At 34.9% G+C, this 58,513-nt stretch overlaps 1 protein-coding gene across 1 annotated transcript; it reads left to right on the forward strand.

Annotated features, from left to right (window-relative positions):
- Positions 1 to 26,812: 26,812 nt before the first annotated feature.
- Positions 26,813 to 50,437, forward strand: LOC131650805 (uncharacterized). Its single transcript, XM_058920516.1, has 2 exons — positions 26,813 to 27,776; positions 49,158 to 50,437. Exons 1-2 carry the CDS (start codon positions 26,813 to 26,815, stop codon positions 50,435 to 50,437), a joined length of 2,244 nt encoding a protein of 747 aa, XP_058776499.1.
- Positions 50,438 to 58,513: the final 8,076 nt, after the last annotated feature.

The following is a 58,513-nucleotide window of genomic DNA, read 5'->3' on the forward strand; positions in this document are numbered from 1 at the left end:
ATTTCAAAAGAAGATATTTTAAGAAGTGTTAATCCCAAAAATTAATTTATGCTTGTTTAGAGTCTTTCTTTGATGCCAAGACTCACAAAAATTAAAAATTAGAGATATCAGAACACAGAATACTCCTTTTAGCATTTGGACTTGTTCATCAGAACTTAAGTCTTCAGATCTTCAGAGCTTATTTTCTTTGGACATCAGAACCTCATAACTTTAGAGTCTTATGTTTTTGATCTGCTACTGTTCGTATAGAGCCTTTGTAGCACAAAAGCGAGAGTTAGGTTCTTCTGAGGTAGGCCACGATGTTCATCAGATTCAGAACCTGTTTCTCAGATGAGACACTCCTCTTGAGTATTAGAATTGGTAAAGATAAGATATCCTGATTATGAACCGTCCTAGGTAACTCCCTTGGTTCCAATAGATTAGATACTATCTTTAGAGTCTTGATACCAGAGATCTTCCATTTTCAGAACCTGATTGATAGATCCATTTCAGAGCCCGATTCTCATTCTGGAAAATGCAGTGCCTAAACGAAATCTTTCAGATTCTGATATGTTAAAACTAAGTGAGACCTTTTATAGCTTCTGGAGAATCAAGATTTGTCTTGATATAACTCATGATTCTGAATCTTCTATCTAATACTTGTAGACAGTCTTCAACTTCTGATAAGCTCATTTCTTCTGGCACGCGTATTTGAATGTAGATTTTGTCTTGGTTGCTTCCAGGAAGGACTTGTATTCTGAAAAATCCTGTTTTGATGTCTTCAGATCTGAATCTGAGAATTCTCAACTCCAACAAATTTCTTTCATTTTGACCAGTCTAAGAATGCCTAGTGAACTTGTTCAGAGTTCCTCGGTTAAATAACAACAAACAAACATCAGAGATAACTGCTTTTTATTTTATCAATTGATTAGAGATTGAATTATTGCTCAGAGTTAATGTTGCTAAAGATAAAAAAATTAACATGCTTCTGACATAAATGATATTCCTTCAGATTCTTGATTTATATTCTTTACTCTGTATTTGTTTATGATGATTCAAAAGAGATGGTGTATAATACTTGAAGATAAGCTATTTCTTGAAAAGAAAAATTAAACTTAATTTTTTCATTCATTCATTAAGGAACACAGACACATACAAACACGACCATACAATAATATAAAAGCTTAAAGTTAACTTTCAGAACAGAAACACCCACAACTGATATATCGAGCATAATCCAGCTAAACTATATAGACCTGATTTTACATCTTACTTCATCAAGACTATGTTTAGGTCCATAGAACATAATTGATCTAACAATCCCATCCTCGACGAAGAGTTTAGGGAGGACTCTCCCAAAAGGTATAAAGGACTGTTGATGGTTCCTGGAGATAATAATCGACTCTTTCAGATAGTTGTAAATGGTCTGAGGTAGATTAACTTTGACTTGATTCACAAGATAGTAAATGAGAACTCTGTCATCAAAATCTATAGTATCTACATTGAACTTTCTTTGTCTCAAGTTGTTTCGAATAAACTGAAACCATAAGATAGCAGTGGAAAGAAGTGTTTTAGGATCAGTTGGTACAAAATTTCTAGAAGTGTCATGGGTAGAACTGAACTTTTCTTCACGAGTGTATCTGACATTGAATTTTCCAATAGTGGTGCCAGACAAAGGACAGCAAATGCTGCAGTTAGAAAATTATGCTGGAGTTAATAAGTTTTGTGCCATTACATTGATTTTATCATAATTTTCTAATTTGTTGCGTTTCTAAATGAGTAATTATATGGGAAAGTCTACAACTATCAAGTAGTGATATATGAGAGAATTCAAACGATATAATCCTATTTTACTATTGATTTAATTAATTTTCTAATATTTTTATTATATTTAATTATTTATTAAATTATTTAAATTTAGGAGGTTTTCAAAATAATTTACTCTATAAATAAATAACTTTAATTAACTTTTTGTGACGGGAGATAAGATTTTCTCATAAATAAATTGTGAAAAATTGGCATATACTTGAGGGTTATGCGATGGGATCCAAAACCGTTGTTTTTCTTTGGCACGCTTTTGATATATGCTCATTAATTAGTCAATGCATATTTTGGTCCACCCTCTCATTTCTGATCCTTTTGTACTTTTAAGAGAGAATGAATCTATATTGCTTTGAAAGAATGAGGCAAACAGTGAGGAAGAAATTTGATTCTACTACAATTTCAATTAAAGTCACACAAAAGAGAAAGAAAACATAGTTTAGTGTCCTTATAGTAATGGAATTTTTAAATTATAAGATTTGAATCAAATTTTGATTACTTGTTTCTTCTGTACTTCCCCTCCAGGACAATTTTGAAACCACTTTTTGGGACGTGGTCACTCGACAACATCAGGTAGTGGAGCATATTGGGATTCTATTTGCAAAAGCTTAACTCGAATATAAAAAAGAATCTTAATGGAAAAAATATTGGCATATGCCATAGTTTAGAATAAGGGGAAATAGTAGCATTCAAAAGAAGGATATCCAGAGCATTGAACCATCGAGTTTTAGCCTATATAACATGTTGGGAATGTCATACACTTAAATGAAAACAAGATACACTAGAAAGCAAGAGTGAAGAGTGATCAGGGAGTAATGTTTATGTTTTAATAAGCAAATCAGTCAAAGGGCATTTCTCTATTGGCAGGTGAAGATGGTGATATTTCATTTGATTTAAATCTATAGAAATTTACTTGCCAAAGGAGAGTTGCCCTGTGAGTGTTTTAGCTTAGATAGGTTAATTAAACTTGTTTATTTATTATGTGAGTCTTTCCATCAATCTCTCAAACTTTTTTAATATTGATTTATCATTCATGATTTTAAAGCATTCACTTTTAGTGCATGCAGTGATATAGCAGTGTGTACTTTTAGTAATTTTTTATTTGTAAAAAAACACATAATTTTGAATATCAATAACTTTTCAGTTGCATGATCAACATCTTATTTAATTTAATTTTTTTTTTGTTTACTTTATTGAGATGCATGATCATCATCTTCTTATAAAAGTGCAATATAAATTATTTGTTTTTCTTTTTCTCATTCTATTACATTTCTTCAATATTTTAAAAAGTTTAATTTCAATATTAGTATCAACTAATTTTCGTCAACTATGTATTTATTTGTAACTAATATTTAAATATATGATTTTTTATTTTAATATTATAATTCTCTTCAACAATTACAAATTGTAAAATTTTCTTTAATTAGATATTTCATACGAAAAAAGAATTATAAACCCTTTTTTAGAAATTGTGCAGTAATTTTAGTGAATTTTTAAAATTATTTTTTAAATTATTTTTTTTTGAAATAAATTTTTTACAAATGGATTTCTTAAATTGTACCCTTAGGGCACAAGTTAGCATTACCCTTAGGGCACAATGAAAAATTACAATAAATATATTCAAAAATGTATTTATATATGTTTTATTTAGTTTGAGTTTATTTGTGTAATTTTGCAAAAATCTATAATATATTTCTTTAGTCGAAATATACATATTATTTTGAGCCCCATCTAGTGATATTTCTAGATTTACCACTTCCACCATTGCTTCTGTTATATCATAAAAATATTTAACAGGTCTATCAGCAATAGTTAATTAGCACAAGATGCAAACTTTGATGCGTTTGTCTTGTTTGCCACGATGCAATCTTTAACAGATCTATCAACAATCTTTAACCCGAATTAATAGCATGATGACTCAAGCACATGATAATTATGAGGAATACATGTCATTTTACCAAGAAATGCGAAATTCCTTGGATCGTGGGGGCAAGCCAATCTATAGGGGTCATCTAGGTCATAGAGGTCATTGAGATTAGGTGTTGATTCAATTCTGTCGCTTTTGTCTCTGTTGTGTTGTGCATGTTATGTCATGCATTTTCTGTTTTAATTGTCTTAGTGCATTTCATGGTTTGTTATGGTTGTGTGCCTTTTGCTTATGTATTAAAAAATGCTATCATGTTTTGTGCCTTTATTTTAGCAACTTGAATTAATGTATGACAATTCTGCTATCATATATTGTCTTACTGTTTATGTTTTACTTTTGCATCACTCAATATCTGTAACACCCCAATTCTACCCACGAAATTTAAATAAAATCAGAGTATAAAAATTCACAAATGAAACAATTGAGGTATCACATATTCATTCTCAAAGACAAATCACCTCGTCGCATAAAGCGGATACATAGCATTCATAGAAGTATGGAAGAACCGACAACGTCGAATGATAGTCTTTAACATAAAACAACTTCCATAGAAGTGCAACGGGAACTCAACAATTAGTTCAAAGATTTCATAACATCTTAATTCAACAATTAACAAAATTAAAGTGGCAATCTCAATTAAACAACCCAAGTATTTGCCAAAACATAATAAATCAATAGCAAGTAAATTAACGCGTTCGTCCCCCCGAGTGCTACGTATCAGAGCGACAACGACTCAAGACCAACTCGGCTAACCTCCTCTCAATGCGAATCACCTGCACGTTACCAATATAAAGGCAACGGCGAAACAAAGAAAGGGTGAGATATCAATTCATATAATCGAACGCATGATAAATTATATATTGGAAATTAGACATATGCGGTTAATCACATTCACAAGAATTGATATCATCATACTATTCACAAAGTCATTAATTCATTATTCACATACTTCCGTCATATAACAAGTCACAAAGATACAATCACAATATATTCACAAAATGTCACAAGGTATAACTCACTTAAGACACATGGGACATGACTCATGTATATGCATGTGGTACCAATCGGAGCTTCAACCCCCGTCACCCATTGCCATTTGGCCCGTCATGTTTGCCATAGTTTTCAGGCCGTCATGTTTGCCATAGTTTTCAGGCCGTCATGTTTGCCATAGTTTTCAGGCCGTCATGTTTGCCATAGTTTTCAGGCCGTCACAGAGTATATGCAAATGTATGTGACTCGATGAACCGAACATCACACGACATCATCATCATTTACTTCACAAAATATTCATCACAAGGCACACGCCCATATCACAATCATCATTATTAACTCAAGTAATAACACTTACACATTTTACGACAACATCACGTAAACAACGGAACAATTCCGGAAATTCATCAAATCAACAAACGATACCATTAGCAAAAGAATTACAAAGATATTCACAACAATCACATTCACGGTCAAATCCGCAAGGTACCGTAATTTATCTCTAAACCGAATAGTTAATCAAAGTTCTATTTATTCTAATAAATAGGCTTATTAAAAATTAATTCAACTATTAATTTAATCGACCGATTAATATCCCAATTTCAGAAAAAGAACATCACCATGTTAATGTACTCATTAAACTTAGCTACCACGTAATTTTTTACCAAATTCCGGACAACTAAATATACTGCTTAATTCGGCTATTTCGGTCAAATGAGACTGTTTTATATTTATTAGTCATATCCTCCTGTTTCACTTACATCCCATTTCATAGTCATAGTTATAATACTATTATATAACTATATCTTATAACTATATCTAAGTACAATAGTTATGGTTATTATACTAATATATAACTATATCTAAGTACAGGAATATAAGAAGCATAATTAAAATCAACTATCACAATGGAACAACATAGTAAGAAAGACAATATCACGTGACATAATGGGTGCCGGACGGGAACCCTCTCTCACCAGTGCCGCCGACGGTCGCGGCTTTCATTGCTAGCAGCCATTTCTCACACATATATTTCATATATTCTATTCTATTTTCATTTAATAACACAAGCTCAACACTCTACCTTTGTTAACATAACAACAACAAACAGCAACTGCAATAGTAAACAATTTGAGCACAACAAATCAAATAACCTAAACCCCTAATCTCCAACATGTAATTAATCATAAACCCCATTATAGGAAGAGAACCCCACCCTTACCTTGTTTGGATTGAAGAAAACTCTACAACCCTAGCACTTGGATTCAGATTTCTCTAAGCTTGCTCTCCTCTTCAAGACCTAGCCTCCTCCAAATGCCTTCTATTTTTCTGGTTTTCTCTCCACTCCTCTTCCTCTTACTAACACTAAAAACCTAATTTTATCAAAATATTGGGCTTAGTAATTAACACCCCCTTCTCCATTCTTTACTAAATCAAAAATAGGTCCAATAAACTCATTAACTCAAAATAAAAATTAAAATACTATTTCTAATAATATTCCACTTTTTATTCTATTAAAACAAAATCTGATTATTTAATATACCGACTTATTACTCAATAGCTCATTTTTACGGTCTGATCTCAAATACTCAGAAAATTCCCAAAACGCTACATATTAGCTTATTAATATTTCTAATACTAAAAATATTAAAATTTCTGATTAAATGTCGATCCGCTATCCCGAACTAATACCGACTAAATCGCTCAAAACGCAAAAATTCAATAAACATCACAAACGTCTAAATTAAGCGAATAGATAAATTTCCGGGCGTTACAATATCTATCTATGGGTGTATGTGAGTGCATGTTCTTACTTGTGCAAAACGTCTTTGTGTGATATATTTGAGTTTTTGTGTGATCAATTATACTTCTCATGGATTACCTTATCTCTTTTTGATGGTGACAAAGGGGGAGAAGTATATGCGAGATGAAGCTAGGATGCACATATACACGGGGAGCCTTCATGAAGACACAAAATGCATCATCACAAATTTTTCCGTCATAAAATAGGGGAGTATGTGAGTGCACTTACCCATTAGACGTTTTGCATGATGTCAAAACTTAGGAAAACTTTAGCATTTATGTTTATTGAAAGGTATCTTTGAGTTGTTATGTGTACCTTTGCATTAGGGATCTTAGAAGACCCTTAGAAAATGTTTGCAAAAGGTATCATGCATAAAAAATCAGTTACAAGGCATGAAAAGTCAGTTGCATGCTTCAAAAATCCAATTTTGCTTAAAACTTAACTGCATGTGTCGACACATACGTGCTTCAGGTCGACACATGTACTTCAATAATGAAGCCGATGGCTTCTGTTTGTATATATCGACACATACTACCTTTTAGGTTGGCACATGCTTTCAAAATTACTAATATGTATCGACACATACGTATTTCAAGTTGACACATGTGCTGCAGTTTTAAAGTCTGTAGCTTCTATTTGAATGTGTCGACACATGACCTGAATTAATATATGACACATGCATGTGTCGGCCTATAATATAAGTCATGATAACTTGAATTAATGCATGACACATGCATTTACATTGGTCGACACATGACTTATATGTGTCGACACACGACTTACATGTGTTGACACATGCTACTACTTTTCTGAAAATTTGCATTCCTTTTCACATTTCTAGGTTTCCCTTTTGCCTCTAACTTACACTACTATAAATACATCATACATGTATCATTTTCAAGTTGACGAAATTATAAACATAGACTAATATTTCTCGATATCTTCTACCTTGCATCTATGCGTACACACATACAACATACAGATAATTATTCATTGTTTGAGTGTCACCTAGACTTGGTTGATAACGTTCAATTTAGGTTGGTTGTAACCTAAGGTTGGGTTGATAATCATATAGGGTTTCATCGGAAAAACTGCATAGGTTTATAATCAAAGATCAAAGTGTTGATTTAAGGGTTTTCTACAAGAGTTACTCAATTGGCTTCGACTGAGTGAAAGGCTTTAAAGAACGGGAGGTTCTTACAAGGAAGTAGCGTGAGACGGTGAATCAATTGAAAATCTTGGGTGACAATAACTTGAAATTTGGATTCGACCGAGTGAAAACTTTGAAGAAAGATCCTTGCGTCACATATCTTGTAAACAACTTTTTGTATAGTAAGATTCATATCTCAATTCCAAATTAGAATTGGGGGCAGACGTAGCTCTAGCAAGGACGATCGGTGAACTGCCTAAACAACTCCTCGTGTCATCTCTCTATATCTTCATCTCTTACATTTAAATTTTCATTATCAAATTATTAAAACACTTTGATTGAGTGATTGATTCATAATGATTTTCCGTTGATTTTCCGTTGATTGTTATCCTCTACTAAAGGTTGTGTTCATATTTGAGGTTCCAATAATCAGTTCTGTTTAAACGACTTTTGATCTAAACACGATACTTCCGCTCGATATAGTTTTTAACGTTTCAATTTTAAAAAAAAAACATAAGTCTAAATTTGGAGATTTATTCACCCCTCTAGATAATTCACTGTCGTCTAACATATCCTATGTATTGTAGAAAGATTATGCATTACCCTGCTCAAAAATGATAATGTCCTCCATTTTTTTTAGCAAATTGCTTAATGGATGTTTAAATCCACCCAAGTTTGAAGGAAGTCTGAATCCTCTCTTAGCACAAGACTAGCTCACTGGCATAGAGCAAATCTTCCATGTTACTCCATGCACTAAAGAAGTGAAAGTAACATTTTCCACCCATATACTAATAGGGTTTAGCTCAGATGACCATTCAACGATTGTTAAAGAATCAGGATTATTTTAAATTTATGTATCTGGATAAGCATTTTCCTGATCGTTTGAGGGATAAAAAGATTCGGAGTTTCAACAATTGCATATAGGAAATATATTCGCGGAAGAATTCACGGAGAAATTTGAAGACATAAAAGCTTATTCTAATCAGGAATTGTATGCTCCGGATGAGAGCTGGAAGATCAACCAATATATGTTTAGACTCAAAAGGGATATTGAGAATAGCATTTCCCAACAACGATTTAACGTTTATGCAAAGCTATTGCAACAATGTTATATAGTTGAGAATGGATTAAAGAAGATTTGCACCGAAAGGGAGGAATCAAGGCAGGGTCAGAGGAATCATTGTAGAGTTTTAAGAAGCCATTTGTTGGGAAATGCCTACCTAGAGAGTTTAGATGTTACAACCACAAAGTAATGGTTCATATTGAAAAATGTTGTCCAACGCAGGGAGAGTCAAGAAAATGAGTAGGTTCAGTCTATACCTTGGATGCCAAAAAAGCCAAGGTTAATAGTGACCTTATAGTTGGCCCGTCTTACGTGCATGACTATCCTTTGTTTGTTCTATTTGATTGTGGAGAATCACACTTCTTCATTTCAACCAGGTGTCTACAAATAATAAGATTAGAAGCAATTCTTTTACCGTCTACGATGGTAGTCACCACTGCGACGAATAGTAATGTTGAAACTCAGTGGGTTTGTAAGAATTGTCCTATATCCATAAATGGTTGTGTTTCCTTGATCGATTTGATATACTCACCTTTCAAGAGGATTGATGTGGTATTGGGAATGTATTGGCTCTCTTCCAATTATGTATACATTGGCTATAAGGAGAATCTATATTCATATATAATAAGTGGTATTTATATCGCTTATGGTGTGTCTATATAAGTATTTCCTATGCTTTCTTTTCCTTGTTTTATTCCGCTTTTACTACTTTTTAGTATAGTTTTATGTTTACAGATAATTAGGAGTATCAAGACTTGAAACGGAACAAAAAAAGATCAAAAAACGCAAAAGGATGAGCCGTAGTACATAATACATGTGGCCATATGATGAAGCCCTGTCCCATATGAAGAAGTCGAGACAACATAAGCAATCCATGTTCTATGACACAGGCTGTGTTGCCATACACGCCTCCCCGTATTGTGCGGCACTGTCTGTGTTAAGCCCAATTCAATTGTGAATTTTTGGCATTTTGTAAGGATTTTCCGAATTTTGGTGTTTCAAACTTATCCATTGAAGTCCTTAAAATCTTCCTATCGTTACTAGCACAAATTTAAGGCTCTTGATTGTATTTTTTAACTATAAGTAGGCTTGAAAATTATAGGAATAGACATACTTTACCTTACTAGATAGATTTTCTCGTATTTCTAGTTCTAGTTCTAAATTTTTGATGAAATTTTCAAAGCACCTATCTTTATCATTTTTCAAGTAATCTTGCTTTCATTCAAGTTTATTTAATTTTTTATTTCTTTTATTTTATTAAATTATGCACAATATCCTTTTTCTTGTCTAGTTTGCAACGTCTCTAATTAATTATGTTTGAGTAGTCCATTAAGAATAAGGGGTCATGAGACGAACCCAGATTGAGTCATCTGTATATAAATATTGAAAAAAATAAGAGCAATTGTTATTTTAGAGTCTAAGCGCTTAAATATTTTTGTTCCATTTGCGAAAGTCGAGGCAACCTGGAATATCGATCATATACTAAAAGAGTATGAATCAGTATCCAAAAGTTGATCGCCAGACAACCGAGTTTGAGGCGTCGTTGAGAAGGTCTCTAGCTCTCGGTTGAGAAAGCCTCATAGACACGCTAAACATCACTATCGGAAGAATGATTCGGGCTAGCAAAAGTAGAATAATTATCCATCCGAGAGAGTACACACTGCAAAAGTAGGCATAGTACAATTTTGTCTATTTTACATAACTTGCTATGTTTTTATCATATTTGATTCGAAGAGTCAATCAAATACGTCGCGATAGGTAGTAAATCATGTACCCCTTGTCATGTCTTTTATAATTAATTTTATCCATCAACATTAAAACCTCAATATTTTCGATCTCCTTAGATTTATAACGCTAGAGTAAAAATTGGTAATCAAACAACATCTCCCCATGGTTCGATATCTTTTGTACTACTATGCATTTCCGTTCACTTGCGGCTTGCATTAATATCCACCGAAGAAGCTACCCTATTGACGTGATATCCATACTATTGAAAGGTACCATTAATTTGATTGATTGCATGTTTGAGCAAGTTAAAATTTTTCTCTTTTTTCCCACAATTGATTCAAAATTGAAAAAGGATACTGTGTAAATTTCATGATGTATTCTCGAGGAATGTCACTTCTTTACCTCCAAAATGAGAAATAGAATTCTCTATTGATTTATTTATGAGAATTTCTTTATTTTCCATTTCATTGTATCGTATGTCTTTGGTTGATCTAATAGAATCGAGGAGTCAATTATAGGAATAAATCATTTCAGTCGCTCAAGTGTATCTCATTGGCATGCTCCTATTTTGTCAATGAAAAAGAAATATGGTCCTATGCGTCTGTGCATTGATTACCGACAGTTAAATAAGGTCACTATATATAAATAATAAGTTTCCTCTGCCTTGTATTGATGACTTCCTAGATCAATTGAAAGGAGCTAGTGAGTTCTTGAACATTAATCTACAGTCAAGGCACCATCAGATTTGAGTGAAGAGTTCAGACACACCAAAGAACACATTCAAAACCTAAAATGGACACTACGAGTTTTTGTTAATGTCTTTTGGAGTAACAAATGCTCTAACTATATTTATGGATTACATGAATCAAGTGTTCCAACCGTGTTTGGATTATTTTGTTGTGATCTCCATAGATGATACCCTGATTTACTCTCGTACTCCGCAAGAGCAGGAGGAGCATATGAGTGTAGTGTTATTCGTTTTGCATGAAAAACACTTCTTCGCAAAATTCAATAAATGTGAATTCCTGTTGTCAGAAGTCAAGTTCATTAGTCATGTTATTTCTTAGGAGGTGTGGTGGTAAATTCTTCAAAGGTAGAGGAAGTGATAAATAGTGAAAGACCTAAGAGTGCGTTTGAAATTAGGAGCTTCTTAGAGTTAGTTGGATATTATCAAAGATTTATTATGGGATTCTCTTAGTTGGTATTGCCTTTGATAAGGCTCATTTGTAAGGAAGTCCTCTTTAGTGGGAATTCAGAATGTGAGCGGATTTTTGGTAAGTTCAAGGAAAAGTTGACGACCACTCCCATACTAGAGGCATAAACTAAATAATCTACCAGAGTTGATCAAATAAAACAGTTGATCATGGTGCAGTTAAGTTAAGACACAAGGCGATGCTACAAAATCAAAATTTTATCTTTAAATAGAAAAACATATGAAGTCATTAGGGTTTCAATTTTTAGAGAGCTTAAAGCATATTTATATATAACGGAGAAAGGAAAATGAAGATTACCTTTAGAGGATCATTTCTAATCATTGTTCAGTCTTTACCCCCCCTCGGAGAGAGGAAAATGAAGATTACCTTTTGAGGATCATTTCTAATCATTGTTCAGTCTTTATTCCCCCTCCCCCAACACTATTAAAGCCATGAACCTCTTAAGGATGAATGGTTAATTCCTTTCAATTAAGTTCCTTTTAGATGCTTCTATTATAAATATGTAATTTATTTTTTTCGAGTTTGTGTCTATAATGAATATATATATATATATATATATATATATATATATATATATATATATTATAAGTAAACTATTTTAATTGAATTTAATACTTTCTCTCATATATGAATTTTGGAGAATTGATTTAAATAGGAACTGGTACTTAGCGGTGAATTTTTTATATAATTGGTAAACTTATGAAATTTTAATGATAGTTTTTAATGCAAAAGGGAGTTGATTTCGACAAAGAAGGTATCCTTGCGATTGAAGACTCCCAGATGATGGGAGGTTGCGAGATTTTAAGTTCATTTTTGAGTAATAAATGTCTTTTTTTTTTTTGGTTTATCAAAATCGGTTTAATCCGGTTCGAGGGTCAGTTCGGGCATCAGATTCCAGTCCCGTTCGATCACAGTTGCGAGGGATCGACCCGTGATTCTCTCTACCAAATCTAGTGCCAACGATTGGTATAAAGATAGATGATTCGAAAGGAGAAATTAATTGTTTTAATAATTATGTCTTTTAATCTTTAGTTAGTTATAGTATTTAAAACAATCAATTGTGCTCAACGCAACCTTCACTTTTGTTAACAACTCATCGCACTGTGTACAATATATATATATATATATATATATATATATATATATATATATATATATATATATATATATATATATATATATATATATATATATATATATATATATATATATATTATATATATATATTATATATATATATATATATATATATATTATATATATATATATATATATATATATATAATAATAATAATAATAATAATAATAATAATAATAATAATAATAATAATAATGGTAACACAATTTTTATGGATACAATAATATTACTTGGCACATTGTCATTTTTGTAAGCACCAATATTACGACAACAATCTCCTATCCGTTAAACCTCTATCTTACACATTTCGGTTGACACATAACTTTTTTTTTTTTTTTAAATAGAGATTACGGTAAAGTGGCTACAAAGCAACTCTTCTTTATCAAGTTATATACAATCTTTTTACTTGCCAAGAGAGAGCGGCCCTATTGTTGTTTTGGTTATTGATGGACTTCTAAAATTGAATAACTGCTCGTGTATACCTTGTATTTGAATTTGTTAAATACTTAGGAAACATTATTAGCAAAAAAGAAATAAGATAAACAAATTGTGGAACATTGGCATATACTTGGGTTATGCCATGGATATCCAAAACAGTTGTTTTTCTTTGGTCCATTTCAGATTCTTTTGTACTTTAAAGAAGTGGAAAATATAAGCTGTAGGTGAATAAAATCAGAGTATTTTTTTATCATATCTAAAGAGAGAATCTTTATTGCTTTGAAAGAATGATTTCATTCTAATACAATATTTTGGATAATAAATACAGTTGAATTAAAATTGCACACTTAATGTGGCAAACAATATGGAGAAAATTTAATTTTACTAATTTCGATCAAAGTCACAAAAAAGATAGAGAAAACATATATCAGTGTGCTTATAGTATTGGAGTTAATTTTTTATTAAAAGATTTGTATCAAATTTTGATTTCTTATTTATGTACTTTTAAATTCATGATATTTATAAAACTATTTACAACGACCTTGGATGTGGTCACTCAACAACATTATGTAGTGGGGCATATTGTTGATTCTAGCTCAAAAAGCTGAACAGGAAAATAAAGAAAGAATCTTAATGTAAATGGCAAGACTATTTATCATTTGTTGAACCTTCACCTTTTGGCATATGCCATTGTTGAGAAGTAAAAAGAAGAAGTATATCCAAAGCATACAACCCAAATAAATTAACCTATATAACTTGTTGGAAATGTCATTCACTCATATGAAAACAAAACAAGTTAGAGAGCAAGAGTGAGAGAGAGAGAGAGAGTAATATATATATTTCAATAAGCAAATCATTTGTAGGGCAAATCTCTATTGGCAGGTGATGATGGTGATATTTCATTTGACTTAAGGCTAGTGAAATTTACTTGCCAAAGGAGAGCTGCCCTGTGAGTGCTTAGCTTAGATACCTGTCTCATTTTTTCTCTATATGAATTGCATTTATTAACTCTTTAAATAGGTTGATTATAATAGTTTATTTATCATATGACTATTTTCATCAAGATCTATATATTTTACTACTTTTAAATTTAATTAATTATATTTAACCTTTCTCATTTTATGATTTTATATTTTATTTCTTCTTTATAAGAGTTTTGGGAAAAGTAAATTTTTTTTTAATGATTATCATGATCATTACATTCTTCCAACAATTTCTCAACTTCTTAATTTTCAATTTGATGAACCTTAAACATTTGTAGTCAATGTTAATTTATCATGGACGAGTCATAATTATCATTCTATGGAGCACAAACTCTAAGATGGACCTTGGGATATGGCATGAACTTTTTTAGAAATATTGATGTGTGAGAGATTTGTCTTTAAAATGTATAAGGTGTGTAAAACAAATTCTTTTCTAAAAACTTGTCTGACTTTTCTACTACGTGTCGTCCGAGTTTCATATAATTGTTGAACACCGTAACACATCTATTTCTATGTGTAGATTTGTCCGTGCTTCATAGTTCTTTTACCTTTAACCTCCTTCAATGATGATTTCTATCTTCTTCAATGATGATTTCTATCTTTTTATTTTTGATGAACCTCTCCATCTTCTTCTCACATAGACACAAACATCTAAACCAACATATGCAGCCCGCTTGTCATCTCACCACTGAAGTTGCATTGCCCTTACCTCCTAAGGGTTTATGTTTTGATTGCTTATCTTTTAAATTTTAGTTTTGTTCATATCGTCATTGAATCTTTTCACATGATTTTGTAACTTTGGGTTGAGTTTTAAATTCATTATTACGCATGCATAAATCAAATTGTTTGATTATAGTTTAAGGAATATACTTCAATTCTATTTATTAAATTTTTGAATCAAGAACTTCATTTGAGAAAGGTTTAAGTCATGACAATGTTAGAATCTAAAAAATACTTCAATTTTGAAAAAATTGAGAATTTGGAAGTGTGATTCTAACCACATGTTTTCATGACTCGAATCACACAGCGAGTTTCTCACATGTTCTTGGCTCTTGATTCAAATCACTTAATCCTTTGGCTAAAATCATACTGATTGGTTATGACTCGGTTCAAACACTTTTTTCATTCATTTTTATGCTAGATCTCCATCTTATATTAACGCATTTTCTCTCAACACCTTTCACAAGATTAAAAAACATACACTTTCACTATTTTTTGGAAATCCACAACACACATGTTCTCTCAGTTTCAAAAGAGATTTGGATCAGTTTTACGTGTTTTGTGAACGAATTCTTCCAACTTCTACCTCATTCTTTATCCATTTTCGTTTAGATATCTAACTCTCATATTTAGAGGCGTGATATTTGTGAGGAGATTTTGTGATTATGATTAACATTTATTTGAAGATTTCTTGAGATTTCATAGGATAGCAAAATTATATATGAGTGGGTGTGGATGGTTTTGACAAGTCCAACGGAAAAGAAGGAGGTTGTTCTTTCAATAATTATTTTGGTACTGCTGTGTGTGTAACACCCTAAATTCTACCCGAAATTATAATGCGGAAAATATTAGAGTATTTAAAATTTCAAACAACAGATTGGAGTATCACATATCAACTTAAAACTTCAACTTGTATGTCATTTAACAATGATACATAGCATTCGAATAACAGTCAACTATGAGCTTTATTCAACTCAAACAACTTGGAAGTATAACAAGTACTTCATATTATTCAACTTGGATTCAACGGTTATAATAACAAAAACTAAAACATTAACAACATAGAACAACAATGTAAGCAACCCCCCGAGTGCTACATATCAGAGCGACACACCAACAGGACTCGATAAAGCAACAAACTTCCACAACTATACTTGAGTACTTGCCCATTTCCCATGGTAGGGGAAACATCAGCAGAAAGAGTGAGATATCAAACTATATAAATAGGATCATGATAAATTATATATTAGGTAAAGAATATAAATGAATCTTCGCCTCACACAACATCAACATAAACAGCATAAAGAACATCATCAATGAATAGTCATGATATCAACATATAAACATATTCAACAGGTTATCATATAAGCATCATAAACAAGTCAACACATAGACATCTTTATTATATATCAGAAATTAGGCATATTCGGTTAATCGCATTCCCAAGTTTTAATATCATCATTCTATTCATTAAATCACAAATTCACATCTTCACATAATTCCATCATTTAATAAGTCACAAAAATACAATCACTATATAGTCACAAAACGTCACAACTAAGAAACACATAAGACACATGGGACATGACTCATGTATATGCATGTGGTACCAATCGGAGCTTCAGCCCCCGTCACCAATTGCCCAATTCAGAGGCACAAGGCATACGCCTTCGTCACTAATTTGCCAATCCATACCGTCACAGAGTATGCATATGAAATGTGACTCGACAAACAAGACAATACAGCATACTCATCACAATCACATATCGTCACGAGGCATAAGCCTATATCACAATCAATTACCATCTATACGAGGTAATTCACGTCACCATAATATTTCATCTTCACTTAGTCACAAAATCATCATCACAAATATATACAACATCACGTATTACAAATCATCACAAAACATATTCATGTTTCAACACATCATCGCAATTATACAACATTGCATATAAACAAGTCATTACATATATATCCTCATGCTTCGGCATATCACAACAAACATACAACTTCGTGTATTAACAACATCGTCATACATATACAATTAGCATATTATCAAGATTATTACAATTATCATCACGTTTCGGCACATCGGCACAATTACTCAATTTCACATATTAACAAAGTCATCCAAATCAAAACCACAATTTTCGATCAATTCGTAAGATAATCTCAACATGCTAATTTATCAAGTAAACCAAATCAACTTCCAATTATTAACTAATTCAATTGGACATAATATTATTTATCAAGACAACATCATTGACATATCAATATATTATTCTCAACATAAATATTCAACTAAATCACGATTACAGTCAAATTCTCAAGAATTTACCCATAAACTGAATAATTTATCCAAGTCTAAGTACATTCCAATTAATTAGAATTATTGAAATTACTCCTACTATTAATTTAATCATCCAATTAATAATCCTATCATTTGAAGTTTCAATTCAATATTCTATTTCCAATCCATTTCCAATTTACTATTTCATTTTTTATTCCAAAACCAACATTTAATATAAAGGATACTCAAATCCACACAATTTCGGTTGGTTCGTAAAATATCACAATTTTAACAAAATAACACCAAATTCTGGACAACTAATTGTGTCGTTTAATACAGCTATTTCGGTCAAACGAGATTGTTTGGAATACATTTGTTCTATAATTTCCATTGTATAAATCCATTACATATTTCTATTTTATAACTATGGTTTCATTTTCATAGCCATGTTTCATTTCCTCTTTATTATACTATTATAAAAAGATGTATTAGGTAACAATAGGAAGACAATACTTAAATTATGAATAGAAACTAAAACAAATCACATCACCAAAATGAGCTAACAAGAAACGAAAGTAGTATACATTTAGGCTATGTTTGGGAGTTTGGAGGGGAGGGGAGGGGAAGGCTTCCGAAATCGAATTTTTAAAATAATATAGAAAAATATTTGACATTTTTTGAAAAAATGATTTTGTTTAGAATGATAAAAGACTCATTATCATTACAAAATTTTTAATTTTCAAAATAGTATAACAACCTAAACGATATTTGCAAAATTTATGGAAGCCCTCCAAAACCCTCCTTCAATACAATTTTTGAGTTCCCCCATTTTATGGGGTTTTTGGTGTTATGAATAAAATCAAATCCTCCAAAACCCTGCTACCCAAAATCTTTTTATTCTTTTCACTCAATTCTTCCTATTTTCCAAAGCCCTCCCCTCCCTTCTCCTCCAAACTCCCAAACATAGCCTTAAGGATGGACGTCGCAGTCCTCCAGCTGCCGAACGTCATAGCGCTAACTCACATTCGTATTTTATTTCATTTCTTATACATTAGTTTCAATGAACAGCAGCAGCAGTAATTTCAAAAGTAATAGAAAACAAAATTAACACTACACAAAATTACCAATCTATATCCTAAAGTCACATACAATTTATCATATTTCCATTTAGGTAGTAAGAATCCCCCCTTACCCTGGATTGAGTCCAGCTTTAAGAAGTTTTAATGGGAAAATTAAAGAAAAATGACACTTTAGAGCAACATATTGGGTCTCCTTCTTCTCCTCTTCAAACCCTAGCCACTATTTCCTTTTTCTCCATTGGTGTTCTCTCTTTTTTGTTTTATTGATAATACTACTTCTCTCTTATTTCTATTTTCAAAAATAGACTACCTTCGTCATTTAATACCCAAATGACCTAACAAAATATACCCCTTAATACTTGGAGATGTCATTATTTAAGCCCAATATCTTTTCTACACTTAATGTAAAAATAACACTTCCACTTAAATGTCATTAAAATAAAATCTGATTATTTTAATATACCGACTTATTACGCAATCTTAATTACTCGAAAAATTCCCAAAACGTTAAACATTAACTCATTAATATTTTTAATACTAAAAATATTAAAATCTTCGATTAAATATCCCGAACTTATACCGACTAAATTGTCCCAAAATGCGAAAATTTCAATACACATCTCAATAAATAAATAATATTATTCTTAATATTAATCTTTCTACTATCCGACTAAAATCCGACTTTAACTTAATAAATCAAATACGCCTCTTAAAATAATACCGACCATCCAAATTTGACTAAATCCAATATTTAAATCCTTTAATAATTTAATTAACCAATTAATAAAACTCGGGGTGTTACAGTGTTGAAATATACAAACAAAGTGGGAGCTTTTCTTAATCATCAGACATGCAAAGACTCAAGAAACCGATAGGATTGAGTAAAGAGCGTTGCAGAACAGAGACTTTAGAGCATCAATCTTGGTGATGGAAGATTGAAGATGATTTTGAGTAAACAAAGATTTAGTTTTGGGTACTGTGTACAAGTCAACGAGATTCATATAGAAGATTTTATATTTCTCAGCTTTATTCAGATAATGATTGTACTGGACATCTTCTTATTTGTAACAAACTATAGTGGAAGACCAAAATTTTTCAATAGAAAATCATTAGAAAATGGAGTAGACTTAGTGAGGATGATAGGAGAACAATTATATATTCGACATACTCTATTCTGCTCTTTCTATTTTAATTTCTTAGAACTGCATGTTAAGGTTGTTTTTATCGTTTTTCGTAGAATCGTATGGTGTTAGGTTTTGTGCCTTGGTTGTAATTTATCATTTAAATGTAGGTTTTGTTAGATTCTGCAATGCGAGTTACATTCTTATTGATTAAGACTTAAAATTATGGTTTTAGAATTCTAATTATATTGATTTTGTATACTTACACTTCTTGCGTAAATTGATCATAATTCACAATACCATTTTGGTTAGTTTAGTTATTTGTTTGATCCAATTTTTCATCTTTTTATACTGATTAAGGTACTTCGGCATATATGGTATGATAAGCATAATCTATTTTATATGCATTATATCTACGCTCACCAAACCGCTTTTTAACTTTGATAACATTTTGAAACTAAACGTATCTTCAAATAGGTTAAATTATTTTTGAGAGGTCTATTTACTCCCTCTAGACCATTGCATTTTCGTATTTCGCCCAAAATTTGGCCTCAGAGCTGTTCTTTTGTCCACGTCTATGCGACTAAAATATTCAGAATATAGCTAACGACGACTCGAATGAAGCTTATAGTATGCCTAATTTTTAAAGGTTGAAATTATGCTTAATGTAAGGGCAACATGTATTTTCACTTGATGTCTATAGAAAAAATAATTTGGGTTGCAATCACCGATGAACCTTTTATTCCCAAAAATGAAGTGGATAGTTCTATTAAACTCCCACAAGATTTGTCTGATGATGAAACCAAAAAAAATCCTATGAGCTGGAGGCAAGGAATATAATTATCTTCATATTGAGCGCTAAAGTATATTACTCTCTCCTAATAAAAATGAACAATCAACATGGAACACTCTTTAAGTCCTATGTGAGGATGCTGAAGACTTTAAGTATTAAAATGTTAATACGTTGACAGTTGAGTATGAACGTTTGCGTATGGTGTAACATCCCGATTTTTATTAATATTTTTATTAATTATATTAGTAATTATATTGTTTGGTGTTTTTAATAATAACTTATTTATTTAGTTATTATGTGATATAATAATTATTTAAGTATTTAATTATGTGAGTGTTTGTGTTGTTTGACTTAATTGAGTTATTAGAGAGATATAACTAAATGGGCCTAAGTGATAGAAACATAATGGATGGATTGGTGGGTTAAGCCCAATTGACATAAGTGAGATAGTAAGAGAAGGTTAGGGTTTTAGAGGTTACTATTTTCATTTGGGGGAAAAGATAGGAAGAAGAGAAAAGAGGCAAAAGGGAAGAGAACAATGGTGGAAGAGAAAAGCTAGAAGAAACCTCATTTTCGCAGCAAGTTTCAGCATTGAGTCACCTTAGCAAAACGGATGTATCTCTCAATCCAACCGTTGGATCTTTGCGTGGTTTTGACACAACGTTCCTGACTCATAGAGGTAAGTTCTGACCGGAGCGATTTTGATTTTGAGGATTTTAAGTTCGTCCGATAAGCTGATTTCCGAACTGGTTTTTAGGTGTGTCTCCAAATTATGTTTGAAGGATTTATTTTGGAGAAAAACTTAGAGCTATGGTGAAAGATTTCATATTTGCCAAGGTAAGGGTGGGGTTCTTTCATGCTAAAGGGTTGTATGATAGTATGTTATAGTGGGTTTAATTCTATACTTTGATATCCATGTTCTTCTATGTTGCAATTTTGGGTATTTGATGATTGTTGGAATGTGATGATATAAATGTGATAAGTTGTGTGCAATTGATAATCTATGTGTATTAGATTGTTATGTTTGTTGTGAGTAAACCATTGATAGTGAAATAATGGGTTTTGTTATAGAATTGGAAAATAATGGAATAGAAATATAATAGTTGAATTGAAATTAATATAGTTTAATTATTAATTGGATAGTTAAATTATTAGTTGAATTGATTCCAATAAGTCTATGTGATTGGAATATACTTGAACTTGGACCAATTATTCGGTTTATCGGTAAATTACGGTATTTTGAGAAATTGTTTGTAACTGTGTTTTGGCTTGAATATGTATGTTGAGAAATATATATTGTCATGCCAATGATGTTGTTTTGATATTGATTCTTTATGGTTAGTTGGTTAGCATTAATTCTAATGACTAATTGCTTGATGTTGAAAATGTGTGTTCATGTATAATTGACAAAAATGAGAATTAACATGAGATAGTATGATTACTAGTGTTAATTGGATTGTGTGAATCGTAATTGATTAATTGGCCTCTCATATGTGAATGATGTGTGTGTGTTGTGAATGTTGTGTACAATTGGTGGATAATTCATAGAGTTGAATTATTGTGATATGTGGAAAGTTAAGATGGTAGAGATGATCTTAATTGCATATATTTGTGAGATTGTACATACATTCATATCATAGTGTGCCTTGAAACATAGGTGGAATTGCTTTGAAACACAAGCGTGGCTTGGATTCTAGAGTGAATCGGAAAGCGGTAAACTATATGTTTACATTTGGTGGCTTTGGTCTTGTCCGGATCTGAAGCGTGGCTAGATTCTATATGAATCGGAAGCGGTGGAACTTTGGGTCCATATTGGGTACCACATGCATAGAGTCACATGTCTTGCATTGAGTTACATTGGAGTTATGTGATGTTTGAATATATGTAATTATGTGATTAGGTGATTGTTATGTGTGCATGAGATGTGATAATTAAATTTGGTGATGTTTGATACATGATTTTGGTGATATATGTAAATGAAACGTATATGATGAGAATGCAAATATATATATGTATTAATGATATATGTATATATGTGGAATATATGAACCATGTTTTGCCATTGTTGATAGTTGTATTAATTTACGTTGTGATTATGAAGTATATGTTATTATGTGCTTGAATGACATACTTGTAAACTTGAATACATTGTTATAGTTGATAGTTAACATTATTGTTGTGATGCAAATTGCTTATATTGAGAAGTGGTGAATTGTGTATGATTTTATCTTTGCTATATGTATTATCATACTTTCCTTTATAATGTTTGATATCTCACCCCTTCTGCTGATGTTTCCCCTACCATGGGAAATGGCAGGTACTCAAGTATAGCTGTGGAAGTTTGTAGATTCACCGTGTCTGGTTGGTGTGTCGCTCTGATACGTAGCACTCGGGGGTTGTCTATATTGTTGTTTCTATGTTGTTCATGTTTTAGTTGTTGAGTTCCAAATTGGATAATGAGAAGTACTATGATGTTTGAAGTTGTTTCCGATTAAATAGGATGATTTGTTTATAAATTCGAATGTTATGATTCCGCTGCATATTAAAATGAAGTTGGTTTGTCTAAGAGCTGTTATAAGTTGTTTTGTGCTTCTGTGAGATTAAAGTGCTATGTATCTGTTTATGAGTTTTTTATAGGAAGTAAATGTGATATCCCAAATGCATTGTTGATAGTTTTTAAAATACTCTGATTTCTCGCATGATATTTTTGGGTAGAATTTGGGGTGTTACATATGGAACCCAGTAAAATTGTGGAATCAATGCAAACTCATTTTCTCTATCTTTGTTGATATCTAATGGTATGGACTCATTTGGTGGATGACATTATGAGTAATACTATATGCGGTGATTTGGTTAAGTTGAACCATTGCCATGAGATGCCAATGGAATCAAATTTGCTTGATGAAGTAAATATACAATCATACTTCTTTTGAGAACACATGTTCATAAAATCATTAACTTTCAATAATACTTCTTTCTTTACACCATAAAATCATTAACTTTCAATAATACTTCTTTCAATGGATGATGGCATTTCATTTTTCATTTAACACCGCACTTTCATCGTTAAGTTGCTTTCTATTTAAGCATGAGAGAGAAAGTTAGAGAGAGAGAGCGTGATAGGGTTTAACTTCTTTTGTTATTTTCTTAGCATCTTCATGGACAAAGCGAACACAGGGGTTTCAGGCAAGTGGTTTCAGGTTCGTAGCAATCATGGGAAGAAAGGTTTGCCTTCGAGATGGGACATTATGAAGAATGTGGAAGGAGGGGTAAAAGGATCTATTTCTACGTATTTTTTTACTGAGTTCGGAGACGAATGGAGGGCTAAGGAATTTTTCTTCGAGTTCAAAGATTTAGGTGTACTCGATGAGATAGTCATTCCACCAAAAAGAGACTAGAAGGGTCAAAGGTATGGTTTTGCGAGATTTGTAGGAGTTCCGGATGAAAGGATACTGGAAGTCAAGCTGAACAATCTGTGGCTGGACAACAGGAAGCTGAAGGTGAATGTTTCGAAGATTAAAAGGAAAGAAGTGACTCCCAGATTCGGAGAGGGGGGTAAAAACTCCAAGCCTTCGTCAGATTCCAAGTTTAATTCTAGGAGCTTTAATGGAGGGATGGCGACTTCTGGCCCCTCTATAAAACCTTCGGGAAATTTGTGTGGGAGATCTTTTGCTGAAGCTCTTAAAGGTGGTGGTAGGGGTGGTCATATCACGGAGAAGGAGGCGTGTTGTTCGTTCGTTTACAACACTTCTGAGAAGGAGAAGAAGTGGAAGGATGGGAATGCTATGGTGGGGGTCGTGGCTGAACAAGGTGCGGCGTATGGGGGGGGGGAAGTCTTGAAGTTGAAGGTATTTTTTCGATTAAAGCAATTCCTTTAGGGCCAAATTTGTGCCTGTTGGAGAAGTTGGAAGAGAGTGCGCTGAGTATTTTGCTAGAAGGTGGAGAGTACTTTAATAGATGGTTCAAAGAAGTGCGGAGGTGGAAATCTTCTGATGTGGATTGCGTGAGGGTAGCGTGGTTATCTTTATACGGTGTTCCTTGTCATGTTAGGAATGCTTCTTTTCTTAAAGTTTTACTATTTAATATTGGTGTGTTTGCAAATTGTGACGTGCTGGAAGAGCAGGTTGTTAGGTTTGATGTTTTAAATGTTATGGTGTTCACGAAGAGTTTGGATTTAATCAGGAACAAGATTTCGGTGTGTCTGGATGGAGCTTGGGTGGAGGTTATGGTGATTGAAGATCAAACGTTCAAGTATGACAAACTCGGCGGTTGCCATGGTGAGGTATCTGGATCTAGCAATTCCGGCGATAGCTTGTTCGAATCGGAAGATGAGACTAGGGAGGAGGTTTCAGCTAGGGAAGAGGGTGTTTTTCGAGAGAAGCTGGAAGTAGGGTCTGTGGGCCGTAGCCTATCCGAGGTTGACAAAAGTACTGCTGAGTTTTCAGAAAGTAAAAAGGTGATAGATGTCTTATTGGAGGAAAGAGAAGAGAAGCAGGATGCTATTTCGATGATGACTAAGGAAGTCCTTCAAAAGGAGAGTCCTGGTCCGTCGGATGAAATATCTAATAGCTTCTCTAGAAATGTAGGATGTTCGCTAGAGTCAGCTACTAGTGTTGAATCTGTCTCCAAAGTGGATGGAAAGTGGGGTCCAGGAGGAGTTTTTATATTAGATAAATCGGGATCAGAAACAAGGTGTTTTTTTGACAAAGAGAATGATAGTGGGCCTGTTATTGGTAAGGGAGTGGATAGGGGAGATGGGCTGAATTATGTGAAGGCCCAAGGAGTATCTATTGCCTCCAGGACGGAAGTTATGCAACCCAATGAGATTGAAAAGGGGGTAAACTTAGTTAGTAATACAGAAGTCTCTTTTGATGAACAGTGCGCTAGGGTGAAAAATTCGAAGGTAGTCAGGAAGAAATTAAGAGAGGTTTTTGATCTGGGTGCCAAAGCAGAGGATTTCTGTTACCCAGTTGAGGAGCGACTCCCTTCAGAGCAACTCTTCGATATCAAAATCCCAGGTAATGCCCCTTTTTGCTCTAATTCCAGGTTGGGCTCTGATGATAGTCAATTATCGAGCGGTTCGCTAACTCATTCAGATATCCTGAACTGCAACAAAAGAATTCTAAACAGAGGAGTGGGGAAGGTGTCAGAAGGCTTGTGGAGATCTATGTCGAATCTAGGTATGGTTAACAATTCAAGGGAGGTTTTTAATCCAATTCAGAAAATTGTGGAGTTAGAAAATAGAGATCGTCACGAAGGGAGGAGTTCCAAGGCGAACAACTTTGTGGTTAAATGATAGTTTTATCCTTTAATATTAGAGGAGGGGGAAGCAACCTGAAAAGAAAAAGAATTGGGTTCATGAATAGAACAGGGGAAGCAGATGTCTGCTTTATTCAGGAGACCAAGTTGTCAGGTTTAAACGAGGGTACGGTTAAGGAGATGTGGGGAGATGACAGGTTTGAGTTTTCTTATCTGGACGCAATTGGGGCTTCAGGAGGGATCTTAACGATGTGGAGGAAGGATTTTTTCAAGGTCTTATTTAGTTTTAGAGGAGAGGGTTTTCTTCGGCAGTGTGTGGAGAAGGGAGGTAAGCTGATATATCTGGTAAACGTGTATGCTTCTTGCGTTAATTCGATTAGAAGGATCACGTGGAAGAAGCTGGTAGAATATAGCCATACGTTTCAACAGGGAGATTGGTGTGTCGGGGGCGATTTTAATGCTGTGTCAGCTCAAGAAGAAAGAGTGGGAGTTGCTGGGAGTAGACATAGAAAGGAGATCTCTCAGTTCCAGGAGTTCATAAATTAGATGAATTTGGTGGACACCCCAATAATAGGAGGTAAATATACTTGGTTCAACAACAATGGAAAGTCTATGAGCAGAATCGACAGATTTTTGCTTTCAGAGAGTTTCATAGAAGAATGGAAAATCGAGGGGCAATACATAGGCGCTAGGGACATCTCTGATCACGCGCCAATTTGGATTAAAAATAACAGGAAGGACTGGGGGCCGAAACCTTTCAGATTCAATAATGGTTGGTTAAAACATCCGGACAAACTTTCGTTAAGGAAGAATGGGGTAAGATTGTTGTCAAAGGGAGAGGGGATTTCTGTTTGGTTGAAAAGTTGAAGATTCTTAAGGGCAAGCTGGCTTGGTGGAACAAATTTGTTTTTGGATGGATCGACTTAAACATTAAAAGTGCGCAAAAAGAGATGAGTTTTTTAGATAACGTGTTTTCTAATTTTGCAGGTACGGTAAATGAAGAGGAGGTGAGAAGGAGGGCTAAAGTGGTGGAAGTTTTTTGAGAAAATCTGCACAAGAAGGAGAGTTTCTTAAGGCTCAAATCTCGACAGACCTGGCTTGCCGAGGGAGATAATAATACGAGATTTTTCCACTATTCTCTAAGAAGTAGGAGAAGCAAGAACAAGCTGTGTTCTATTCAATACAATGGTAGGAGGTTAGAGGAGGTGTCCGATATTAAGGAAGCTATTTTTAATCATTTCAATGGTTTCTTTTTGGAGCCGGAGCTTAATAGACCCGAGTGTTCTTTTCCTAATCTGAAATCTCTCTCTCTATGGCTGAATCTCTGGAGCTTGAAAGTCTGTTTTCTTTGGAAGAATTGAAGGAAGCTCTTTTGGAGTGTGACGGAAGCAAAAGCCCTGGACCGGACGGTTTTTCGATGGATTTCTTCAAAACGTTCAGGTTGATTATAAAGGAAGATTTGCTTAAGTTTTGTTCTGACTTTTATTCTAGAGGCAAGCTGGTCAAGTCCATCTTTTCAGCTTTCATAGCCCTCATTCCTAAAAATAAAAACCCCCAAGATCTATCGGAGTACAGACCGATTTGCTTGGTTGGAAGTCTGTACAAAATATTACCGAAAATGCTGGCTGCCAGGATCAAAAAAGTGATGGGGAGTCTTATTTCTTGCAACCAATCTGCTTTTGTACCAGGAAGGAATATGCTGGACGTTGTCTTATTGGTTAACGAGGTTATCGATTGGGCTAAACAGAATAAGTCAAGCTGTCTTCTTTTGAAAGTGGACTTCGAGAAAGCTTATGATTCTTTATCGTGGAATTTTCTGAGAGATATGCTGGTGAGGATGGGATTTGGAAAGAGGTGGTTGATGTGGATGGATGCGTGCATTTTTTCTAGTCATTTCTCTGTTCTTGTTAACGGGAGTGCCACCCGTGATTTTCGGGTCTATAGAGGATTGCGCCAAGGTGATCCGTTGTCCCCTTTCCTCTTCGTAATAGCAATGGAAGCTCTTACAGCTTTGGTTAGAAATTCTGTAGCGGTGGGTGGTTTCAAACCGTTCCAGTTTGGAAACGACGAGGGAATCGACATTCTTCAGTTTTCCGACGATACCGTAATTTTTGGGGAAGCATCTACTGCAAATCTGTGGAATCTAAAAGTCATTCTGAGAGGTTTCGAGTTAATTTCAGGGCTGAAAATTAATTTTTCTAAAAGCAGTGTCATGGGAGTGAATGTGGGAGATTGGATCCTGGATGCGGCAACAAATTTCTTAGCTTGTAAGAGAGGTACTTCTTCTTTCTTGTTTCTTGGAATTATGGTGGGAATTAATCCTAGAAATAAGAAGGTGTGGTCTAAAGTCATAGTGTTATACCCCAAAATTTGCCCGCATCATTTTTCAAGAAAACTCCAATCTGAAAATTAAGAGTCTCATATAATCATGGATTTTTATTTCAACAAATATCCTGACATATGAAATACTTAGTTTTTAGAATTTTTCTTATACAGTAATTTGGCTTGCAGTTGAATTTATTCTTACGCAAAAGCCAAATACTGTTTATTACTTCACACATGCTATTTATTTATTTACAGATAAATAGTACTGACACAATTGGTACAGAGTTAAATCTTTTTGCAGGCGCAGAATCAGGAAACTCAGACTGTACTGGTAACAAGTAGATTATTATTATCTTTTGTTTCCCACTAATTTTTGTACTATATTCCATTATTTTCAAAAAATCTTTCCAAATCTCTTTTTCAAAAAATCAAATCCTAACTTTATTCTCTACATCTCTCTTTTTCCCAAAACTATCATACACTTTCTTTCAAATCTTATTTCCACTCAAATTTTCCTTTTGTACGGAATCACATCATTCCCCAACGTCTCTATCCTTCTTTCCATTCTATAAATACCTCTCATTTTCTTCCATAAAATCTCACATCAAATTCTAATTCATCTATCAAATTTCCACTTCATAATCCATCCTTTCTTCTTCCCCGACAAAATGGCGAAGCGGTGGGAAACGTGTTTTCTTATGGTCATCACCATTGCTACGGTGATCCTGTCTTTCTTCTGTCTGCATAGCCCGGAACACTGTGGACCTGGGATGCTTATGCTCCCAATCATCTACATGTTACTATTTGTAGCATGGGTTATCAATCGTCATTCTTAAAATTTGCCGTATTTCTTATTTCTTAAATGTACCGTTTATTCGTCGTACTGTTCAATATAGTATGTAATATTTGTACTGTCAGTATCAAATGTTGTACTATTTGTCATAATATTGCTTAATTACTCAGATAATATTTTATGTGTTTTCTGCCAGTCAAATATTCATTTTTCTGTGCATTAAATGATTTTCAGGGTTATTATCGGTAATTTTGCCCGCATACAGCAAATATTAGTTATTTATTATGTCTGTGTTTTTTTTAACAAGTCATGTAAATAAACTTTCATTTTTCACATAAAACATAAAACAAAAACAACAAAAAAGAAAATTAACTTTGACTGTTGACTTTTCACTCTAACTGCTGCGTCAATACCTGAACAGTCAGTTGACAGCCAAACTGCTGGCAGTACAATTCTCAGTGTTTTGTACCATCAATCAAATCAATCTTTCACAATTCAAAATTCCAAGATTTTTGTTCTATAAGTCTTCTGAATATCACGCGATTAGCAGAGACTCAACACTGCACAAAAATCAGGTACCTTTAACTGTCTCCTACATAAACAGTCCCTGACTAGGGTTTTCTTGTTTTTACAGGAGAAACAAGTTTTTGAGAGCTCAAATGGATTCCATATACATCCATATATCTCAAAGTACCATCATACAAATTTTCAAACTTCAATTCACTCAGACGCACCGTCAGCAGCTCAAACAGTCAACAGACGACCCGTTTGACCAAAAAAGTCAACAGACAGTCAAAAATGAAATTTTTTGTCAAAGTCCATATTTTGTCAAAGGATTCATCATTTGATAATTGGATGATCATAATTCATCAAGGAAAGATCAAAAATCAACAAAACCCTAAGATTCAAAATTAGGGTTTTTGCCTGAAAAGTCAACTCAACTTTGACTGATCATAACTCTCTCATCCTTCTTCCAAAAAATTCAAACCAAAGCTCATTTTGAAGGAAATTCAATTATCTTTCAAATGCCATTGATCCCATGGTCATTGGATTCACCATTTGAAAAATATGATCAAAGACATTACAGGTCATTTTCAAAGTCAACAAAAAGACACTTTTTTCAAAAGGACACACAAGGAGCATCAAAAATCATTTTGACATGAGACCAAAGGCATTGGTCAGAGGACTCTTTGAGGTTTCCAAAAAGTGCAAGATCTCCTTCATATGACAAAAATTGAGGGATTTACACCTTGTTGAAGTTGGCTAAATTTTGGAAAATGCATGAAACCAACATTGTTCAAAATTGCATTTTTTCCAAATGGGGCCAAGTTTTTATGGTTCAAACATCTTTGCCATGTTATTATGGGCCTCCCACGACCAAGACTAAGCCCATACCATTTTTATCCATTTTTGGCTTAATTTTATCTTATTTTAAGATTAAATAAAAAGAAAAAATGGAAGGATAAAGCATAGCTTATTTTCTAAGCTAAAGTCACCAAAGATTCTTCAATTATGCAGCAAGGAAGCTGCAAGGAAAGCCTAGAGCAAAGGTGTGGAAAAATTAAGCAAGGGTTGCTTGAATTTTAAGCTTAAAAGTCAAAAATTCAACCAAGCTCATGAATGCTTCTTAGCTTATTTTTTAAGCATTCATGGCCTATAAAATAGTTCAAGACACTTCACAAAGGGAGGGGGAACAAAATCATAGCAAGCATAGCATAGAAACATACCAAAATTCTCTCAAAATTCCATAACTTTGTAATTTTCAATTTTCATATTTCCAATCAATATCAATACAAAACAATCATTCAAATCATCCTTTGAGGTCATATAGAGTAAGATTGATGCACTAAACAAGTCCCATGATGCTCTAAACACGTGTATCATAATCTTCATGCTCATAACTTCATAACTTTCGTTTTCCAAATTTTCACGTGAAACAACTTAATCTAATCTTTGATTTAAGTTCCTGACATCATTTAGAGTAGATTCAATGTAGATCATGCAAGGTTTCACGCCTCTAACACCTTCCACCATTGTTGGGTGTTTAAACTGGAGAAGCTTCGAGTTACATCTTCCATGGACTTTCAGCAAAAACTAATGCCACTAATGAATTCAGAGGGTCTTAATTAGGCTATCTGGGTTGTTTGCAACCATTTATTTTCGTGTTTATGCAGGTTTAATGAAGGAGGAAATCTGGAACCAAAAGCGTTGCCAAAACCTTGAAAAAACCGTTGCCATAGCTGTGAAGAAGATGATGAACAGTGATTGAGACCTATTGACTTCCACGCGTGCATCCCTGATTGGCTGGTCAATTTTCAGCGCCCCCTCCCTTATTTCTATTCGTCCACGCACGCATAGTGGGGCCAGCCTGACTTATCCAAAGTCTTTATGATCCCACATGATTGGTCAATGCACGTGTATCATGTTCCCTCACTTTTTCAACCATCAGATCTCCTAGTAATCTGATCCAACGCCTCAAAAACGCAGCCACACCATAACTCATCATAAGTTTCCACATCTGATTACTGCTTTATTTTATTTTCTATTTTATTTTAATTTCTTTGCAAAATTAATTAAAAATAGTTTTAAAAATCCAAAAAATACACAAAAAATATTTTTAGACTTCTAAAATAATATATTATTTTCTGAAATAAAAATATTTTATTTTTCTTCAAAATTTCAATATTTTGCATAATTAATTAGTATATAGTTATATATTTGCTTTTTAATTATTCTAACCAATCAAAAAATCATAAAAAAAATTGTTCTTTATGTTAAATATTGTTTATATATTATAAACTAATTTTGTACATATTTTGAATAATTTTATCTTTAAGTTTTAATTATTTGTATAATTATTTGCATAATTATGTTTTAATTAACTTAAATCAACTTAAATCAATTTCAAAAATTCCAAAAAAATTAGTTTTGTTTTAAAATTAATTGACAAATATTTTGTACATATTTTAAACTTAATTTCTAGGTTTACATCTATTTTCATCATTTTTCTTCATTTTAATTTAATTAATCATGCATTAATTATAATTAAAATCAATCATAAAAAATCCAAAAACATGCCTTTTATTTTTCTTGCAATTTAAATTCTTAGATAAATGTATAGGATGTCAAATTCATGTAAATAGGCTAGTTTACATTTCCTGCACAATCGATGTAATAGCGTAGATTTACTTTCCGCACTTTACATTTCCGCATTTTAATTTCCAGCAAATATAAACTGCGTGTATGTCAAAGATAAAATTGAACCGTTAGATCACTAACTTCAAAGATAAAATATCTGAATCCAATCACAATCACACTTGCACCTCTTAAGGTAATCCCTTCTCATTCTTTTCAAAATCAAAAGTCAAAATTCTACTGTTTCGAGTACAAAATCGAACCTTGCGTTTATATCCGGTGAAAGGATAGATTTTTAAAGGAAATAGGATAAAGACCTTACAACTCAGGGTAGACCTCCTAGTTTGCTTGCTCAAATCAAAACAAACAAAATTCTCATACACTGTTGTTTTTTCAAAACTTTCCAAAAAAGACAATACTTTGTATACATCCAAACACGGATTATTACAAAGTTAACGTTCTTTTCAAAAACATCTTTCGAAAGATAAACAAGCATTTTGTATACATCCACACACGGATCATTACAAAATTCAATTTACAAAAGTATTTGAAACCACATATGAGCATTCTAAAGCAATTGAAAAGTAATCGAAAAACAAGTGAGCTAAGCAAACTTAAGAGCCCATGGATAACCATGGATGCAAAGGGTGCTAACACCTTCCCTTTGTATAACCTACCCCCTTACCCAGAATTTCTTAAAGGTCTTTTTTCTGTGTCTTTTATAAACCTTTCCTTAATTGGATAAAATAAAAGGTCGGTGGCGACTCTGTGAATTTTCAAAAATGTGAAAGCATTAAGCGATAAAAAAGAGTCAGTTCACGTATCTCTACAGAACAGAGGTATGGCCCGGATTAAAAAACGGAGGTCCACAGAACTGGCGACTCTGCTGGGGAGATACTTTCAAAAAACAAAATGTTTTCAAAAGGGGTTACCTTAAGAGAATAGATCAATTCGATGTTTTCAATTGTTTGACTTGATTGCTCTATTTTTCAAAGGTTTGTTTGGGTATTTTGCTTGTGTGAAAGATTCTAACCCGAATCTCGAGATACCTTAAGTATATGACAATAGACTAAGGAAACTGTACGGCATGTACCGATACGGTTGATCTGGTAGTCATCATTAGTGCGATACTTTGGTTTATACTGATGTCCCTTGAAAACGATCAAGGAGTATATTAGGCTTCCGAAATGTCATTAAACACTAATTTGTCTTAGAACCTTTTTAGTTGAACTTGACTTATGGCCTTTTAAGTGGCTAGCTTTGAAATTGATCAAAGTTAGTTATCCTCGAGGAATATTTTGACCGGCCGCTCGAGCGCCGTATTGAGATGTTACTTCCAAGGATCATAGAACCCGAATGCTATTCTAGGACAGGTTTTAACCAACTCAACTTCAGTGGGGAGGGTATCACCTATCAGCTCCATGCAAGCCTTTAAACCTAAGGCTATTGTTTGATTTGTTTTTGTGTGCCACATGTTTGCATCATAAGCATATCATTTTTGCACCAAACACTTCAAGGATCAAAGAGTTTACCTTTGTTTTTTCAGGTAATGGCTCCCGCCACCAGAGATTACATCCGAATCAACATCTCAACGGTACCATCTGAACTAAAAGACTTGGTGTCAGAATTCCCCAGGAATGTTAAATTCACTGAAAGGCATGGTCACCTACTCCATTTGGTTACCTCAAAATTTGAAGAAGACATGATACGGGTCCTGTTCCAGTTCTTTTACCCTGAATATCATTGCTTTACCTTTCCTGATTATCAGTTGGTACCCACTTTGGAAGAATTCTCTGAACTAATTGGATTGCCTGTTCGAAATCAATTACCTTTCACTGGTTTAGAAAGGATTCCAAAACCTGAAGTCATTGCTGCTGCTTTACATCTGCGAAAACCAGAAATCGAATCCAATTGGGAAACAAAAAGTGGAGTTAAGGGTTTGCTTGCCAAGTTCTTATTGGAAAAGGCTCGACTACTGCTAGAAAACAAAAGTTATCCAGCTTTTGAGGAAGTTATGGCACTTTTGATCTATGGGTTGGTTTTATTCCCTAATCCCGACCAGTTCATAAGTGTACACATCATCAACCTTTTCCTAATCCGTAACCCGGTACCAACCTTGCTGGGAGACATTCTACATTCTCTACACACTCGTACCATAAAGAAACGAGGAACTCTCATGTGCTGTATACCACTACTGGCTAGGTGGTTTACATTTCATCTTCCCCGATCAGTGTTGAGAAATGAACAAAGAATACAATGGTCTCGCAGGATTATGTCTTTGTCTCATTCAGATATCCGGTGGAACAACTTCTTTCAAAGAGACATTACTATCATTGATCATTGTGCAGAGTACCCTAATGTGCCACTCCTTGGCATCAAAGGAGGCATCACTTACAATCCCTCTTTAGCTCTACGCCAATTCGGATATGCAAGAAGCAACGGTCCTCATGACATGATTATCCATGGCATTGTGTTTGATTACGAGAATGATTCTCATAGACACCGACGAAGGTTCATACATGCATGGGGCAGTGTCTATAGAATAGAAAGCAAAACTCTGGGGCAATGGAATTCTATTCCTATGGAACCCTACCTCAGATGGGTCCGCACTCATGCTCAGAAAATCCTTATGCCATATCCTGCTGTTCTAGCTGTGACTATTGAACCAGAGGTCGAAGGATATGAACCTCAAGTTATTTTACACCCGGACATGCCAACTGACCTAGAAGAGTTGCAAAAATCTTGGGTTCAACTCAAAGAGGAAAGAGACACCTTCAAATCATACTGTCAAGACTATGAGAGAAGGATATTGGAGCTCACCGGACAGCTTCAAGAAGAACAGCAGATCAACACATTCCTGGGGGCAAAGAGAAAGCGTCCACGGGAGACCTGAAGGATCATTTATTTTATTTCTGTCTTGTAAGCCCAAATGAGGCAAAGAAAAAAGAAGCAAAAAAAAAGAAAGAGAAATAAATTGATTAACTAACGTTTGTTTCTTCTTTAACAAATCTAAACTCTAAGATCCTTGAAACATTGCACACACATTTCACTTCATGCATTTCATATACATTTCATACATTGCATTCATATACATTGCACATACATTTCATACATTGCATACACATGGCATCCAGTCATACACATTGCATAACAGGTTCACATGACGGATTTCTCATCTCCTCGCTGTTTATTTCAGTCAGAAGAGATGGAATCCGAGACAAGCATCAAGAACCTCGAAGCACAGAATGCCCAAGTTCAAGTGGCAATTCTGGAACTGGCAAAGGGGCAACAAGAACTAAAAGCCCTGATAATCAAGAAGAAAAAGAAGCCCAAAGGATCTGTAGGCATGAGTCACCTGAAAAGGAAGATCAAAATCCCAGTCAAAAAGTTCAAAAAGCCACCGATCCCTGAAACAGTCGGTGATGATGAACAAGAAGACAATCAAAGCAACCAGGGTTCTGCTAAACCCTCTCTCTCTTCAAATGAAGAAAATGATCATTCTGGGGACGAACCGGATGATGAAAAATACCAACAGCTGGAAGACCGTATGAAAGCTATGGAGATACAAAAAATACCTGGCTTAGATTTCAATGATCTAGGGCTCATCTCGGATGTTGTTATCCCTCCAAAATTCAAAGTTCCAGTCTTTGCAAAATATGATGGGGTTTCTTGCCCGAAACTACATCTGAGATCCTATGTGAGGAAGATACAACCTCATACAACAGATAACAAATTATGGATTCACTTCTTCCAAGAAAGTCTGTCGGGTACACAACTCGAGTGGTACTACCAGCTGGAAAATACCAAGGTTCATACTTGGGAAGAATTAGCTGCTGCTTTTTACAAACAGTACCAATACAATGCTGATCTTGCGCCAACCCGTACTCAACTAAGGGGCATGTCTATGGGACCAAAAGAAAGTTTCAAAGGGTATGCACAAAAGTGGAGAGATATGGCTGGAAGGGTTCAACCACCCTTATCTGATCGCGAACTAGTTGACATGTTCATGGGCACTTTAACTGGCCCTTTCTATAGCCATTTGCTGGGAAGCTCATCATCAGGTTTCACTGACCTGATACTGACCGGAGAACGTGTCGAAAGTGGCATTCAAAATGGAAAAATTCAAATAGGTTCCTCCTCTGGTACTACAAAAAGGCCCATCAACGGGAGAAATGAGGTCAATGCAACACAAATTCAGAAAAGTCGCAAAAGTGAGCAGCATCAATCTGTAGGGGCAGTTCTGATCTCCGCATTTGCACCTCAAAAAGATCAACAGCCAAAATATACGCATCGACCAGATGCACCAAGAAGAAATTTCACCAGAATCAACATGCCAATCTCTCAGGCATTGCAGCACTTGCTAAAAGCAGATCTGATCACATTAAAAGGTCCTCCAAAGAATGTCAACACTTCCTCTCCGAATTATCGCCCTGATGCGACATGTGCCTATCACTCAAACTTTCCAGGACATGACGCAGATCACTGCTGGGCCCTGAAAAATAAAATACAAGATATGATAGATGCTGGTGAAATTGAGTTCGATCCTCCAGAAACTCCAAATGTCATCACTGCACCTATGCCAAAGCATGACAAAACTGTTAACGCTATCCTGGACACTGTTTACATCTATGATGTGAACGAATTATCAACTCCACTCTGCGAAGTCAAAGGAAAGCTAATCCGAGCTGGTTACTTCCCAGGATGTGACCCCGACTGCTTTTACTGCTCCTGCTTGCCCAATGGTTGTGAAAATCTGAGGATGGGAATTCAAAAGTGGATGGATCGCCGTATCATTATGTTTGAGAGGCTCCCTTCTATGGACGTGCTGTGCGAAGTCTTTGCAAACAGGGTGAGAATAGAAGATGCCTCAGTGATCTCCAGCTTACCATTCAAAATCTCTGCCAAGGCTCCGTTCAAAATTTCTGCTACACTCAAAGTGGCATCAGTAATCATTGCTAGTCCAAATCCATTTTCATACTCCTCAGACAAAGCTGTCCCATGGGGATATGACACTAATGTTTATGTTCATGGAGTTAAGCAGAGTACCTCGACTGAAGAGACCGCAAAGTTAACTACTCCAACTGTGAGTAATATTGTGGGTACCAGCAAGATCACGAGAAGTGGAAGAATCTTTTCACCAGAAATTTCTCCAAATGTTGCTGCCGGTCCAGTCCGAGTCCCAGTTCCTAATCAAAATGTCAACGCTCGCGGCAAAGAGCCACAAGTTGAACAAGTTCAAACCCCGGTGAAGATCACTGCTGAGGATCCATCAAAGCAAGAAATGGAGGAAATATTGAAAATCATCTGCAAGAGTGATTACAATATTGTTGAGCAACTGGGGCACACCGCTTCAAAAATCTCAATGCTATCTCTGCTAAAATATTCAGAAGCTCATGCCAAAGCCCTGATGAAGTTCCTGAAAGCTGCGCATGTGCCTCAAGAGATCTCAGTCGACCAATTTGAGAATTGTGTTGCCAATCTAACCGTGAACAATGGTCTCGGTTTCTCTGATGTGGATCTAACCCCTGCTGGAAAAAATCACAACAAAGCCTTACATATCTCCATTGAATGTAATGGCACCACTCTATCTCATGTGCTAGTAGATAACGGTTCTTCTCTGAACGTGTTACCGAAAACAGTACTAGAAAAGCTTGACTTCGAAGGAATTGTGTTACAGCCAAGTGATGTTGTGGTAAGAGCCTTTGACGGGTCAACCAGAACGGTATACGGAAAAGTGAATCTCCCAATCAGAGTAGGTTCTCAGATCTTTGATTCTATCTTTTACGTAATGGAAATTCACCCAGCCTACTCCTGTTTACTTGGACGCCCTTGGATACATGGGTCAAACGCTGTAACTTCTACCCTACATCAGAAGTTAAAATATCCAATAAAAGGAAAGATTGTCACAGTCTATGGCGAAGAGGAATATGTGGTTAGTCACCTAAGCAATTCCAAATATGTTGAGTTGGAGGACGAATTCATCGAAACTCCATACCAATCATTTGAGGTGGTCTCTCCAGATGTCTCTACCACCAAGCATATTCCTGCTACTCCAACTACAACTATGGCTTCTCTCAAAGATGCCAAAGCCGTGATTGAACAGGGTGATTGCACAGTATGGGGACAGCTTCCCGATATACCCTACAAATCTGACAAGCTAGGCCTGGGCTATGATAGTGAAAATCAAAAGAATGATCAAGGTCCTCGTTCTGGAGGATTAATGTCACACTTCGTCAGCCAAGAAGTAAACGCTATTGAAGATGAAGGAGTGTTCATGAACCATGTCATTCAGCCATATCCAGATGAAATTCCACCTATTTCCATGGGAATGTGGGACGCTGTGGAAGAACCAAACGGCGGGTATAATTATCAGTATGCCGCACCTCAGAGTTCTTATATTGCTATGGAGGACCTTACCCCGACTGGATGGGGTAATCAAATTGGAAATGACGAAAGTTTCACAAGTCCCGTCACTGAGCAATATCAAAATCCACCCAGAGAAGTATGGGACACGCTAGGAGAACCCAGCGGCAAATTTGACTATATGGTGAAATATTCCGCTCCTCCGAGCTCACAAATTGCTATGGAGGAAATTGTCCCAACTGGATGGGATGAACATTACGATGACAATTTCGCTTTCGAAGAAGCCAGGGAAATACCAAATAACGAGGGTTGCTTTCTGTCAGCATACACTCCTCATCCGGATGCACAAGTCTCTATTCAAAACATCATCCCGACTGCATGGGACGGCCTTATCGAGCATCTCGCTCAGCCAACAGAGATATCTCAGCCTGGGCTCTCGTATCCAGCAGAGTATATCCCTTATCCCGAAGGATCACCAGCTCATTTTCCCACCAATGAAATCAATGCTGTGGAAGATGAAGAAGACAACTGCAACTGGAACAGCTGGATACTCCCTGCTCACAACAGTGGATTAAACAACTGGAAAGCTGAGGATGTGATCTCCTTTGACCAGGAGTAAATGCCATTTCCTGTTTTCTTTGTGTATATTGTGCAAAGATAAAAATGGTTCCTGAACAATCGAACCATGAGCTTGAAAGCCGTGTGCCTTAGCACACTGGTCCTTCTATAAGGGCTTATCATATCATGATCATGTGCATTCAATAAAATCATGGGACGCTTGCATATTTAAATTTTGTGATCCTTTTTCTTTCTTTCTTCGCTTTCAAATAGCTATGTTTTTCTTCACACATACTCACATAACTAACTTGCAGATTCACATACACTCTGGATCCAGTCAACAACGATTCTGCTATTGCCCGTCATGACTTTGAAAATCCGATCTACCAAACTGAGGACGAAAGTGAGGAAGATTGTGAAGTGCCAAGAGAACTTGCAAGGCTGCTAGAACAAGAAGACAAGGCCATACAGCCTCACGAGGAGCCAATTGAGATCATCAACTTAGGCAGCAACGAAGAAAAGAAAGAAGTCAAAATAGGGGCTGATTTAGAACACAGCGTCAAGCAAAGACTGATTCAAATGCTGCGAGACTACGTCGAGATATTCGCCTGGTCCTATGAGGATATGCCAGGCCTTGACACAGACATTGTAGTTCATCGCCTGCCAATCAAAGAAGGTAGCATTCCAGTCAAACAGAAACTACGAAGGAGTAGGCCTGATATGTCAAAAAAGATCAAAGACGAGGTTGAAAAACAGTTCAATGCCGGATTCCTAAAAGTTGTAAGTTATCCTCCTTGGATAGCTAACATCGTGCCTGTACCTAAAAAAGACGGGAAAGTCAGAATGTGCGTGGATTACAGAGATCTGAACCGGGAAAGCCCCAAAGATGATTTCCCTTTACCACACATCGATGTACTGGTTGACAATACCGCACAATGCAAGGTATTCTCCTTTATGGACGGATTCTCAGGGTACAATCAAATCAAGATGGCACCCGAAGACATGGAAAAAACAACCTTCACAACACCCTGGGGAACCTTTTGTTACAAAGTAATGCCCTTTGGTCTGAAAAACGCAGGAGCAACCTATCAACGTGCAATGGTAGCACTATTTCATGATATGATTCATCAAGAAATAGAGGTGTATGTCGATGACATGATTGCAAAATCCAACACCGAGGAAGAACATCTGGGTCATTTACACAAGTTGTTTGACAGACTCAAGAAATACAAGTTGCGACTGAACCCAAATAAGTGTACCTTTGGAGTAAGATCCGGCAAACTCTTAGGTTTCATCGTCAGCAGCAAAGGTATTGAGGTTGATCCTGCCAAGGTTAAAGCCATTCAAGAAATGCCTATACCTCGTACCGAGAAACAAGTCAGAGGATTCTTGGGACGTCTAAATTACATCGCCCGATTTATTGCCCACATGACTACTACTTGTGTGCCGATCTTCAAATTGTTGAAGAAAGATCAAGTGGAAAGGTGGAATGACAAATGCCAGTTAGCCTTTGACAAAATCAAAGAATATCTCCAAAAACCTCCAATCTTGTTGCCACCTGTGGAAGGCAGACCTCTGATAATGTACCTAACTGTGTTAGAAGACTCAATGGGGTGTGTACTAGGACAACATGACGAATCCGGCCGAAAGGAGCATGCAATCTACTATCTTAGCAAAAAGTTTGCCGATTGTGAAACAAGATACTCACTACTCGAAAAAACTTGTTGTGCCTTAGCTTGGGCAGCTCGCCGACTAAGACAGTACATGCTAAATCACACCACTTTCCTAATCTCCAAGATGGATCCCATCAAATACGTGTTCGAAAAACCTGCTCTCTCTGGAAGAATAGCGAGATGGCAAATGATCTTAACAGAATATGACATTCAATACACTTCACAAAAAGCAATCAAAGGAAGTGTGGTGGCTGATCATCTGGCTCATCAAGCAGTGGATGATTATCAAGCATTGAACTTTGACTTCCCAGACGAAGACATTATGCTAGTCAATGACTACAAACAATCAGGACCAGAAGAAGGACCCGAGCCAGGATCCCGGTGGACTATGGTTTTTGACGGAGCTTCTAATGCACTTGGCAATGGCATCGGAGCTGTGATCATTTCCCCCGCAGGAAGTTACACACCGTTCACTACCAGATTATGCTTCAATTGCACTAACAATATAGCCGAATACGAAGCATGTATTCTGGGTCTCAAAGCTGCAATCGATCTAAGAATCAAATTCCTGGAAGTATACGGAGACTCGGCCTTGGTAATCTACCAAGTCAAAGGGGAATGGGACACGAAGCACCCGAATCTAATTCCTTACAAAGAATATGTGCTGAGTTTGATTCCTTACTTCGAAGAAATCACTTTCGAACACATCCCACGCGAGGAAAATCAACTAGCTGATGCTTTAGCTACCATGTCATCCATGTTCAAAGTCAGGTGGGACAACGAGGCGCCTATGATCACCATTTACAGGCAAGATGAACCATCCTATTGCAATGAGGTCAATACCGAAGGAACCAAAGAAAAACCATGGTTCCATGAAGTAAAAAGATATCTCGAAACTCAGGAGTACCCTGAAGGGGCATCCATTAACGACAGAAAGTTTCTAAGGAGATTTGCTGCCAAATTCTTTCTAAGCAATGGAACCCTATACAAAGCAACCATGACTCGACTTTACTTCGCTGTGTAAACGAGAAGGAAGCAGAACAGATCATGAAAGAAATACACAATGGTGCCTTCGGTACTCATTCCAGTGGACATACAATGGCTAAAAAGATCCTGAGAGCAGGTTATTACTGGTCTACCATGGAAACAGACTGCCATCATCACTCCCGAACATGTCACAAATGCCAGATATACGCTGACAAAGTACATGTACCTCCAGTTCCATTAAGCGTCCTGACGGCCCCTTGGCCTTTTGCAATGTGGGGTATTGATATGATTGGAGAAATCAAACCTACTGCCTCCAACGGACATCGCTTTATCCTGGTCGCTATTGACTACTTCACAAAGTGGGTAGAAGCAGCTTCATTTGCTTCTGTTACCAAGAATGTGGTGGCCCGGTTTATCAAATACAATCTCATTTGTCGGTACGGCATCCCTGAACGGATTATCACGGACAATGGCACAAATCTAAACAACAGAATGATTACTGAACTTTGCACACAGTTCAAGATCAAGCATCATAATTCCTCTCCATATCGACCAAAGATGAACGGCGCGGTGGAAGCTGCCAACAAGAATATCAAGAAAATCATACAAAAAATGACAGTAACCTACAAAGACTGGCATGAGATGTTGCCTTTTGCTCTTCATGGTTATCGCACATCTGCGCGTACTTCAACAGGGGCAACTCCATTCTCCTTAGTTTATGGTATGGAGGCAGTTCTTCCAATTGAAATTCAGATTCCTTCCCTAAGGATTATGAAAGAAGCCAATCTAGACGAAGACGATTGGATTCAAACACGGTTGGACCAGATAAACTTGATTGATGAGAAAAGGCTCGCAGCCATTTGTCATGGTCAGCTATACCAAAAGCGTATGATCAAAGCCTTCAACAAAAAAGTCAAAAGTCAAGCATACCAAACTGGTGGCTTGGTTGTCAAACGCATCATCTTACCACAAGGTGATCCCAGAGGCAAATGGACTCCCACCTACGAGGGACCATTCATAATCAAGAAAATATTCTCCGGCGGCGCCATGTTGCTTACCACCATGGATGGTGAGGATTTCCCACATCCTGTGAATGCTGACATAGTCAAAAAATACTTCTCCTAAAAAGAAAAAACAGCTCGCTAAGTTGAAAACCTGAAAGGGCAACTTAGGCAAAAAATGAGCGTCTCGGTGGATTGAAAACCCGAAAGGGCGGTCCAGGCAAAAGTTAGAGACTAAACAAATACTATCCCGGTAGGCTGAAAACCTGAAAGGGCAGCCTAGGCAAAAGTTAGGGAATGAAGCATACAATTATGTTCCGTTCAGCTGCCTACTCCCCATCAAGATTCAACACCTCAAAGACACCGATCAGTCCAATCACTTTCTTCCAACAAGTGAGGGATGAGATGCTCGAAGACAGATTGGCAATAGCAGAGTTGAAACTTGACTGGATTGTTTTCACATAGCTATCTATCTTTATAAATATTTTCCAAAACTTTCTGACAGTTTCCTACTTCTAGGATTGTTGTCTCCCTGTGCTAATCCGCCTATCATGGCTCTTTTTCAAAAATCAATGCAGCTTAGGCTCAAAAATCACCATTTTCACTTCTTCTGTTTAAATACGTAAGCGTCCCAATGATAATTTTGAATGAACATGTGCATTTGAATATGATTGATGTTTACCAGGAAAAACAGGAATAGCATTCAGGAAATGTCCCAATTATCTGGACATCATCCCATCAGAAGAAAATCCCCAAGGGAAGCGCATTTCTCAGCAAATTCCTCAAAAAGATTTTCTCTTCAAAAGAAGTCTTATCCCCCAGCAGGGTTGTTCCAGATTACTATCTTCAGAAGGTGTGATCCCCGCACCCGGACTTAGTCAGATAGTGCATCGGAGGATTATGCATCTTCCTCATTCCCATTTGAAAGGGCATCAGAATTTCCAGCTACCTTTCATTCCCAAGAGATATTCAAAGATCCTTCAATAGGATACCAGGGTTCTCAAAGAATTTCCCCAGCCGAGGGTACTCAAACAAGACAAAAGATCATCAACGATCACAATATAGTCATATCCAGATGACTGGCGGAAATTTATTTTCCCAAAATAGAAGCTTGACATCACATTCATACATTCATACATTCATACATCATATTCATACATCATGCATCATGCGCATATTCATACACAACATCCCATGCATATTTCTCCGGGAATATCTCACATTTACATGCATCATAAACATTGCATATCACTAACTTGATTTTTCAGGTAGACGGATATCTTCAACAAAGATGTTCTCAATCACATGCAGTGTTCACCTGAATTCCATGAACGGTTCTCTCTGATCACTTATCAAACTCAAAAACAAACATTACAGATCAAAGCGATACCTCATACGGTTCCAAAACGATCTAGCATCACAGATCTAAAGCGATACCTCAGACGGTTCCAGAACGATCTAACATTGCAGATCTAAAGCGATACCTCAGACGGTTCCAGAACGATCTAACGTTGCAGATCTAAAGCGATACCTCAGACGGTTCCACAATGATCAGCTTCCAAAATCTAAATCGGAAAAACTTTGGACAAGTTCCGTAACGATTATCTTCCAAGACTTAAAGCGGCAACCTTGGACGGTTCCGAAACAGTCAACACAGAGACTTTCAAATCCTTCATCAAGATATAATCAATGGATTCATTCTGATGAACAAACCATCAACACATTTACCAGGTGGCATCTGAAAGCCCATCTCAAGTAATGTTTCAATCTGCCAACAACATTTCACAGACGACATTCAAATGCAACTTCCAACATCTCTTCTGATCAAGGTAAGTGCAAATTTTCAAGGCATCTAAATATTCAATCATCTTCTACCTTCAGATTTCAGACAATCTCTTCAGGTTTAAGAAGATTGAATAGGGGCAACTGTTATACCCCAAAATTTGCCCGCATCATTTTTCAAGAAAACTCCAATCTGAAAATTAAGAGTCTCATATAATCATGGATTTTTATTTCAACAAATATCCTGACATATGAAATACTTAGTTTTTAGAATTTTTCTTATACAGTAATTTGGCTTGCAGTTGAATTTATTCTTACGCAAAAGCCAAATACTGTTTATTACTTCACACATGCTATTTATTTATTTACAGATAAATAGTACTGACACAATTGGTACAGAGTTAAATCTTTTTGCAGGCGCAGAATCAGGAAACTCAGACTGTACTGGTAACAAGTAGATTATTATTATCTTTTGTTTCCCACTAATTTTTGTACTATATTCCATTATTTTCAAAAAATCTTTCCAAATCTCTTTTTCAAAAAATCAAATCCTAACTTTATTCTCTACATCTCTCTTTTTCCCAAAACTATCATACACTTTCTTTCAAATCTTATTTCCACTCAAATTTTCCTTTTGTACGGAATCACATCATTCCCCAACGTCTCTATCCTTCTTTCCATTCTATAAATACCTCTCATTTTCTTCCATAAAATCTCACATCAAATTCTAATTCATCTATCAAATTTCCACTTCATAATCCATCCTTTCTTCTTCCCCGACAAAATGGCGAAGCGGTGGGAAACGTGTTTTCTTATGGTCATCACCATTGCTACGGTGATCCTGTCTTTCTTCTGTCTGCATAGCCCGGAACACTGTGGACCTGGGATGCTTATGCTCCCAATCATCTACATGTTACTATTTGTAGCATGGGTTATCAATCGTCATTCTTAAAATTTGCCGTATTTCTTATTTCTTAAATGTACCGTTTATTCGTCGTACTGTTCAATATAGTATGTAATATTTGTACTGTCAGTATCAAATGTTGTACTATTTGTCATAATATTTCTTAATTACTCAGATAATATTTTATGTGTTTTCTGCCAGTCAAATATTCATTTTTCTGTGCATTAAATGATTTTCAGGGTTATTATCGGTAATTTTGCCCGCATACAGCAAATATTAGTTATTTATTATGTCTGTGTTTTTTTTAACAAGTCATGTAAATAAACTTTCATTTTTCACATAAAACATAAAACAAAAACAACAAAAAAGAAAATTAACTTTGACTGTTGACTTTTCACTCTAACTGCTGCGTCAATACCTGAACAGTCAGTTGACAGCCAAACTGCTGGCAGTACAATTCTCAGTGTTTTGTACCATCAATCAAATCAATCTTTCACAATTCAAAATTCCAAGATTTTTGTTCCAGAAGTCTTCTGAATATCACGCGATTAGCAGAGACTCAACACTGCACAAAAATCAGGTACATTTAACTGTCTCCTACATAAACAGTCCCTGACTAGGGTTTTCTTGTTTTTACAGGAGAAACAAGTTTTTGAGAGCTCAAATGGATTTCATATACATCCATATATCTCAAAGTACCATCATACAAATTTTCAAACTTCAATTCACTCAGACGCACCGTCAGCAGCTCAAACAGTCAACAGACGACCCGTTTGACCAAAAAAGTCAACAGACAGTCAAAAATGAAATTTTTTGTCAAAGTCCATATTTTGTCAAAGGATTCATCATTTGATCATTGGATGATCATAATTCATCAAGGAAAGATCAAAAATCAACAAAACCCTAAGATTCAAAATTAGGGTTTTTGCCTGAAAAGTCAACTCAACTTTGACTGATCATAACTCTCTCATCCTTCATCCAAAAAATTCAAACCAAAGCTCATTTTGAAGGAAATTCAATTATCTTTCAAATGCCATTGATCCCATGGTCATTGGATTCACCATTTGAAAAATATGATCAAAGACATTACAGGTCATTTTCAAAGTCAACAAAAAGACACTTTTTTCAAAAGGACACACAAGGAGCATCAAAAATCATTTTGACATGAGACCAAAGGCATTGGTTAGAGGACTCTTTGAGGTTTCCAAAAAGTGCAAGATCTCCTTCATATGACAAAAATTGAGGGATTTACACCTTGTTGAAGTTGGCTAAATTTTGGAAAATGCATGAAACCAACATTGTTCAAAATTGCATTTTTTCCAAATGGGGCCAAGTTTTTATGGTTCAAACATCTTTTCCATGTTATTATGGGCCTCCCACGACCAAGACTAAGCCCATACCATTTTTATCCATTTTTGGCTTAATTTTATCTTTTTTTAAGATTAAATAAAAAGAAAAAATGGAAGGATAAAGCATAGCTTATTTTCTAAGCTAAAGTCACCATAGATTCTTCAATTATGCAGCAAGGAAGCTGCAAGGAAAGCCTAGAGCAAAGGTGTGGAAAAATTAAGCAAGGGTTGCTTGAATTTTAAGCTTAAAAGTCAAAAATTCAACCAAGCTCATGAATGCTTCTTAGCTTATTTTTTAAGCACTCATGGCCTATAAAATAGTTCAAGACACTTCACAAAGGGAGGGGGAACGAAATCATAGCAAGCATAGCATAGAAACATACCAAAATTCTCTCAAAATTCCATAACTTTGTAATTTTCAATTTTCATATTTCCAATCAATATCAATACAAAACAATCATTCAAATCATCCTTTGAGGTCATATAGAGTAAGATTGATGCACTAAACAAGTCCCATGATGCTCTAAACACGTGTATCATAATCTTCATGCTCATAACTTCATAACTTTCGTTTTCCAAATTTTCACGTGAAACAACTTAATCTAATCTTTGATTTAAGTTCCTGACATCATTTAGAGTAGATTCAATGTAGATCATGCAAGGTTTCACGCCTCTAACACCTTCCACCATTGTTGGGTGTTTAAACTGGAGAAGCTTCGAGTTACATCTTCCATGGACTTTCAGCAAAAACTAATGCCACTAATGAATTCAGAGGGTCTTAATTAGGCTATCTGGGTTGTTTGCAACCATTTATTTTCGTGTTTATGCAGGTTTAATGAAGGAGGAAATCTGGAACCAAAAGCGTTGCCAAAACCTTGAAAAAACCGTTGCCATAGCTGTGAAGAAGATGATGAACAGTGATTGAGACCTATTGACTTCCACGCGTGCATCCCTGATTGGCTGGTCAATTTTCAGTGCCCCCTCCCTTATTTCTATTCGTCCACGCACGCATAGTGGGGCCAGCCTGACTTATCCAAAGTCTTTATGATCCCACATGATTGGTCAATGCACGTGTATCATGTTCCCTCACTTTTTCAACCATCAGATCTCCTAGTAATCTGATCCAACGCCTCAAAAACGCAGCCACACCATAACTCATCATAAGTTTCCACATCTGATTACTGCTTTATTTTATTTTCTATTTTATTTTAATTTCTTTGCAAAATTAATTAAAAATAGTTTTAAAAATCCAAAAAATACACAAAAAATATTTTTAGACTTCTAAAATAATATATTATTTTCTGAAATAAAAATATTTTATTTTTCTTCAAAATTTCAATATTTTGCATAATTAATTAGTATATATTTATATATTTGCTTTTTAATTATTCTAACCAATCAAAAAATCATAAAAAAAATTGTTCTTTATGTTAAATATTGTTTATATATTATAAACTAATTTTGTACATATTTTGAATAATTTTATCTTTAAGTTTTAATTATTTGTATAATTATTTGCATAATTATGTTTTAATTAACTTAAATCAACTTAAATCAATTTCAAAAATTCCAAAAAAATTAGTTTTGTTTTAAAATTAATTGACAAATATTTTGTACATATTTTAAACTTAATTTCTAGGTTTAAATCTATTTTCATCATTTTTCTTCATTTTAATTTAATTAATCATGCATTAATTATAATTAAAATCAATCATAAAAAATCCAAAAACATGCCTTTTATTTTTCTTGCAATTTAAATTCCTAGATAAATGTATAGGATGTCAAATTCATGTAAATAGGCTAGTTTACATTTCCTGCACAATCGATGTAATAGCGTAGATTTACTTTCCGCACTTTACATTTCCGCATTTTAATTTCCAGCAAATATAAACTGCGTGTATGTCAAAGATAAAATTGAACCGTTAGATCACTAACTTCAAAAATAAAATATCTGAATCCAATCACAATCACACTTGCACCTCTTAAGGTAATCCCTTCTCATTCTTTTCAAAATCAAAAGTCAAAATTCTACTGTTTCGAGTACAAAATCGAACCTTGCGTTTATATCCGGTGAAAGGATAGATTTTTAAAGGAAATAGGATAAAGACCTTACAACTCAGGGTAGACCTCCTAGTTTGCTTGCTCAAATCAAAACAAACAAAATTCTCATACACTGTTGTTTTTTCAAAACTTTCCAAAAAAGACAATACTTTGTATACATCCAAACACGGATTATTACAAAGTTAACGTTCTTTTCAAAAACATCTTTCGAAAGATAAACAAGCATTTTGTATACATCCACACACGGATCATTACAAAATTCAATTTACAAAAGTATTTGAAACCACATATGAGCATTCTAAAGCAATTGAAAAGTAATCGAAAAACAAGTGAGCTAAGCAAACTTAAGAGCCCATGGATAACCATGGATGCAAAGGGTGCTAACACCTTCCCTTTGTATAACCTACCCCCTTACCCAGAATTTCTTAAAGGTCTTTTTTCTGTGTCTTTTATAAACCTTTCCTTAATTGGATAAAATAAAAGGTCGGTGGCGACTCTGTGAATTTTCAAAAATGTGAAAGCATTAAGCGATAAAAAAGAGTCAGTTCACGTATCTCTACAGAACAGAGGTATGGCCCGGATTAAAAAACGGAGGTCCACACATAGACAATTTTAAGAAAAGGTTGGATTCTTGGAAGGGTCGGAATATTTCTATAGGAGGTCGGGTGACGCTCATAAACGCGGTGCTAAATGCTATTCCTTCCTATACGCTTTCTTTTTATAAAGCTCCGATTAAAGTTTTGAATCAAATTAGAGGAATCCAACGTAATTTCTTGTGGAGTGGAAAAGCAAACAAGAGGAGTATTAACTGGGTGAAGTGGGAAACGATTTGCAAGCCAAAGGATAAAAGGGGATTAGGAGTTAGAGACGTCGGAGATTTCAACAGAGCGCTCCTACTAAAGTGGAAATGGAGGCTTTTGAAGGATGATGGGGCGGTTTGGAAGGATTTTGTGCAGTGGAGGTATAAGAATAGTAGGCTTAAAGTGTTCCTGCCAGCGGGTGAAGGTGTAAATGCGAAAGATTCGAAATGGTGGCGTGATGTTCTTTCCATTGATATTTTAAGGGACAACTCGGAAGAAGGTTTCAGCTCCTGTGTTAAATGTATAGTTAATAATGGTTGTAGCATTTCTTTTTGGTATAGCAATTGGTTGGGAAATCAATCGCTCCGTTTATCTTTCCCGGTTTTGTTTGATCTCTCAACCAATAGATATGCAGCAGTTGGGGATATTGTGGAGTGGGAAAATGGCATACAAAGATGGAATTTTGAAAACCTTTTCGATTCTGGCTCCTTTTTGCAGGTTATTAATACAATAGGAGGACTGCAGGCGGCTTCATGGCAGCAATTCTTGGATGACGTTAACGCGTTTTCGCTGGTTTCATCAGCTGAGGACAGTTTCGTGTGGTTACCCAGGCATGATGGTGTTTTTTCTGTTGCAGGCGTGGTTGTTCTGCAAGAGGAGCATAAGGAGTTTGCTTGGGGTTCTGATGTTATTAGTAGGCTAAGCATTATGTGGAAATCGTCTATCCCGCTAAAAATTAAAATATTTGCTTGGAGGTTGTTGATTTCTAGGCTGCCTTTGAAAGATATGTTGGTCCATAGAGGGATGGCAGCGAACATCATAGATCCTATTTGCCCTTTTTGTAACAATATTCATGAGGAATCCTTGGACCATTTGTTCTTCTTGTGTCAAGCTTCTAAGAATATTTGGGACAAGGTTCTAGGGTGGATTGGTTTTAGTTCAGGTTATTTTCGGGAGGAGTTTTTGGGCTTAGACGATATTCAAATTAAGGTGTCAAATTCTCATATTCGGAACAAAGTTAATATCATCTGGTTGTCGACTATGTGGAGCTTATGGCTTATGAGGAATGATTTTGTCTTCAACAACATTCCATTCAGCTTTGAGACGGTGTTTAACAGAATAGTGTTTCTGTCGTGGAGGTGGTCGGAATGTAGTTTTTTGATTCCTAGATCTAGTTTCTATGATTGGTATAAGTTACCCTTTTAGTGTTCTTGTCCTATATTTTTTCTTTCCCGTTTGTAAGGGTTGCACCCCTAGTGCGTTTTCCTTTCAATCAATTGCTTATTGAAAAAAAAAAGTTGCTTTCTATTTCTTGTAAAAAAAATCCTTCAAAATGTTGGCGTAGTAGTCTGACATTTATTCAAGAGTACAACAAAAGGAATGTTGACCTTCAATTTTGTAAAAATATCTTTGAATTTCTTAAGTTGTCCATTTTTTTAATATTTCTTTTTCCACTCCCCTTATTTTAATTTCCTCATCTTTCTCTTTTGTTTCACTTTTTTCTAAGAATGATGATTCATTAAATTGGATTCTTCAATTTTGTTCCTATTAAGGTATTTTGTTATAATCAATCTACCATCAGCATTTCTAAGAAACCACTTCATCATGACAGATTAAACATGTTGAGATCATGGTTTTAAATTGTAGTCAGTAATTGTAATTGCGGCCGCAATATTGTTGAGGCGGTACACTACAGGAAATCCATTGTATAGCCATGGATATTTGCCATGGGTAAAACCCCTAACTAATAAATAACGTTGTTTGGGGTTAAGCCCCTCGTAATGCACAAACTTTAAAAAAATAAAAAATAAATTATGTTGTATGGATTTACCCCTCGGAAATATTAGAGAGATAAAATTTTGTATTTTTTAAAAAATACATTGCGAGGGGTACCCCCAAGCAACTGAAAAGGTAAAGTATTATTTTATCAGTGGTCAGATAAAGTAGACATTTGCCAGGGGTAACCCCAAGCAAATTGAAAAAGTATTCCCATCCAATGTTGTAAGAATTGAGATCTTACATAAGATCGGGAGAGGACATTAAGATCGGTGGAGGTGATTGAGATCGCAAGATCGTGAGATTCTACGATCTGGATCGCGATCTTGACAACATTGGTCCCATCCATTAATTGTGACAGACTGGCGTGCCAAATTTGTGTTTTCAAAGCGGAACATTTGTAGCAGACTGGCGTGCCAATTTGACACGGGAGCCCCATCAACAACTACATTTATTACCCACCTCTCTCAATCTAGTATATTACATCTCTTCTTCCTCTCAACTTTTACTAAAATTTTGAAAACCATTTTCCCTTCACATTTTTTTCTTCTTCCTCTCAACAACAATCAAATTCACACTCTTATTCCATTAACTATTATATCAAAAATATCAAGTAATCATTTTATTTCAATAATTCAATTTTATATTTATTTTATTTTCAAGAGTTAATTATAATGTTATTTCTTTTAACGTTTGGGTTTCATGTATCAATTAGTTTCTCTAGTGGAGTAAAATTTTGGAGTAAAGCATCAAACTTTGCAGCAAATCCATCCATTTATTTCAGCTGCAATTTTTTTGTTTAAGATAAAGTATAATAGTTTGTTATAGTTGTAAATATATGCATGACTGCTATGACTATGTGAATTTTTTAAAAGCGGTATATTCTTGAAAGCATTATATTCTTTAAAGTGGTATATATGTTTTTGAAATTTTTGAAAGCAGTATATATTCATGCCACTATATCCATCGCCTGTTGTATGTTGATTTTCTTTCGTTCCTCTAGTAACTTTAGTAGATTTGTGTTATTTATATTTAAAAAAGGTATATTTTTATATATTTTAGAAATTAATATTTATTACATTTATATACTATAAACAATTTATTTTTTAAAAAGTATTTTTTTTAAATAAAATATTTTTAAAATTAATATTCATAAATAGTATATTTATTGATTTTGAAAATTATCTAATATTCCCAACAATAATTAAAACAATATATATTTATTATATTAATAACAAGTCACTACAAGAAAAAAGGAAGGTTGCGACGGTTTTTTTTTGCAGTTACGGCGGTTCAAACCGTCGCAAAACCTAGGTCGCGACAGTTTTTGTACTGTTGCAAAACCATGTGTCGCCACTATGAACTGCGACAGTTAAAAAACTGCCGTGCCAACCGTCGTTACTAGTTGCGACAGTTATAGAACTGCCTTAAATTGTTATCTGTGACAGTTTCTAACTGTCATGAATTTTATTAATTGTTTTGTTTTTAATGTTCAATGCAACGGTTTCAAACTGTCATGCATTTGATTTTGGGACAGTTTCAACAGTCGCAAATTGTTTTATAAATCGTAACAGTTTATAGTGACACTAATAATTTAATTTTATACTTATAACAACAATTAACCTATTATTAATTAACATTTATTTTTTAATTTTAATAATAATTTTTCTTACTAAAAAGTTTTTATATTTATTTCTTTAATTTATATTTTTATTTTGATAATATTTATTTATCTTTTTTCTTTAAATTTTTATTTTATTTTCTATATCTTTCTATCAAAATAAAATTACAATCACAAAATTTAAATATCAATTAAACATGATAATATGTCAAAAAATATGCGAGTTCCTTAATCATAATACAAGAAAAAGTATGAGTTCCTTAATGATAATGTTATATCATATCTAATAAGCATCACAATGCCAAAAAAAATTGCAAGATCCATAGTCTTTCTTGATAATTAACCATCATAATACAAAAAACCAAAACCATATCAAATGTTAATCTCTAATTAGTCCTTCTTGATGCTCCATTATCTTCGACTTGATAGCTAGACTCGAAAGAATGTCTACCATCTCTAGGTGATTCTAAGTTTGATCCCTGAAAAAAATAAAAAAATAATACTCATTTTCTTTAACTTTTTAAGCGTGATATACACTATTTAAAAATTCACTGAGAGTAGATGCATCTAAAAGAATATACTTGTCTTCCACTAGAATTCTGCATTTGCATTAAGAGTGCAATCTCCTCCTTCCTAACATTGTCCAATTGCTTTAGTAATGCAATTTGCTCCATCAATTCATCAATCTTTGAATTTTTTTCTTTAAGTGCAACAATTTCTTCTTCCATTTTCATTATTTTTTCATTTGCTTCAAAAGAAGCCGATCTCGTTGATCTATTAATTCGAGATGGCGTTACTCCAAGTCCCATACAACGAACATATCCAAGATGTTCTTTTCCAAAGACTTTCTCAAATGCTTCATTTTCAGAAGGTGAATCTTGGATTGCAGCTTGTAATTTCTCTTGCACATATAAAAGAGCAAATTGAGTGCCTGAATTCCTACTTCCAAACTAATTACTTAAACATTGGTATAAATCTCAATGAAGATATAGTCTTATGTATCCTTCTATTAATCATAAAAGAACTGTAAGTTTTGAAACTTATACATGTTATGGAGAAAGCCCCATAAATTTTACTTTCAACATACTGACACTTTTAGCATAGCTATAATTATAGAGAAATCCTCATAAATTTTGAAAAGGAATAACATACTAATAGTGACTTTGAAGTACTGAAAAAAATCTAATTCTTTTCCTTTCTGCTGGTGAGTGTTAGTAAGCATCCACTTAAGAGGTTTCATAATTTCAACTGTGTTTATCAATTTCAATTGAAATCCATATTAGTTTGATGACTTTAGATTTAAAGCTTGAAATTCTGGACTCAGACACGCGATGTCTTACAGGATGTCACGACATCACTATCTGAATGTTTTTAAACAAATGAACAAAGTGTAAAAAGAAAACAACACAGGAAAATTGTTAACCCAGTTCGGTGCAAACACACCTACATCTGGGGGCTACCAAGCCAGGGAGGAAGTCCACTATAAGTAATATTAATTCAAGGTAATACAACTCAATATTACGCCTTTCACTTAATATCTACCCAATGCAACTTCAATCTAAACCGCTAGACCAGAGCTCCTACTCACTCCCCCTCAATCACAGCAGTGATGAAAAACTAACAGACGAAAAGCAAAAGAAGACACTCTTCAAAAACACAACTTGATCTTGCTTAAAAGCTTCGATCAAGAACAATAGTACTCTTGCTTAAAAGCTTTGAGTACATTTTACAACTCAAAATAAAACACCTAGACCAAGACAATCATCATGATGATTGTATGGCTTACAAGAAATCTAGTACACAGACGAATAACACAACAAACTTCTGGACGGCAAACCCTAAATGTATGTCTCCAGCAGCTTCTTCATTTGTTATATATATAACCTTGCAGCAGCTGGGCCTTGGATCCAATAATAGTTTTAAACCTAATTAAAACCATTTCCATAAGGCAAAGATCCATCGCATAACGTTGTTCTGAAACAAAAACAATATCCAAAGTTTCCAAAAGAGGCGCGCAAAGGCTTAACAGATCAAATAACCATAGCGCGAACATAGTAAAACACAGCAGCTTCGGATGTCATGACATCGGTCTTGACATCAGATCGGTCTTGACATCAGGAAAAAGCCTGCACAAGAACAACTTCAAGAAAAAAAACTTCAAAATGTTTTACCAAAAAATACAGCCAATCAAAAACATCTACAAACTCCCCCTTTGGCAAATTTTTGGCTAAAACAATTATAGATGATACCATCAGAGATCAGAGTACACGCAGCAGCCAATAGAAACAAGGATCCAAAAACAGAATAAATTCTGTTAGCCAACAACATCTTGCTCATAGTACAACCAAGGAACCAAACAGAATAACAGCAACCACACCAACAACCAAATCATCAACTACATCATCATCTATCACTTCTCCCCCTTTCTAGCCACAAAAGAAGCCAAACAACAGAATCATTCTCCATACTCATCTCCACATCATTGGAGCTACTAGTCCGGGCATCAGCATCCTCACCCTCCTCAGTCATCACTACCAACAGTATGATCATCACCACCATCAGCAGAGTATACTTGACAGTCAAGAGAGAAATAGTGCTGGTCCCATATCCAATTAATTGCTATAATCCTTCACAAAGACAAATGCCTAGTTTGCTTCTTAGATTTTCAAATTGATTTGCATCCAAGGCTTTTGTGAAAATATCAGCTAGTTGAAGGTTTGTAGCAACATGTTCCAAGACAATTGTTTTATTTTCAACAAGATCTCTAATGTAATGATGTCTAATATCAATGTGCTTGGTCCTGCTATGCTGAATAGGATTCTTTGAGATGTTAATGGCACTTAAATTGTCACAATATAATGTCATGACATCTTGTGTGACATTGTATTCTGATAACATCTGTTTCATCCAAACAAGCTGAGAGCAACTACTTCCTGCTGCAATGTATTCTGCCTCCGCAGTGGACAGAGACACACAATTTTGTTTCTTGCTGAACCATGAAATAAGATTATTACCCAAGAAGAAACATCCTCCTGAAGTACTTTTTCTGTCATCAGCACTTCCTGCCCAGTCTGCATCACAATACCCCGTGAGAATGGGTTCACACCCATGAGAGTAGAGCATTCCATATTCACAAGTACCATTCACATATTTCAGGATCCTCTTGACTTGATTGATATGGCTGGTTTTGGGTTCTGCTTGATACCTGGCACATACCCCAACAGCAAAGGCAATATCAGGTCTACTGGCTGTAAGATACAGCAGACTTCCTATCATGCATCTGTATAGACTTTGATCAACACTGGTTCCCTTTTCATCTTTGGTCAGCTTCTAATGGGTAGGTGCTGGTGTCCTTTTGTGAGAAGCATTTTCCATTCCAAACTTTTTGACAATGTTTCTAGCATACTTGCTGTTATACCCCAAAATTTGCCCACTTCTTTTTTCAGGAAAGTTTCAATATGAAAATTAAGAGTCTCATATAAACATGGATTTTTTCAAAATATCCTGACATATGAAGAACTTGGTTTTCAGAATTTTTCTTACACAGTAACTTGGCTTACAGTGGAATTTATTCTTACGCAAACGCCAAATACTGTTCTTTACTTCACAAATACTATTTATTTATTTTACAGATAAATAGTACTAACACAGTTCATGCAGGGTTAAATCTTTTTGCAAGCGCAAAAGCAGGAAACTCACACTGTACTGGTAACAATTGTTTTTGTTTTCCCACTAACTTTTGTGCTATATTCCATTATTTTCAAAATCTTTTCAAATCTATCCTTTCAAATTCAAATCTCAACTTTATTCTATCCATCTCTCTTTTCCCAACAATACCTTACACTTTCTTTCAAATCTCACTACCACTCAAATTTCCTTTTGTACGGAATCACATCATTCCCCAACGTCTCTATCATCTTTCCATTCTATAAATACCTCTCATTCTTCCCACAAATCTCACATCAAATTCTAAATCATCTTTCAAATTTCTACTTCATCATCCATTTTCTTTCTTCTTTCCTAGCAAGAATGGCAAAATGGATAGAGACACTGTTTCTTACAGTCATCACCATTGCTACGGTGATCATGACTTTCTTCTGCCTACACAGTCCTGAGAAGTGTGGACCTGCAATGGTTGCATTCCCAATCCTCTACATGTTATTGATCATAGCATGGTTCATCAACCGTCATTTTTAAAGTTTGCCGTGTTTCTTATTTTCTTAAACTTACCGTCTATTCATCGTACTGTTCAATAGTATGTAATATTTATACTGTCAGTATTAAATGTTGTACTATTTGTCATAATATTGCTTAATTACTAAGATAATATTTTGTGTGTTTCTGCCAGTCAAATATTTCTATTTCTGTGCATTTAACAATTTTCAGGTTATTATCGGTAATTTTGCCCGCATACCGTAAATATCAGTTATTTATTATGTTTCTGTTTTCTAACAAGTCATGTAAATAAATTTTCATGCTTCACACCAAACAAAAACAAAAATAACAACAAAAAAAAAAAAAAAAAGAAAATTAACTTTGACGGTTGATTTTTCACTTTAACTGCTGCTTCAGTACACGAACAGTCGGTTGACAGACAAACTGCAGACAGTACAATTCACAGTGATTTGTACAATCAATCAAATCAATCATTCACAATTCAAATTTCCAAGATTTTTGTGTTAGAAGTCTTCTGAATATCACATGATTAGCAGAAACTCAACACTGCACAAAAATCAGGTACGCTTAACTGCCTCCTATACAGACAGTCCCTAATCAGGGTTTTTCTTGTTTTAACAGGAGCAACAAGTTTTGAGAGCTCAAATGGATTTCATATACATCCATACATCTCAAAGTACCATCATACAAATTTTCAAACTTCAATTCACTCAGACGCACCGTCAGCAGCTCAAACAGTCAACAGACGACCCGTTTGACCAAAAAAGTCAACTGACAGTCAAAAATGAAATTTTTTGTCAAAGTCCATATTTTGTCAAAGGATTCAACATTTGATCATTGGATGATCACAATTCATCAAGGAAAGATCAAAAATCAACAAAACCCTAAGATTCAAAATTAGGGTTTTTGCCTGAAAAGTCAACTCAACTTTGACTGATCATAACTCTCTCATCCTTCATCCAAAAAATGTCAACCAAAGCTCATTTTGAAGGAAATTCAATTATCTTTCAAATGCAATTGATCCCATGGTCATAGCATTCACCATTTGAAAAATATGGCCAAAGACATTACAGGTCATTTTCAAAGTCAACAAAAAGACACTTTTTTCAAATGGACACACAAGGAGAACCAAAAATCATTTTGATATGAGACCAAAGACATTGGTTAGAGGACTCTTTGAGGTTTCCAAAAAGTGCAAGATCTCCTTCATATGACAAAAATTGAAGGATTTACACCTTGTTGAAATTGGCTAAATTTTGGGAAAATGCATGAAATCAACATTGCTCAAAAATGTTTTTTTTCCAAAAGATGCCAAGTTTTTATGGTCCAAACATCTTTGCCATGTTACTATGGGCCTCCCACGACCAAGACAAAGCCCACATCTTTATTGGCCATTTTTTGCATAATTTTATCTTACTTTAAGATTAAAATTAAAAGGAAAATGCATGGATAATGGTTGCTTGGCCTCCAAGTATGACTCACTTCAAGGAATCTTCATTTTTTCTGCAAGAATTGAAGAGCAAGACAAGAGCATTGAATGGAGTCAAGCTTGGTCAACAATTCAAAGATTTTTAATATTTTAAAAATCAAACTTTCAACAAAGACAACAAAGCTTCTTAGCTTGAGTTCCAAGCAACTTTGGGCTATAAAAGAAGCATCATACTTCAGCAAAAGAAGGGACACACGAAGAGATAGCAAGAGAATAGCCA

This window comes from Vicia villosa, linkage group LG2 (genome assembly GCF_029867415.1).
Source record: "Vicia villosa cultivar HV-30 ecotype Madison, WI linkage group LG2, Vvil1.0, whole genome shotgun sequence".
Taxonomy (NCBI): Eukaryota; Viridiplantae; Streptophyta; class Magnoliopsida; order Fabales; family Fabaceae; genus Vicia; species Vicia villosa.

Excerpts from the sequence above, each read along its gene's own strand:
- LOC131650805 (XM_058920516.1), top strand. The coding sequence starts at position 26,813 with ATGGCTGAATCTCTGGAGCTTGAAAGTCTGTTTTCTTTGGAAGAATTG. Across the intron at positions 27,777-49,157 it reads TTTCTTAGCTTGTAAGAGAG|CTCCGATTAAAGTTTTGAAT; the intron begins GTACTTCTTCTT and ends CTTTTTATAAAG.